This window comes from Vipera berus (assembly GCF_964194415.1).
Source record: "Vipera berus genome assembly, chromosome: 1".
Lineage (NCBI taxonomy): Eukaryota > Metazoa > Chordata > Lepidosauria > Squamata > Viperidae > Vipera > Vipera berus.
In genome coordinates this window covers 288,041,510-288,110,875 of record NC_138202.1, presented here as the reverse complement: position 1 = coordinate 288,110,875, position 69,366 = coordinate 288,041,510, and the positions used below count along the sequence as shown (strand labels likewise).

General features: G+C 37.9%; 3 protein-coding genes across 5 annotated transcripts in view; 1 reads left to right on the top strand and 2 right to left on the bottom strand.

Moving 5' to 3' along the window:
- Positions 1 to 2,235: 2,235 nt before the first annotated feature.
- EDARADD (EDAR associated via death domain) lies at positions 2,236 to 20,197 on the bottom strand. Of its 3 annotated transcripts, none has more exons than XM_081314843.1 (6): positions 19,249 to 20,197; positions 17,762 to 17,823; positions 16,016 to 16,055; positions 11,734 to 11,822; positions 7,979 to 8,027; positions 2,236 to 5,250 (listed from the first exon to the last, which is right to left on the bottom strand). In XM_081314843.1, the coding sequence occupies exons 1-6, from the start codon at positions 19,277 to 19,279 to the stop codon at positions 4,874 to 4,876; spliced, it is 648 nt and encodes a 215-aa protein (XP_081170969.1). In that variant the 5' UTR covers positions 19,280 to 20,197; the 3' UTR covers positions 2,236 to 4,873. The 3 variants fall into 3 exon arrangements, with proteins under 3 accessions (XP_081170969.1, XP_081170971.1, XP_081170970.1); XM_081314845.1 differs by having other exon boundaries at positions 7,994 to 8,027; XM_081314844.1 differs by having other exon boundaries at positions 17,762 to 17,820.
- A 12,379-nt stretch (positions 20,198 to 32,576) lies between these two features.
- Positions 32,577 to 63,207, top strand: ERO1B (endoplasmic reticulum oxidoreductase 1 beta). Its single transcript, XM_081330201.1, has 16 exons — positions 32,577 to 32,955; positions 38,354 to 38,473; positions 40,113 to 40,196; positions 46,424 to 46,465; positions 47,240 to 47,322; positions 48,030 to 48,103; positions 49,814 to 49,934; positions 50,026 to 50,072; positions 50,890 to 50,901; positions 51,567 to 51,593; positions 55,896 to 55,988; positions 56,110 to 56,356; positions 58,325 to 58,394; positions 59,211 to 59,297; positions 60,504 to 60,637; positions 61,919 to 63,207. Exons 1-16 carry the CDS (start codon positions 32,845 to 32,847, stop codon positions 61,977 to 61,979), a joined length of 1,413 nt encoding a protein of 470 aa, XP_081186327.1. The 5' UTR covers positions 32,577 to 32,844; the 3' UTR covers positions 61,980 to 63,207.
- A 5,032-nt stretch (positions 63,208 to 68,239) lies between these two features.
- The window catches only part of GPR137B (G protein-coupled receptor 137B), a gene marked incomplete at its 5' end in the record, with an annotated part of 18,798 nt that continues 17,671 nt past the window's right edge, over positions 68,240 to 69,366 (bottom strand). Inside the window, 2 exon segments of the mRNA XM_081313121.1 lie at positions 68,240 to 68,411; positions 69,211 to 69,335. Coding sequence (XP_081169247.1) covers positions 68,312 to 68,411; positions 69,211 to 69,335 — 225 coding nt within the window. The 3' untranslated portion in view covers positions 68,240 to 68,311.

Genomic DNA, 69,366 nt, shown 5'->3' with positions numbered 1-69,366 from the left:
AAGCAAGAGATCCTATAGCCTTTCAGATATAGGCTGTCCAATCTTTTCTTAAAAAAATCTCCAGTGATTAGGCACCCACAAGTCTGAAGGCAAGCTGTTCCACTGGTTAATTGTCCACACTATTAGGAAGTTTCTCCTTAGTTCTAGCTTGCTTCTCTCCTTGATTAGTTTCCATCCATTTTTTCTTGTCTTGCCTTCTGGTGCTTTGGAAAATAAGTTGACCCCCCTCTTCTTTGTGGCAGTCTCTCGAATACTGGAATACTGCTATTACATCCCTCCTTTTCTCTAGACTGGTCATACCCAAATCCTGCAACTGTTCTTCATATGTTTTTGTCTCCAGGCCCTTAATCATCTTAGTTGCTCTTCTTTGCACCAGGCTCTTTTTTTTCTTATTTCTTATTTTCAAATTTTCTTATTTGTGTTCACTTGATTTTCATTTTTATTCTATGAATTTTTCCCAAGGACCTTGAAACAATCTCCCAATCATTTTATTTGCAAAATAAGCCAGTGAAGATGTCTAAACTTTTTTCTAATACAGAAAGGTTTCTAATATAGAAAAGGATAGTAGAAAGAAGAAAAATAGTGAACTTTATTTGTCAGAATAAGATGAATGCATTCTTGCAGGAGTACTCAGGGTTGGCTATCATCGGGTGTCACCCTCATTTTGGAAGATACATCTATTGCCACAGCTAGTCCAAGGAACTTTCTTTCTATTGAAGGAGAGGAATCAACTTACCCTTCATCTCGGCAGCAAAATATATTGGGTTCTCCATCCATTCAAACCTGTGAAATAATGCTTATTTGACATGTCTAAATACTTAATGCATTACAGTACTACAATTCATCAGTAAGTGGGATGAGTCATCTTCTTTAGGCCATTTATGCTTAATTTTGAAGCAAATAAGTTTCATGGGTTTTCCTACCTAGTCAGCATGCTATAGTGGCACAGCTGTTCATAAACCTTTACACACTAATTATTTTAATAAATTATTTTAATTTCATAAGTACATTTCAGTAACAGATTGTAGTGAGAATACAAGCAAACTCTCAAAAATATTATTCACACATACTATAGTGTGTTCAAGGAGAAATAAAGTACCGGTATAACAAAACTAACTTTTACAGTCTCTGTCAAATGGCTATGGCAATAATCTATGCAACTACAGATTGGAACACCAATCCTGTTTTTGTTTTATAGCTCATAGATACATAAACAAAAACTTGAAGAGGTCTTTATATTACACAGTACTTTCCTTGTCTGCTCTTGTCTGACCTCTGAAGGTCAATGACAATAAACAGTGAAGTTAGAACTGCTTGTTGGGAGTCAGAGCAAAGTCACCAGCAGAAATTTTATGAATTAACTATAACCCAAACAAACTCCAATTAGGAAATTGGATGACACAGAAATAATTAGGAAGTTAACACCTGATGATTGTAATTTCCTTCTGCTGGGATGGGCAGATGTTTGAAAATACATGCAGGTGGGCCAGGAATCTGAGCAAGACATGTGATGCAATCCCTGCTAGGAACATTGTCAATTCCAAGGTTTAGTTTTTAATGTAAATCTAAATTCATCTAGACTAGAGTACCCAGTGTTGATATATTCTTGCAATTTAGATGCAGATTTAACATCTTATATAACCAGGGATAAATCTTGGAGATGTACATGCACACAGATTTCTTGCATAACTTTTGGAAATAAGGTAAACGCAACACTTTGGATATGTGTCATTGGATATATTAATATGTTACAGGGTATATTATTTCACAGCTTGATTTGAAATGTGTGTTGATTTGATATTTACCTAATATTGTGGATTCAATGGAGAAGAAAACTTTCTTTTAAAAAAAAGCAAACATTGCAAAAGGGGAAAGGAAGGGGAGGGGGAAGGAAGGGAAGGGAATCTATCATGCTGTCTCTCTGTATAGGATCTGCTTGGTTTTAAAATACTGGCATTCATTCTTTGTGAAAGTAAACCAATGGACAGTTCACTGAAAGAGCTTGTAATGGAATGACTTAAGCGCTTTAAAACAATATCTGACTGTCTTCTCTGAGATGAAATAAAACAACCAGAAGTGATTGGTCATAAGGTATGGCAGCATATATATTGTAGTAAGAAGAGACCGAAGTCTGTAGATGGCTACTGCAATTTAAAGAGCTCTTTTGCTTGTAATTGTTATACAAGGAGGGAAAGACTTCTATTCTCAGTGAGAAAGTAAAACTCTGAATTCACAGACATTCATTTTAATAAACCCCACAATATCCTAAATAAATTCTAGGGTTGCACATCTTCTGACATTAGTCTTTTAATGACTGAAATGCATGTCTTAAATAATTACAACAAAGTAGTTTAGAAAAGTAACAATAACGCTCTTAATAAAAATAAAAACGGGATGAAAAAATTTTTCTTCCAAAACTGAATATCAAAACATGTAACAAACATAACAGATTGATGATACATACGTACAAATGCTTTGAACTCAGATCCATTACAAAAAAGGAACATATTAACAAAATTAGAAGTTTTAAAATTCAGCGTACTATCAGAATCCCAGTAATAGAAATGGCTTAATTTTCAAGCATATCTCTAAAAAGCTAAAACTATAAAAAACATGTGTTACAATTACGTATGCTTGTGTTTAGTAGAACAGCCTAAAAGTTCAATTCCCCATAAGTATTCTTACTGATAGCAGCATTTTTAGTCCAGTTTTCAGTGACACTTTACAGAGCTTATCTTGTTTGAAAATGATATTTCAACTGAAAACCCAGGTCTCGTCATACTTGAGATAGAAGCTTGTTAGGAAGTACATTTAAGAGTTTAGATTTTAGGAGTGAATGCCTTACAACGAAGATCTTGAACTCACATTTTCTCATAAGCTATATTCTAAAGCATGTGTGCAACTCTTTTACATTTTGGCATACAGTGTTTTACTTGCATTTTATGGTTATTTGTAATGAGATCAAACAATGTCTGAGTTTAACTTTGAGCTGGCTTTCTGCCCACATTATTGTGTGTTATATAAACCAAAGTGTATTCACTATGCCAAGTGATATACATAGAATGAAGGCTACTGCTAAGCTTGTAAGCCGCCCTGAGTCTTCGGAGAAGGGCGGGATAAAAATGGAATTAAATAATAATAATAATAATAATATTGCCAGGGTATCTGTAAAATTAATATTATAATATTGTAGAGAAGATAAGTGCTTTGTAACACCCTGGAGTAGCACTAGTTCTCAAACTGTCTCTGAAAACATGTTTGAACATATCTTCTAAATGCTAGAGGGAATGAGCAATTCCAATTAACATAATCACTCTTAAAATATTTTAATATATTATCCACATTTGAGATCTAACCACTTCAATTCAAAGGCAGATAGAGATTCTGCATACTCTGAAAAAAAATCACCCATCAAGGATTGGCTCTTGATAATTCTGTGATTTACGTACACACTGCTCAGAATACTATTTGTCTTAAAATGTGATGCTTTATGTGGCACAAATACACTTAATTAGTATGCTGTGTATCATAGTTTCTCTAAAATTATTAAATGAATTGAAACACAGGTTGCTGCAAACATTAAAAGATCAGCTTTTTTATCAATCATCTCAGAAGAGGAAAAATTTGAGTGATCCCTAATGATATGGTTCATCCCTAATGAATGATAGATAATTTAAAAATCCATATACTTGTCTTATCTCTCTGGTTTCAATTTGGACTGGGAAGTGTGTGTTTGTCTGAATTCTTCACTTTCATCACTCAGAGATAGCAGGAAAATGGCAACAAGCCGGGGAGGTTTGGCAATTGCCTATTTTGGCTGTCACCTAGGATGCCAAATTTTAGGGCACACCAAAATTGAAAAAAAATTATATGCACAATAATAATATAGAGTATTGTAATAGAGTATTGTAACAGAGTATATTTTCTCATTGTATTACAATCATTTCTTTCTATACATTTCAACAACACTTATGCACAGTTGGTTGAGTGGTAGTGAACATCACAACAACCAGGTATTGCAAGTCTCCAAAAAGAAATAATTATTATAGCTACAGACCTTAGGAAACTAATAATATTACCAAAGCAAGAGAAAAGTCTGATAGGAAGGCATTGAGCAAGTGAATCATGTGACTATCAGCTTATCAAAATTATATACAGAAAAGCAGTAACAGTGCACTCTGTGCAATAGCATGGCTACTCAAGAGTTAAATATAATCATAGGAGGTGCCACAATATCTAGAATTGTTCCTCTTCAAAAGATGCCCAACAATGCCAACTGCTGATACTATATTCCTATAGTGTATAATTCAAAATGTATGGTTTATTTCTGAACTGTTCATATATATCTTTGAGTATAAAGATTCTCCCTTCCAGATGCAGTCATATGAGAATATCCCAGTTCTGATTTGCGGTATCTTCTGCTGGTTTGTTCATGAACAAAGGCAACCTGGAAAGGGGTGGAACAAGACTAAGTGCACAGGTACAGGCTTGGATTATTCCTCGAAGAGGACCTTCTTTTTCCCTCCTATTTTTAATTTCTATACAATTTCCAGTCAGAGAGAAATACAGGACAAAGACTGCTAAACAGAAGTAACAGATTATGCAGCTATCCTCTATAGCATGCTGATAATTTTCATTGTTCTCTTTTTGCTTCGAAAATCTGAGTACTGTAGATTTTGACATCTATGAAAGACATTGACTTGATTCATAATTAAAGGTCATCCTTATCACTACAAAGAGTAAGTAGTTTATGCTGTAAAAATAAGCATGTTGTCCTTTCCCTAGTAATTGTGTTTGTGTGTGTGTGTGTGTATACCAGAAGTCAATCAAACCCCATTATTCTTCGTTTTCCACCATTGTCATTTTTTCTCCTTTATAAGTTTTTCTGATAGGCCCCATGGCCTCTTTTTGGCCATTCCTTCTCCACCCACTTCTGCAGTATTTTCTCAATATCAACTCTTTGATATAATTTACAGAGATCAATCAGCTGCTTCACAGTTCTGTCACTGTTCCGTAACAAAAATTCCAAGGTGGGACTCTGTTGTTTCTGTTCCAGGAAACACAACTCATCATAAGTCATTCCCCATTTGCTTGCAAAGTTTCTCCAGTTTTTCACTGTCGGGTGGGATGGATCCAATTTGATCCTCATCATATACAGCAAGTCCTCATCATTTAGTAGGTCACTGATGATTGGCTGGTGAGATGTACACAAAGAGCAAGAGCAACCTTCTGTACATGATTTCTTCAAAGCTAGAATTACAGTTATATTAGGGAGTTATTCCACTGTTTTCTGGTAGACAAAGTTCTATGACATGGTTCAGATATAATGAGCCTTGTTCAATATATTATGATGATTTAGACTTAACTGTATTCTAATTCATTTCCTCATTTCCCCTCCCTACTTCCTCTTGTTGCATGTCCATTTAAAGAAATCTTTCTTGTTTCTTAAACTACAGTTTCCCATTTGAAATGCTATTCTGGTTATACAATTGACTCACTGTATCATTGGCTGCTATGTGCTCCCCCAGCTAAAGAGGGTACTGATGCACTACACAAAGAGCAAACAGGTATATGAAACTCCTGTATAACAACATTAAGCTGTCCTCTATATTTGGCTTTTGGAGGGTTGTGCCACTAAGCACAGTAGGTAAAAGTAAGGCTAGTAACCTGTTTTACTAGGCATTACATTAAAGCTTCAATCAACCAAAGCAGTGATGAGCAGATGAGCTTATCTCTTAATGACCATAGTACTGGTAGTCCTCAACTTACAACAGTTCATTTAATGACCAATTGAAGTTACAACAGCATTAAAAATGACTTATGACCATGTTTCACACTTACGACTGTTGCAGTATCCCCATGGTCATGTGATCAAAATTCAGACACTTGGCAACTGACTCAAATTTATGACTGTCGTAGTATCCCGGGGTCATGCATTCACCTTTTGAGACCTTCTGACAAGCAAAGTCAAAGGGGAAGCCAGATTCACTTAACAACTGTATTACTAACTTAACAAATGCAACGATTTGCTTAACAGCTGTGGCAAGAAAGATTGTAAAATGGGGCAAAACTCACTTAACAAATGCCCCTTTTGAAAACAGAAATCTTGGGCTTAATTGTAGTTGTAAGTCAAGGACTACCTGTATTGTAACCTGAAATATAAGAAGAGTGAACAGTCATGAGTATGGGTCTGTCTGAAACTAGGAAAGAAGGTATCTAGGAAAAGATATTACTGATTCCATAAAATGATATGAATGAATGGTGGAAATGAATTGAGAGCGTACTGTACAGGAAAAACTATGAGGTGATTTGGAGACCCAAGTATAAATTATAATAGAAGTATGAACAAGGAGGCTTGGTGGAACAAAGATGTGGAAAAAAAACTGTGAAGAAAAAAAAGTCATGCAACAAAATGACATGCAAAAAATGAGTGTGAAAGATGTTGTATAAACTGTATATAAAAAACAAGGAAATTGCAAAGAATGTAGTTAAAGAATGCAAGGAACAGTTACGATGTCAAAGAAAATGCAAGGTGATTTTGATTACCATAAGCAGCAGAATGAATGGAACTAAGAATAAAAATGATGAAATGACTTGGAATGAAAGTAAAGCGAGGGAATGCTTTAGAGATCTGCACTGGTATGTTGTAGAATGGGATTAAAAGGAATACTATAAATTTAAGTTGAATATAAATTGAAAAATAACGAGGAACCCTAAATGCAATGAAAATGTTTAAAAACTGTAAGACTATGGGTATAAATGGTAGAACTGGAGATACAGTATGTTGAAAGTACTGTGATTAGATTATGGAGCAGTATGCAAATTGATAAATGTATGTGTGAAAAGTGCACCTGGGCCAAATTGGCCAGATGCCACTACAATTTTCTCACACAGCAGGATATGCAACTTTTTATGGAATTGAGAACAAGGCAAAGACACAAAAATTTAATGCAGTGGGAATGGGATATTTAAGAAGTGTATAGGTTAAACAAGAATAGAATCATGAAAAAATGGCAAGTGAATGAATGTGTACTTACGGTATATAAAAATGATTGACCAGCATGAAAGAAACCACAGAGATGGTTTGATTATATAGAGAGAAAGAATAAGGGGTTGCGTTGAAAAAACATCCTCAAAAGAAGACAAGTGAGAAGTTTAAAGAAGGAAAGATTATGTACGATTCTATACAAAATAGTATATAATTGTGGTTGAAGACTGTCATTAAAGCAAAGTTTGTAAGCATGCAAAAATAGGAGGAGGTATAGTGAATAGTGGTGATGTAAATGCATATAGATTTTTTTTCTTTTTCATTATCTCTTTCAATTCTTTTCTTTAGTTGCTACTTTACATTATTTTGCTGTAGTTTGCATGATGTTGCTCAAGCAAAAGGGAATAGCATAGTATACATTAAATTAATGTAATGAGAATGTTTAATGTTTCATTAAATTTTAACTCACAGTTTCCTCTGAGATATTTTTAGTAAACTATAGTTGGCTTTTACATAGCATCATTCACCTGAGAATATCACAGCGCGCTCTGGAGTAGACAATAAACTGCATTCAAATACAGTTCAAATTTAGACTTTAAACAGTTTCTGGACAACTTCAGGAACTGTTTCAGAGACCATACCTAAGACTTCTGGGGGCCATATTTGGCCTTATACACATAAATGAAATACAATAATGCCAAACTTTGTTAACAAGTTCCTCCTCATATTGTCATCCTCTTATGTGGACAAATGAATCCAATCTCAATGTTGTGCATGTGGGCTTCACATGACAACTTCCTCATTATCATGCAATCATCAAGCATTTTCTTAAAAGCATTTCCCTATATCATCAGAGCATAAAGATGTTGAGGTAAAAGGATCCAATGAAAGACTATTTCTTTCTACAGTAATAATTCCAATTATCCTACTTAGAACAAAAAAAAATGGAATCAGGCAGTAAATACATTTTGGAAATGTACAGAATGTTACCTGTAGGTGAATCACCTGCACTACTTTGAGTGTCATCGTCTTCTTCTGGCTACAAATAAATACAGCCTTGCATTAATGTCACGATATGAATATAATTTAACAAATTATACAACTTGAATCCAGAAAAATGCGTCATTAATATCTCTCAAGGATTGGAAAGGTCAAACCATTAAAAAAAACTAAATACTTTGAATAAGCTGTATTTCTATAGAGGAAGATTATCATAAAAGAGAGGCACTTAATTCCTGAGTTCAGGAAGATTTTATCATGGTAAAATAGATTTGAAAAAGCAGCAGCAGATGCTTTTGCTGTTACAAAAAACCAACAAGCTTAGATGAAGAGATTCTTCCCCCCCCCCTCCTGCTCTTACTGCAGTTTTCAAGATGAAAGCAGATGGGGTTTTTCCCTTGAGATATTTTCAGTAAAGTACAGTTGGCTTTTGTATAGCGTCATTCACCTGAGAGTATCACAAAGCACTCTGGAACTGATCATAAACTGTGCATGCAAATACATGTAAACTATGTAGTTATATAATACGCTGTAACCAGACACCTTCACTTACCTACACTTAACCGCATTAAGTACATCCATTCCAAAGAAGCCACATAGATAATTTATGTGGCAAGACCATGACAACCATGCACACAATGCCTAATCTGCCTTTTGAGCTTGATCACAATTTGAGAGAGGAGACAGGGAGAAACCCAACACCTTCAACTTAAAACCATTTATATTTCATGTCTAATTGTACCAGGCTTATTGTTTCTTCAGTTCCAGTTATGCTAAATATTGCATATTTTATGCCCAGTTCTCTGAAATTTTATACATGGAACGGGATGGTTTTCCCTCTCTTTTCTTTCAGTGTTACATATTTTCTTTTTATTTTCATCAGTACTGCTTAACTCTAGGTGACATTTGGCTCCAACAAAGCAGGATGCCAGGTTAGTCAAAATGAAGGCCACATCATTTTTTAAATGACATGTTTTTTAAATTTTATTTACTTTTATCCCCAAAGATAAAATACAAAACAGAAAAATAAAAATAAAAAAGATCAACAAACATACAACACTGATAATGGAAAGAAAAATTTTTGTGTAAAAACAAAACTTGTGGTTCTAACATTAAACATAAAAAGATCCATCCCGGCTGAATGTTGAAAGATACATCAAAACATAATGTGTTCTCCTCCCTTTACATATCAGGTCTATAAATAATTATAAACTTCCCATCCACTTCAGTCTTTAAATGGCATGAAGAATAACAGAATAACTAATTTGGAAAGGACACTGGAGGTTTTCTAATCCAACCCCCTGCTCAGGCAGGAAACTTCATACCACTATACCACTTCAGACAAATAGTTGTCCAATCTCTTCTTAAAAACCTCCAGTGTTGGAGTACCCACAACTTCTGGAGGCAAGTAGTTCCACTGATTAGAGCTTTACCTCAAAAAAGAGTGAGACAAAGACCCAAAATGAGCATGGGCATTGACAAAGTCTAAAATATAATATGAAAAATAAAATTAAAGCAAAGTAAAGAACTTATTTACTTGAGACTTCAACAAATAAAGCATAGATTATCTAGATTTAAACATAAGATTGAATTAGAATTGTAGTGATGATTCAGCTGGGAAAGTTAGCGCAGGAAGGGTAATGATTTGATGAGAGAGAAATGAAAAGGGCATTGTGATCCCCCACCTGGGACATGGCAAGCATTCAGCTGGGGATCCATGAAATTAGAATTTGTCAATCTGAGAATCATTCTTCTGGCAACATGATAGTATGAAATATGGAAATGCAGGGCCAGAATTAAAGAGGGGGTATCAGGAAAATAGAGAAGAGGCAATAACACAAATTACAGAGCCAGGAATATGGAATCAGTTGCCGGTTGAGCTCCGGACGGCACCTGACCTTCGCTCCTTCCGACGCGATCTGAAAACCTATTTATTTGAACAAGCCGGCCTGGCCTGATGGGGGATGTGTTGGGGTTTTTATTGTGGGTTTTTTATACCATTATTTATTGTTTTAGCTCGGGCTCCTATTTAATTCCCTTTTAACTTTTGTATTTTGCATTTTATATGTGCCCTGTTCACCGCCCTGAGTCCTTCGGGAGAAGGGCGGTATACAAATATAATAATAAAAAAATAAAAAAATAAAATAGAGTTAACACTGTAATATATTCACTTTATTTTCAGTCTTAAGACTTAAACAGTATTATTTCATGCCCTCAAAAGAGAAAATATTAGATGATTTCAATAATCCTAATGTTTCCAGAAGAAAAAAAATCCTACACTGCATCTTTTTCACTTTGCATAGATTGCATTGCAAAGATAGCTAAACTAAGCAATAATTATAAAATAAAGTTTCTGTTTGTCTTAGAATTATAATTTTTATCAGATGCATCCAAAATTTTCTTAATTTTTATTCAGTTTGATAATAAAAACCATTTGACAAACAAAACCAAATTAATATCTGTTTTTGGACAGTATACACCATCTAAGGTACAATTGTATTGAAAAATTGTTAACTATAAAGAATTACATTTAACAATTTTGTTAAAGAAATGCCTCTTAATAAATTGCAAGACCAGACAAAACTACAAATTTGTCTCACATGTGAGGGAAGATGAGAAAATCCAGTATTGCCTAAAGGTAAAATATGGATTCTGCACATATATGTAGAGGAAAACATTTGTATGGAGAAATGAATTTCACTTCTTAAAGGAAAAGAAAGAAGAGGTTGCAGCCAGAATAAGAATTTGCAATGCTTGACTCAAAATAAAGCCAAAAAGCTGTTAAGTAAAGTAACTAGGAATCAAAGCAGTTTGCTTTCTTTCTAGTGCTAATCTATAATATGGTGATTGCTCTTGGCTTGGGGCAAAATGCCGAACCCATACAATTGTGGTTTTATCAACACGTTGTTTCAATTGGCTTATGGCATATGAAGATATATGAATGTGGTCAATAAGTTGCCAATGCTGTAAGAAATTTGTGAACTGCAATTCTTGTCCATGGACAGCTTTTGTGTGCAAAAAATTCATTCCTAAGTTTACATTTCCTCAAGGACTTCTTACTATCACATGAATCTCCTACCTGTTAAGTTCTTAATTAAGGACCTCTCTGGATATTTATCTACTAAAATGTCATCTACTCTTGTCATCTACTCTTCCTGTTCTAGACAGTTTACAACATATGGGATAAATCATTAATACAATAAGAAAATCCACCCATAAAACCAAGCAATAATAAACAAAGCAATTAAAAACTATTTTTAAAAATCCTGTAGCTGCCATCTTGTAAGTCTGAACTCTCTCCTAAAGACTGTTTTCTAGTCTTCTTTCATTTGTTAGGTGCATACCTAACTTTGGGGCAAGCTATTTGTGGAGGAGGATTTACTATGAGAAAATCTATCTCGATTCCCAGCCCTCCTCCCCCCCCCTGGATTTCTTTCAGGGTGGATACCCAGGATAATTGATAGTATAAGTCAGGCAGATTCTACATGAAGCAGATGGTTCTGAAGATAAAAAGGGGCCAAACTGTAGTGTGCCTTTCCTTCACTGAAGGCAAAGAATATCTAAAATGCAGGATTCTTTTCATGGCTATTTCTACCCTCTTTCCAGATTGCACCCGAGTTTAAAATAAAACTTTCAGCCCTGATTTACAGTAAACTGGCGAACGATAGTGAAAAGTCTTAATGTTGATAAATAACAATAAATAATATTGACAGATATTCTAATAGGATTAATAACATTTCAATTACCTGGTGTATCAGGCCAGAATCTGATGTTAGGCTTGTAATGTTAATGGATGAAATTTCCAAAGTCACTTTTTCTGTTTGGTATTCTTCATCTACAAGGCAAATATTCTGCAATGTTACGTCAAGTTTAGATCCCTTGATCAAAGTACAGTATTTCTAAAAAGATTCTGTAATTCCGAAAGATTATGGTACCAATTCAAGTAACGTATCAGGGCAGGCATACTGTTCCATTCATAAAATTTAGCATAACCACTGATGACTTGATTAAAATTTTCCATACCTAAGATTGCAGAAGGAACTAACCTGTGGTCACATTATCAACCATAGGCTTACAGAAAGAATGTAATGAATGAAAGCTCTGTGTATATACAGAGTAAGTGAGGAATTGCTAGTCTCTATTATGTTAATCTTCTTTCCCCTGAAATAAAATACCATATATCCCTCTTCCAAACCATTTGACATGCTAGTCACCAACCAATTACATTAAAACCATCATTTTACAAACTGGATCCCATATGAATTGCAATAATTATTAATGATAACATTTATCTGAAATGTCATGTAACATTTCACTGGCTCATTCCTGAATATTCAGTTATCATTAACAGGTACAAGAACAAAGCCAGATCTTTTAAATTGCCTGGGTGTGTCTGTATACAATAGTAACCTTCATCAAATCCAGAGCAGTTTCAGGTCTAAGTACAGCAGAAAGAGAAGAGAAAGAGGGGAAAGAAGAAGATGAAAACGAAATTGCTGCTGAGACAAATCTTATAAAGATTTCCTCAAACTTGCCTCAGTTAGAATTTACTCCAAGAATTCTAAAAATTGTCATGATGTCTGAGCAATTTTGGGAGCTTGCAGTTCAAACATATGGAAATGCCCAGATCAGGGAAAGTTAATGTAGTCCTCCAGCGTTTGACTGTAACTTCCTGAATTCTTAGTCTGCATATCTACATGATGCTACTAGAGAAGAGTTAGATTTTCTTTTTCATAGTAATGATCTTAAGTCTACCTTCTACTACATGTATTTCATTCAAGGTAATTCAATAAATATAAGTTACAATAACAATAATTACAACAACAAAATATTTAAAAACCTTAGAGAATAAACATTCATATTTTTATTTGCCATTTCATGACAATGGAAATTTCTTCAGAATAATTATCTCTCTTTAAGTGATTCCTCTCTTGCTGTTTAAAGTAAGATGGGTTGAATTAGCTAGGACCAGATCTAAAACATTGTGACTAGATTTTGTGCTGTATGCCTGGATAGAAAATAGTTCTACACTTGTATGAAGAGACTGATGATGTTCCTTCTGCCTTTATTGCTTCGCAGTGTGTTGATTTCTGCTTTGACAGGGTCTCCTGCCCTCCTGTAGACACTTTGGCTATCAGAATGAAATAAGAAAACAGATGATCCATATGCAATCCTTTGGCTCCCAACTAATTCTTGATTCCCAAATATTTATCTGTGCTGGATGTCAGGGAAAATACATGTTGTTGTTGCTTTCCCATTGCTTTCTTGTGTGTTTTAAGTGTTCATGTACACCTTTAAACATATAAATGGCAAATATGAACGGACTCAGAATAGCATCCTCCAGAAGTACAGATGACTAACTTTGGGCGGAAAGCATGCCATTAGTGTTCCTATCTATTCCCTCAATTTCAGTACCTAGCCATGTAAAATTAATAGAAACTTAGTACCTGAAGTAGATCCCTAAGGGTGAAAGAATTGCATGAATGTACATACATTCATAGCTTGCAAAAAAAAATCACCAAAAGTCCCAACCTCTGAAATAAAGCAAAAGTTTGGGATACGTGGCCCTGAAAGATGAACTGAGTTTAAATCACAGGGAGCAAGTTACTGATGTGGGATATTTGCAGATAACTACTGCCACATGCTTAGGATAAATTCATGAGGCAAAAAAATACTGTTCAGTGGAGAATTCCATGTACTGCAAAGCATAAGAATTCACCTGATGGAGATGTAAAAGAATATATTTTAATCCTGAAAGAAATAGAGGTAAAACTTTCACAAACTGACTTTATAAAATCTTAGCCCTGATAAACAACTTTAATTGTAGAGATCTGAGGCAGGTTAACCCCCTTTATCTTTCTTTTCAACCAAGAAATGTCAGGAACCTTATAATTGCTCCTTTGAGTATGAATTCCTGAAATTCCAAGCACCACACAGAGAAAATGAGGAATAAGTGAATTACGCCCACTTGTAGTTGAGTGTTGAATGCAGTGGTGTAGTATATACAGTATATCCTATGATCATACACAGAAATTCATAGGACTGTAATGTTTTCCTAAACTGACAAAGGTATACAGTAGTAAACATCACAGATGTTTAGGAGAAAGAACATTATTTGAAAAAAATGTTGGATTGTCATCTTGGCATGTTTTAGATTTTGGTCAGTATCATCTGTGTGGTCTGGTTGTCTCTTATATAAGGTGTACAATATGAGAGCCTTCAAGAAGAGCACGGCCTGGATTAAGGATGATCCTTTTGAGCACAGACTGAAATTACATTAATCTTGCTGCTGCTGCTGTTATCCATCTATCCCCTAATGAGGCCCTCCCATCAAAGAGAAGGTTTTCAGTACAATTTATAATGTCCGGAGAAATTCTTCATGAGAAAGACTAGCAGACTTCAGCAAGCCAAGTACAAGGAAGAGAGCCATTAATTATCTTGCTGCTGGGTTGGTATTTCATAGTATTGACCTGCCACTTGAAGAGAATATAATCTACAGAAGAAAATAGTTCTGATGCCCTTTGTTTATCCTGTGGGAGATGACAGAAAAGTAAGGCTATTGCCTTTTATAGGAAACACTGATGTTAGTTAGATAAGCCTAATGGATGTAGAGCCAAAAAGACAAGGCTGCTGTGAAATAGGTACTGTGTTCTCCATATCAGATTTCTTTCCCTTCTGATCCACAAGTGTTTTTTTTTACTTGGACTGAAATGGGTTTATAATTAACTACTTAAATAAAATCTGTAGTTCCCATTAGTTTTCTATATTGTACAACATCAATGTAACAGAAATTAAACTATGCCATCTACCCTTTGCAGATCAAAAATAGAACTGGCAAGATAGGTATGATAAGTCAGCATCCAGGGTAATCTGGAATCAGGCTTTTTTAAAATGTTTGAAATAAATAAACTAGGATTCTAAGCATCTGCAAGCATCAAATGGAATGTTAGATCATCCATACCCTTTGAGTGAATAATCCCCATATATAATTACTTGGATAACTGCAATAAAATGAAATTTGTTTTCTAACATCAATGCAATGTACTAATTGCCTACATTCAGGTGCACTGTGATTAAGGTTGCTTGTTCTGAGGGGGTGGAAGATGAGATGGAATGTTGATACCAAACTTCAAACAAACTTGTCTCACCAACTCCATGAGGTGGTATCAGAACTGGAAGATGGGCCCAGATAGAAAATTATCATGCCTCAGCTGGCATGTTGCAAAAAAGAAGTTTGATGGTCCAGGATGCATGGCTTAATTAAAAATCCTATTAAACAAAGGTAATGGTGTTGTCTGTAAATGAAACTGCTGAATCTCTTAAAGAAAAGGTGATCCAGATGACTTTAATAGCATGAGGAAAAGGAAACAATTATCCCAAATTATGTTGTACCATATGAAATAAGATATGCATTCTGACAATGGAGACAGAGAACATCTATCATCACCAGAGATTTAATGATTGGGAAAGTTTACAAATATATTAAATTAATAAAACATCGACTGTGGTACTGATTGACTCAATCTAGAAAATATGAGAACAGAAGCTCCTACAGGTAAGAGAAGCAGAAGAAATCTGATCTTAGTTCTGAGAAGTAGCAGCATGGGTCAGTGAAATTGGGTCCTTCGGGGTACATAGTCGAGTATCTCCCAAAGTCATCCAGTTATCTTTTATGTCTAAGGCAGGACTAGAATTCACAATCTCCTAGTTTCTAGCCTAGTGCCTTAACTTTTAGACTAAACTATCTCTCTGGTCATGGAATTGAGCAACTAAGGTGAAAATTAATGAGGGAGAGAAAACCATAAGATAATTTCTTAGTTGGTGGCTTCTTGACCTTAGAAGATTTTGAAGGTCTCAGAGTTAAGAAAAGCTGGGAATTTCAGCAATTCTGTCTGGAGTCAGTTCTAGAAAATTATGAAGCCTATGAAGGGACATAATAGTTTCATTCTTGTGGCATACCTAATCAAGTTGCATATTACAATATTTTTTTAAAAAATAAGAACAGTCATTGTAGTTGTCTATTTTTACCTTTGGGTAATGCTGTATCTTGAACAGGATACTTTTCTATCTGTTCAGACAAAAAAAAAAGAAACATATTTATACAATTATTTTAGATACATTTTGGCACACCAATTATTTTGACCTGTTAAATTCTTTATTCTGCTGAATTTGTAACCTTTCAAGCCAAATGCCGTCTCCCAGCTGTTCATTGAGTTTGCCAAGTATTCAACAATTCACAGTATTTCTCTAGTTCCAAGCAGGAATAAGGAATCAATGAGGATTTATCAAGCCCCTTATCTGAAAGTTTAGCAGAAATTATGAAACACTTGGGATGGTCTGCTGGTAAAGATGGCAATCTAGAACCAAATCCTCCTTCGATAATTTGATTCAGAAATCTTTCACGGAATGGTTTCCAACACTTTCATCCTTATAACATTTTGAAGCAAATGCTTTTAAAGGAAATAATCCTTAAGGACCAACTTCATTAAGGATTCATGACACTGGTGGAACTAAAACCACTACAGGGGTTCTCAAACAAATCTTGGATAATTTTTATTTTATTTATTTATTTATTTATTTTAATTCCATTTATATCCCACCCTTCTCCGAAGACTCAGGGCGGCTTACAAGCTTAGCAGTAGCCTTCATTCTATGTATATACCTGCTTATTAGGGCTTTCATACACCCTCCAAGCGGCATTATTACAAAGTCAGCTTATTGCCCCCAACAATCTGGGTCCTCATTTTACCTACCTCGGAAGGATGGAAGGCTGAGTCAACCTTGAGCCTGGTGGGATGCGAACCTGCACTAATTGCAGGCAGCTGGTGTTACTTAAGGAGGCATTAGCCCACTGCTCCACCAAGGCTCTATAATGATAATGACTACAACTGCATCTCTCACTACTGAATTTTCTGTTACAACTCTCTTTTTTATCCACACAAACCAATAGAAAAGCTATAGAGAAAGGGAATTCATTTGTCCACCTCTGAATCAACAGAACAATCTAAATATGAATCACTGATTCATTCTGGTCATTTTCCTTCTTGATTACAGAGATTAACTCATACTAACTGCTTTGTTTCTAGTTTTTACCATTTCAAGTAGTTTCATCAATAATAGCTGGCTGTTGCATAAAAGAAGAGTGCACTAGCATCACTCATTCTTTATAGAGACATATGTAGCCGGATGAAATAGGCATTAACTTCTCATAAAAACACTTTCTATTTTAAAAAAAACTGTCAGAATTCTAGTTTTTAGAAGCCTGAAACTCAGAAGTAACGTAACTAAATATTTTCTCCCACAGCAGATGCCATTTGTTTGGCAAGCTAACCAATTATTTAGGAAGATCACAAAGGAAATGATGTCATGTCCCTAGACTTATTTCAGAGCCTGTATCTTGTCACATCTTAACTGTTGAACTTTTCTGTGAGTATGAAATACTATGTACAATAATACCATAGCAACCAACAAGTAAAATAAGTAAATTAATGACTTAGTAAAAGTAATGTTTTCTTTGGATCATTCTCAGCTTCTGATAGCTTCATGGACATATCCATGTAGTTTTCTTTGCAACATAAAAATGTTGCCAATGCCTTCTAGTAAGATGTTTGTTCAACTTCCCATTGTAGTCCACAATTCTTGCATTTTCTGGTAACCCTCATCCAAACATTCACCAGCTCCCACTCTGCTTAGCTTTTCAAACTTAGTCAAGGTCTGTTACACTAGGTAGAACCACTTAGCCGGGCAACTAACCACTTCAACAAAACTACTTACATTTTCTGAGGATAAAGTGCTAGGGTCAGTGTCTTCTACTGGTTCTTTAGTTGCTTGATCTGCTGGGGAAAAAGCCAAAAAGAGGCTTAAGTTTACACTCATCAACATTTTAGAGATATTTATTTATCTGTACTTTAATTGCTTAATAATGACATACTCAGTTTGCTGCAAACCCCACAACAGGGGTTCACATCCTGGTTTATTCCAAATGGGTAAAAAATTCTAAAGGAAATGGCTTGCTCTTTTATGTTCTTGCATAGGTTCATGACAGATGGTCATGTGTCAGTTCAAATATAACAACCTTGCTCAATAAACAATAGTCTAGAAGCCATATTAAATAAAAAACAGGACATATTTTTATTAGTTTTTATTTCACAAATGATTTTAATTTACATTAACCTTTTAAACCATTTGAATATATAAAAATCAGCATAAAACATCTTGAAACCATTTAAGTTGTTCGTTCATTTTTCAGTTATACCACGTATTTCAGTTTTCAATAAGTTCTGTAAAAAGAGAGTCAGTTATCCTACATTAAATACTGGATTTTCCTTCTAAAAAAGTGCACATTATAATACCTTCTTTTCCCACTTTAATAAAAACTCTCCTGGAAATTGGTAGAATTTTTTTTCCCTGCTGAAGGATATAAAGTTGAATTACAGCATAAGGCAACCTTTTATAACCATTCTGCTACACTTCAGAGGGATGCTGCAGGGCTTAATTTATTTAGCACTTGAGTGAATAATGATTCATCAGACTTTGAGAAGGGCTCCAAAAGGACTTTTTTTTTTAAAAAAAAACAAAATAAAAACAAAAAACCTCAAAGTCATTCTCAATACAAAGCCCAAAATACGAAGAAGGGGAACGTTGAGACTCTTTCAAAATCGAATTCGGGTGCCTCTGTCACTGTAGGCTGTGGGTAATTTCGAGGAAAAGAGTTTCAGGTTGCACAAGGCAGGGGACAAAGACTTTCCTCTTGAGAAGAACGCTGCCTTTGCCAAAAAAATATTAGTAGCAAAGCAAATATTAATTCATGCTAATAACATCCCCAGCGAGAGACGGAGAGATGCCCGCCTTTGGCAGAATCCCGCCAAAGAAGAACAGCTCTGCAGAGCCTGTGGGAGGATCAGTGTCCACCCAGGGCAGGGGTAGGCAACCTCGGCTCTTTTATGACTCATGGACTTCAACTCCCAGAATTCCTGAGCCAGCTTGGCTGGCTCAGGAATTCTGGGAGTTGAAGTCCATGAGTCATAAAAGAGCCGAGGTTGCCTACCCCTGACCCAGGGAATCCGCCCGCCCGCCCCCCTCCCCCCGCACTGCAAAGGCCACTCCAGGGTCCCGCCTCCCTTGCTCTGCCCGGCCCTCCTTCCGGTGCCCGCGGTCCCCGTCCGCAGAGGCGCGCAAGCCCACCGCTCTCGTGCCTCTGCGCCGAGGCGCGCGCGCCCGTTGCCGAAGAGTTAGGCAAGGCGGGTTTGTTTTTTTTTTACCTTCGGGCAGAGCGTTGGCGGGAGAAGCCATTGGGGGCGAGGAGGTCGGCCAAGCCGCGGCGAGCTGGAGGGCTTTGGCACCTGCGATCGGCCCGCCGTTTCCCTGCCCGTTCTCCTACTTCCCGGGTAGTTATCGCTGGACGCTTCTGCGCTTCCCCCTCCTGTAGGGCGAGAGGAACCTTGGAAGGGAGCGGAAGCTGCAGGTAAAGCCCAAACTAGCAGGGGAAGAAGCCTGTGCGGGGCGGGGGAGATACGCTTTCCCCACCCCCCAAAGCCACGGGCGTTCAGCCTAAGCGTGTGCTCTTTGCAAGTTTTCCCGAGATCGATCGGCGACTTCTCAAAAAACAAAAAAACAAAAAAAGTGTGGCACCTGAAAAATGCATTATATGGCATCCGTTTTCCGAGGAAAAAAGGAGCGGTATGTTGACTTACACATTCTCCACTTGGATGAGTAAAATTCAGGGTTAGAAACAGCCATGGAAAACAAGCCATCGTTTGGATAAAGTACAGGAAGTTCTTGACTTACAACAAATCATTTATTGACCGTTCAAAGTTACAGGGGGGCACTGAGAAAAGTGATTTATGACCATTTTTCCCGCACTTATGACTGATGCAGCATCCCCACAGTCACACGATTTGCATTCAGATCTTGACAATTGACTCACATTTATGGTGGTTGCAGTGTGATCCCCTTTTGCGACCTTCGGAGAAGCAAAGCCAATGGGGGAAGCTTAACCGTGTTATAATTTAAGAACTGCAGTGATTCGTTTAACAAATGTGGCGATAAAAGTCGTAAAATGGGGCAAAACTCATTTAACAAATTTCTCACTTAGCAACATAAATTTTGGGCTCAGTTGTGGTCGTAAGTTGAGGATTACTTGTATATGAAGTGTCATCATTATTAAACTTTAACACTGGATAATGTTTTAAAGTGTTTTTGCTTAGCCTGCAGCCCAAAATAAATTTGTGACTTAAGATCTCATTGACCTGGCTGAGTTGAGTTCTCAGTAAGCATAGGACTGTATTATAAGAAATATAAGAACCTTTCAAAAATAGACTTTTTAAGAGCATACTTAGAGCTTGCGATTGAAATACCTGCCTACAGGGCTTGTAATTTTAAAAATATTTCTGATTACACAGGATTTTCCCAAAAATATTTCACAGCTTTCTCACACCAGTTTTCTCAAAACATTGACTTCCTATAGATCAAGAGTAGGCAACCTTGGTTCTTTTATGACTCGTGGACTTCAACTCCCAGAATTCCTGAGTCAGCATGGCTGGCTCAGAAATTCTGGGAGTTGAAGTCCACGAGTCATAAAAGAGCCAAGGTTGCCTACCCCTGCTATAGATAATTAATAATTCAAAAAATTATTTTATCAGAATCAAATATGTAATAAATTGTGCAATCAAATAGTCATTAACACGAGCCTAATAATTTGCAGCCATAAGGCCTTTCTGAACTGAAATGCTGTCCTCTCATCCTTGAGTTGGAAAAAGCTCTCTCAGCATGAATTTGCTATCTCCATTGCTAGACAATTTACAGATATTTCACTGCAAACCTCTGGTTTTCTTCAAGTTAAAGGCTGACACAGTCTGCTATACAATATATATATCCTGGGGCTAAACTTGATACAGCAAAAAATATTTCAGTTCTGCTTCAGCTAAGGATTTAAGGCTGTCTAGTTACGTGGGGCCAATATGAAAATGTCATGAGAACATAGCTGAAAAAAGATGTTTCCAGTGAATTGTTTATGCCATGATTATGTGCAAGTGGAGAAAGACCCTCCAATTCTTTCTGAAACTTGCTTCTCAAGGTTATCACATTGTGCTAGTAACATTTCCAAGGTCTTGTCTGGTAAAAAAAACTTCAGCCTTTGTTTTCCTACCAGGATTTAAAGTAGGTTGCAGGCTGAAACATACCTGGGATAGTGTGACCAAAAGTAAAATGTGATACATTATTTTGTGTATGTTTACATACATGAAAGATTTTTTAATAATAATAATGTTGGCAGGCTGATAGAATTTTGTCAAGAGAATACGATGGTGATAGCAAACACTCTTTTCCAACAACCCAAGAGATAGCTCTACACATGGACATCACCAGATGGTCAACACAGAAATCAGATTGACTATATGCTCTGCAGCCAAAGATGGAGAAGCTCTATACAGTCAGTAAAAACAAGACCAGGAGCTGACTGTGTCTCAGACCATGAGCTTCTCGTTGCAAAATTTAGGCTTAAACTGAAGAAAGTAGAGAAAAGCACTAGGCCACTCAGGTATGAATTAAATCATATCCCTGTTGAATATACAGTAGAGGTGACAAATAGATTTAAGGAATTAGATCTGATAGACAGAGTGCCTGAAGAACTATGGACAGAGGTTCACAACATTGTACAAGAGGTAGCAACTAAAACCATCACAAAGAAAAAGAAATGCAAGAAAGCAAAATGGCTGTCTGAGGAAGCTTTGCAAATAGCTGAGGAAAGGAGGGAAGCAAAAGGCAAGGGAGAAAAAGAAAGATACGGCCAATTGAATGCAGAATTCCAGAGAATAGCTAGAAGAGATAAGAATGCTTTCTTAAATGAACAGTGCAAAGAAATAGAAGAAAACAATAGAATAGGGAGGACCAGAGATCTTTTCAAGAAAATTGGAGAGATGAAGGGAACGTTTAATGCAAAAATAGGCATGATAAAGGACCAAAATGGCAGGGACCTAACAGAGGCAGAAGAGATTAAGAAGAGGTGGCAAAATTACACAGAAGAACTATACAAGAATGAGCTCAACATCCCTGATAATCACAATGAGGTGGTTACTGACCTTGAGCCAGACATCTTGGAATGTGAAGTGAAGTGGGCCTTAGAAAAGCTGAGCAACAACAAAGCTAGTGGAGGTGACAGTATTCCAGCTGAGCTATTCAAAATCTTAAAAGACGATGCAGTGAAAGTGCTACACTCAATTTGCCAGCAAATTTGGAAAACTCAACAGTGGCCACAGGATTGGAAAAGATCAGTTTACATTCCAATTCCAAAGAAAGGCAGTGCCAAAGAATGTTCAAACTATCGCACCATTGCACTCATTTCTCATGCTAGTAAAGTTATGCTTAAAATCCTACAAGCTAGACTCCAGCAGTATGTGGATCGAGAACTACCAGAAGTACAGGCAGGATTTCGAAGAGGCAGAGGAACTAGAGATCAAATTGCCAACATACGCTGGATCGTGGAGAAAGCTAGAGAGTTCCAGAAAAACATCTACTTCTGCTTCATTGACTATGCTAAAGCTTTTGATTGTGTGGATCACAACAAACTGTGGCAGGTTCTTAAAGAGATGGGAGTACCAGACCATCTTATTTTTCTCTTGAGAAACCTATATGTGGGCCAAGAAGCAACAGTGAGAACTGGACACGGAACCACTGATTGGTTCAAAATTGGGAAAGGAGTCCGGCAAGGCTGTATACTGTCACCCTGCCTATTTAACTTATATACAGAGCACATCATGAGAAAGGCAGGGCTAGATGAATCAAAAGTTGGAATTAAGATTGCCGGGAGAAATATCAACAACCTAAGATATGCAGATGAGACCACTCTAATGGCAGAAAGTGAAGAAGAACTAAAGAGCCTCTTGTTGCGGGTGAAGAAGGAGAGTGCAAAAGTTGGGTTGAAAATTAACATTAAGAAAACCAAGATCATGGCATCCGGCCCTCTCAATTCCTGGCAAATAGATGGGGAAGAAATGGAGGTAGTGACAGATTTTATTTTGCTGGGCTCCAAGATCACTGCAGATGGGGACTGTAGCCAAGAAATTAAAAGACACTTGCTCCTCGGGAGGAAAGCCATGGCAAACCTAGACAGCACACTAAAAAGCAGAGACATCACCCTGTCAACAAAAGTGCATATAGTCAAGGCTATGGTCTTTCCAGTTGCAATGTATGGCAGTGAAAGTTGGACCATAAGAAAGGCTGAGCGCCAAAGAATTGAGGCCTTTGAACTATGGTGCTGGAGAAGACTCCTGCAAATCCCTAGAACTCCAAGGCGATCAAACCGGTCAGTCCTACAGGAAATCAACCCTGACTGCTCTTTAGAAGGCCAGATCCTGAAGCTAAAACTCAAATACTTTGGCCACCTAATGAGAAGGAAGGACTCACTGGAGAAGAGCCTAATGTTGGGAAAGATTGAGGGCAATAGAAGAAGGGGACGACAGAGAATGAGGTGGTTGGAGTCACTGAAGCAGTAGGCGTGAGCTTAAATGGACTCCAGAAGATGGTAGAGGATAGGAAGGCCTGGAGGAACGTTGTCCATAGGGTCGCGATGGGTTGGACATGACTTCGCAGCTAACAACAACAACAAATGTTGGCAGGGACCTTGGAGGTCATCTAGTCCAACCCTCTGCTCATGCAGGAAACCTATACTATTTCAGACAAATGGCTGTCCAGTCTCTTCTTAAAAACTTCCATTGTTGGAGCATTCACCACTTCGTAAGGCAGGTTGTTCTACTGGTTAATTGTTCTAACTGTCAGGAAGTTTCTCCTTAGTTCTATGTTGCTTCTCTCCTTGATTAGTTTCCATCCATTGCTTCTTGTCCTGCATTCAGGCACTTTGGAGACTAGCTTGACTCCCTCGTTTGTGGCAGCCCCTGAGATATTGGAACACTGCTATCATGTCACCCCTCGCCCTTCATTAAAGTAGTCATACCCAATTCCAGCAACCGTTCCTTATATGTTTTAGCCTCCAGTCCCCTAATCATATTTGTTGCTCTTCTCTGTACTCTTTCTAGAGTCTCAACATCTTTTTTACATTGTGGTGATCAAAACTGGATGCAGTATTCCAAGTGTGGCCTTACCAAGGCATTGTAAAGTGGTATTAATACTTCACGTGATCTTGATTCTATCCCTCTGTTAATGTAGCCTAGCACTGTGTTGGCTCCTTTGGCAGCTGCAGCACACTGCTGGCTCATATTTAAGTGATTGTCCACTAGGACTCCAAGATCCCTCTCACAGTTACTACTGTTAAGCAAGGCACCACCTATACTATACCTGTAAATTTGGTTTTTCTTGCCTAAATGTAGAACCTTACTTTTTTCACCATTGAATTTCATTTTGTTAGATAGCACCCAGTGTTCAAGTCTGTCCAGATCCTCCTGTATCTTAAGCCTATCTTCTGGAGTATTGGCTATTCCTGCCAGCTTGGTGTTGTCTGCAAATTTGATGAGTTCCCCATCTATCCCCTCGTCCAAATCATTGATGAAGATGTTGAAGAGCACTGGCCTAGAACAGAGCCCTGGGGCACCCCACTATACACTTTCCTCCATGTAGATGCAATTCCATTGATGATCACGTGCTGAGTACAGCTGGTCAGCCAGCTACGAATCCATCTGGTGGTGATGCTGTCTAACCCACATTTTTCTATCTTAATATCTGGAAAACTTTTCTGTAATAAAGCAATTTTCAAAACATTTCCTATTTCCTATTGTGCTGTTACATTGTATGCAAAATAATTTTCAAATTGAACCAAATTACTAATGCCTAGTAAGCATTAGACACTTGGTCAATTGAAAGATAGAAATCGTTTTTTTCTCCTTCATCCACATCTCCAATTAGTTTTTTTCCTTCATCCTCATCTATTACATCAGGCAGGACATAAACACAACAGCAGCAGCAACAACTAGGAAAATGAATGAAAACCACAGAGACCTTGATTACCAGATACTATTTCTATGATTCTTGTTCTTGCCTATTTTATCTCACATATTCATAGCTGCTGTATATGGTTTGCAAAAATCCAAATGACCAGATGATGGCAACAAACAAGTACAGATTTATTTATCTCTTTGCTAGACCTGGTTCATGGATATACGTACAGTAACCCTGGGAGACATTGTCTGATGGTGCCACCTCCTGCTAAGAAGCTAGTCCCTGGAGCCCAAAAGGTTGGGGGCCACTGCTCTAGATTACTATGGAGCAGCAATCCTATATATATTTGCTGGAGAATACACAGCTCATTGAATACAGTTTTTCGATAAATAGTAAATGGCTGTATCTATAGTCTCTGGAATCTTAAAGGTGAATTATAAAATCAGGAAAAGTTATAGATCTGATTTAGAATTTTGAAATAAAGTGAGTGGGAAACATAACACTACCATTTTCAGTACAAATTATGCTTATATTTTCACTGTATAATGCCAAGCCCTCTGTATCAGAAAATAAGACAGTGCCCCCTAGTGATCCTCAATCCAATAAAACTGGTGCATGTAGAAAATTGTAGTTTTGGGCTTAAAAATAAAAATGCCTTTTAAGATTTATTCTTTCAGATTAATTTTTAAAAATAAAATTAAGCATTCTTTGTAATTAGACATGATTAGAAGAGTAAGATACAGTATTCTAAATAGTCTATCAGATTCGAAGAAGACACACTATTGTGCAATTCATCAGTAGACACAGAGGTAGCTCTGCAGTCCCAGTCTGGTAGTACAGAGTCTAATACAATGGGGGCACTGGAGATCCATTCTTGTAGTAATTGTGGGTGTTATTCTGTGATGCTGCTCACAGTTTTCTATCAGTTTTTGGTGGCGCCTGTTGGACACTTCACGTTGCAGGGCTCGCCAATATGTTCTGCCTGTAGCTGCAAGTTCTAGTTCACTTGGCTGGATGTTAAAGTGGCAAATGGGTTATTTTTAAACTGTCTATGTCAGAGGTCCCCAGCCTATGGGCCGCAGCCCACTACCAGGCTGCGTCCTCTTGGCAATTGATTGATGTGCCTTCGATACAGAGTCCAGCAATCATATTCCTATAGGAGAGGAGCGATAACCATAGCTCTGTACACTTTTAGCTTTGTGGAAATATAGATGTTTTGTTGATTGAGCACTCTAGTATACAGCCACTCATGCGCCTTGCTGGCCTTGCTAATCTGAGAGTCAATTTCTTTGTCCAAAGACCCATCATTCAAGATGATGCTTCCGAAGTATTTGAAGCTGTTTAGATTTTTCAGTTGTTATGTCAATAGTCATTAGTGCTAACCAATGACATCGTAGTTCTAACCAATGACATCATAAGAATTTTCTTAAATTAAAACAGACTAGTTCTGCTGGATCAAGCCAAAGTTAATCTACGATCCCCGGTTGTCTCCTCTTTTCCAGTTCTTATACTTACTGTAGTTTTCAAATGTGAAGGCAAAATTGTAGGTAGTATTGCAGATGTAGAAGTATCTATTTGTCTAAGAGCTTTACCCTGTTAGCAATTTTAAAGGTCTTTCCTAATGATCCATACTGTGGAATTTGCCCTTTCACAGCAACCATGCACTAAATCAAATAAACCATTATTATCCCTATTTGTTTCTTGTTTACTTATATACAGCTTAGACTCTCTTAATCTATACGTACAGTAGTTTTTGCTCGATATGCATTACTTTATATTTAAATTGTACCCTATTTATCTCTAGTTTGAAGAGAATTTTATGGATGTTTTTACAATCATACTACGTATTTCAGAATGTTTAGCATCATCCAAGCCTTGGCTAGCTCCCTGCTTACTTGTAACCCAGTATACTTTGTAAGTAAATTCAAAAGTATTGGTCCAAAATCAAATTTTCAAAGAATACACTTCTTCTAGCTATCTATTAAGAATATTATCTATTTATTCCAATTGGCTTCCATTTTTAAACAAGTTCCAATCCATAAAAGTATGTTCTCGTATTTAGTAAACTTTGACAAGGAATTTTGTCAAAGTTTTTTTGAAATTCAAAGGTTACACTATCAGCAAGATATTCTCCAGTCATAGTTCAGCTAACACTGTTAAAGAGCTTTAAAAGGTTGATAAGGAGGATTGATGTTTAATCACTCTTAAAATACAGATGTATTAGTCAATCCAATATATCATTCCTATATTAAAAATGATATCTTATAGAGGTATGTTCTTTTCCTACTACCTTTTTGTTTTTATTTTACTTTAATGAATTATTTTTATTCTGATTATTGATAGTTATTTTTACATTTAATATCTTCCCCATATTCTGAACAAAATTGTCCTCAGTGTGCTATCCATCAGAGATATTAAGACTGCATTCCTCATACCATCTCCAGCCAACATGGTTATGGAAGATGGAAGTTGTGGTTAACACAGTTGGAGGCACCAAACTGTATATAATGTTTCAGCATGTCTTCTTGTTCTATACTTTTGTATGTTCTCCTTCTGCAAAGTCCCTTTGTGTAGTAAGTTTTTTTGATGAAGCTTTTACATCATCATGTAATTTAAAATTATAATTGTGGGCAGCAAGATGTTATCACACAGAACATAGTGTTAATGTTTAAATGATCATTGCACTTCTACTAATGATTAGTCAGCACGAGAAGAGGAATTAGATCTATTGATTTTTGTTGTTTACAAAGTTAACTTTGAGTACTATATTTTAAGTACTGGTTTAAACTCCTTTTACAGTTTAGGTTTTCAAACTATGTGTATTATTAAGAGCTTCAAACACCTATTGCCTTGTTCCTTTTTATAAAATTTTATAAGAAACTGACATGCACTGGAATAATATTCCTGTTTTAAAGAAAATAATTTATTGCCATAATGAAAATGAAATGCTGCTTAACATATAGATCTATTCTAGAGGCATAAAATGTAACTTTATGTTCTGTTCTCTGGGATATCACTCAAAACTCAGGATATTTTTTCCAACCGGGGGTGGGGGAGGCATTATGCTGCAGAAAGCTACCCCATCTATTACATACCAGCTAACCAATATAATAAAGCTAAATCAAATGTTATTGCTCTCAAAGAGTTTCATATTTGGAAAGAATAAAAACACAAGTCATTATAGTTTATTCTAGCTGGATTGAGTAAATGGCTACTTTATGTGCACTCATGGTTATGTCTACATTTGTATTCCTAATTAAAAGTTAAATAATGTATAAATGTTTCATAAATATTTTTCTTCTAAATGGCCATATATACACTACACACAGTAGTGCTTCCTATGGCCTACAAAAAGTTAGAGAATAACTGAGTAACAATAAACAGGAAAGAAAATTCTAATATTATAATGCTATGTAATATTTATCTGGATTTCTGCTACCCAGATAAAATAACCTTATATACAAACACAAAAATACCAAAGCAAAAGAAATAAACAGTGAGTGTTCATTTCCAACCCTATTATTTTTTGATGTATCTGAATAAATATTACTGTCCTTGTTTTCAGCTCTATAGTACAGTCCTCAAAACACATAAAATGGGGAAAAAACATGTCACACATTAAGGAAACAATGTTTTTCAACATTCACAAAATAGTTTGTATTATGTTAATCAGAAGTAAGTGATCATGAGAAAGGCTATATTTTGGGTATTTTTATGACAGCATAAAAATGTCTTTGTTTTCATTTTAAATAATGGAAATTTCAACTTAACCAAAAGTGATGTTAACACCTGAGATTATTTTACTAGTATCAATGTTTCTGAACTGTAAAGATGATGCGTAATATAGTGAGGTAAAGAATTAGTTAATTTGAGAATTATTTAAATATTGTCCCAAATGTGCTTTGCTTCTGAACTAAAGAAGCTTCTTTCATGAGAAGTGAAATATCTTCAAGTAAAAACAAAGTCCAGGTGCCTTTTGAAAAAGCACCTTGGGATAACCATGACCTGGATGACTGAGAACCTCCATAGATATTTAAAATATTCCATCCATTTGTCATAAAAGTACTCTTTTAAATGAGTCTGCTCTTTGTAATTCAGTTTTCTCCTTTCCCATTTGATTTTCATTGAAGCCAAACAAATTAAGAAGTACCACATGGACAAGCACTTAATGGTGAAGGATTTAAATAATCTATTTAATATTCATAGAAGTCTATCACAAGTGAATGAGTTTTAACTAAGAGACATAGCCATTAAAGAGAGTTTCACTACTGAACTATATGTAATAAAAAGTAAGCAACTGCACTCTCCAGGAATTGCAGCAAGTAAGTTGCTTGCCTCCCTTTATATGGATTCTATACCACTTTGATTCACATGACATGATGAATGTTACCTTAAGTTATTCAAGCTGTTTAATAGGGATATATAGCCACCATTATTTTACTCTCTGTCTCATATACCTTTTAACCAGTCACTGGCTTTTTTAAGCACAGCCTTGGAAAAGGTATGACTAAGGCTGTTCTATTTTGCATGTACACGTTGTTTGAAAGCTTGCAAAGAAGAAGATTGGGCTCTGCATATTTTAGCAAATATGAGATGGATAATGAAGAGAGTTCAAATAAGCAGTTTACGTTTGCTCTATTTGTCACAGCAAAGCTTTTGTGGTTTGGGCCAGAATGCATGTAAAATTTGAATTTAAGTTTTCATTAGAAATGGACCCTTTAGAACTCAGTTCCAGGAACAGACTTCCATAGCTTGATAACATTTATGATAAGGAAATTCTTCCTTATTTGCAATTGGATTTCCCCCTGTACAGCTTTCATATTTTTGTTTTACCCTTGGGCACTATGCAGAACCTTCTGTGATATTTAATGTTTAATGAAGCAAGAGGAAGAGGAGGAAAAGAGAGCACAGTTAATTTTAAATTTAGGACCTCTTAACCTCTGAGAATTAACAGCCAGAGACACTTTTTTAAAAAATGCTATAGTTGTATACTCCCTCACTTGGCCAGTCAACATTTTGGTCTATTAAAGAAACAGTCATAAACACTCCACAGTAGTCTGTTGTAGAATTCAAGGAAATAAGAATTTGGTTCCACATGCAATAAAGAATAATGGATGTCTGAATTATGAGAGAATACACAGAATACACACGTACACACACAAACACACACAGAGGTTGCCATGGTTCAGTGTGCTAGAGTTTAAACAGCTACCCTAAACTAGACTTAAATAATATAAATAATACTGTCAATTCATGTGATCTTTATCAATTATTTTTTAAAGGGCTCAGTTGCAAAGAAGAATCAGTATGGTTTAGTACTTAAGATTGGATTTTGAAGAAACAGAACAAAAACACTCTTGATACTTTTGACACTTCTGAATATTGGTGTGGAAGAAGTTTACACTGATAATACCAGCCAGCAAAACAAATAAATGGATCATCAAAGAAATCAACTCAAGAGTTCTCATTGGATACACAGATTTATTTTTCACATTTCTGTACTGCTGATCTTCCTCAAAGATTATACTTTAAACACTTATATGAAGAGCTAGCTTTCTTGATAAGTTTGTAATGCCAGCAAAGGTAGAGGAAAAGAGGACAACCAGCAGCATGAATTCAGCTATACCACTATTGGAAAGCCTGAAGGACCAATATGGTGATAGATCCTCATGGAAAAAATCTACAGTATTTAGTTGCTAAGAGATGACATTTATTTGAGAGCACAATCAATTAATGTTTAATGGTAGACTAGCAGTAAGGAGACCCATATTCAAGACTTAAGAACACTGTACTAAGAATAGGCTAAGAAAGATGTGCTTGCAGGGTTAAATACATACAGAATAGCAGAGAAAAGGAACGCTATTCATATTGATAATCTGTCTGGAAATATTCATCTAATAGGGAAAGTAACAGGTGCACTCTCAAAAACCTGAGGTTATCTTTAAAACTATCAAAACCAAGCAAACAACAAAGCTATAAATTCACCATGGCATTTGTCTAACACAAACGCTCAGGTTCACTGAAAAAAAGGGATGGAAAAGAACATCTATGAAAATCCTTAAAAAAAATAATTGCTTTTTCTCTGCAAATGAATCAAGCACCAAATAGGGTTCCAAACCATGTTAAAGGCTGCTTGAGATATAAACTTAGTTTAGTATTATGTTGGGGTTTCTGGAGCAGCAGAACATCTACACAGATTATAAGTAATACTTAACTTATGACCAGTTAGTTGTTAGGTGAGTTTTGCCTCATTTTATGACCTTTCCTGCCAAAATTGCTAAGTGAATTATTGTAGTTGTTAAGTTAGTAACAGTTATTAAGTGATTCTAGCTTCATCATTGCCTTTGCTTGTCAAGATTGCAAAAGATGATCATGATCATGCCGGCATCAAGTTCCCTTCGTCCAGTGCGCTCCCACAGGGAGGGTCTGCTCAGGGTCCCACCGGTAAGAGATTGCCGGCGGGTAACACCCAGGGATAGGGCCTTCTCAGTGGGGGTGCCTGCCCTTTGGAACCAGCTGCCAGTGGAGTTGAGGACTGCCCCCGACCTCCGTTCATTCCGCCGGGGCCTGAAGACCTGGCTCTTCGAGCTCTCTGGCCCAGGCTGAGGATTAATTTATTTTAATTGGGGTTTTATTTGTACAGGGATAAATTTAATCTTTTTTAAACTTGATTTTTAACTTTTGTATTTTTGGCTTTTAATTACCCTGTAAACCGCCCTGAGTCCTCCGGGAAAGGGCGGTATATAAATGTAATAAAATAAATAAAATAAATAAATATGACTCCATCATAAATACATGACCATGGGGATAATGCAGTACTCATGTAAAAATGGTCACAAGTCACATTTTTCAGTACCTTTATCATTTCAAATGGTCACTAAACAAATGGTTGTAAGTTGAGGACAATGTATATTTTATTAAAATCATTTATTTTTCATCATCACAAGTGGGAAGTTCATAAAGAGATATTTCCACATATTTGACCCACCTTAAGCACACTAACTTGTGTATAGAAAAGTTTGGTTGTTGTGTACACATGAACATTGAAAGGGTACTTTAAAAACTGTAGAATTCCAGAATTACAACTTATTTCAAAGCTTCCATCTTCCTGTGATATAATTCAGTCTTTTGTAGCCACAAAATAATCACAAAAGCACTTCTGTTTTATGAGCATTCTAAAATTGAGTTGAACGTCTGTTAACAGAATCCCTAATACTTGGAAAGATAATTTAACCGTGTATGTAAAGTATTCCTAAAGAGCCATGAGGAGGAAACCATCTATAAGGAAATGACATAAGACCTCGCTGTTACACACTGATGCCCGAGAAAGCTGTACGGAAATAGGCAGGATCATATTGCACAAAAAATGTTTCCCAAAGCTAATCACTACCTCGCCTTTCCCTCAAGAACACCCCCGCCCCCCAAATCCCTCTAGAGTCCCTCTACCTTCTGTTGACGGTTATAAACTGCCTCCTCTTGTTTTGAAGGTGCGCGTGGTTCTTTCCTATTGGCCACTCTTTTGACCCCTCCCTTCTCGTCACTCGAGTACAGTATACTGCGGAGGCCGAAAGATAAGCTGACGAGAGATGGTTGGTATACTACGTTTCCCAAGGAGCTTTGCGCGGCCTAAGCTCTGTGATTGCTGCTACTTACTGCTCCTCCTCCTCCTCCTATGTAAAGGAAAGCGCTTGCTGGTGAAGCGCGCGCCTGCTCTCCTTTCGCAGTGTGTGTGTGCGCGTGTGTGTGTATGTGTGGGCTGGCACCGGGAAAGGAGTGAGGGCGGCGGCGGCTGGAGGAGGTGAGCGCATCCACCCGCTCTCCTGACAGGTCCCTTTCCCGGCAGAGTGGGGGTTCGGGGCAGGGAAGGCATCCCCCAGTGGTGCCAGCGGACATCCCGTCCTCCTGGCTGCCCAAAGGCGGCGGCGCGGGGCACGGGCCCCCCAGGGGCCCCGCCGAACGGCTTCTGCAGCATGAGCAGCAGTGGAATCGTCCGGAGAATTGCAGCCGAGAGGGATCGGGCGGCGCGGCTCTTGCTTGCAGCGGTGACTCTTGGCTGTCTTTCGGGTGCGATACAGGCCCAGGTGAGAGGAGTCGCCCGTTGGGGGAGTTCGGAAAAAGACGTCGGGATCTGGAGCGTTCTTGGGGTGTCAAACCTTTTAGGAGTTTCCCCGCTGGACTTGAGATCAGAGAGTTGCGAGAGAAAGTGGAACCATCTTCCACTCGCTCGCCGAGACCTCCTGAGATCTCCCTTTCGGAGGGGAGGGGGAGTTTTTCTTGGCTCTAGGTTAGCAGGTGTTTAAAGCTGATTTGTAATTAAGCCAAGAGAATGTCAACTAGGATTATATTGTATCCTGTAAGGAAAGAAGTAGTAGAGAGAGGGAGAATGAAGGACCTTTATATTAAAAGGGGGAAGCTCTGCTGTATTTCTGTGTCAATGAAGTGCAAAGTTTGCTCAATAGAGGAAGGAAACCTTTGGGCGCTTAATGTCTATTATCTTTTTAAAGTTCAGTGGGTGTTACAGAAATTTTGGATTATGTCATGAAAAAGTCTGTTTGAAAGTCAACGGATTGAGGAGCTATGGGGTAAGAGCAGCCCCATCTTTCTGGCTATTTGATTCAGTTCCCTGTTTGGGGAAACGGGTGCTTCTAAGAAAGCTGGGTCTCCAAGGTAGTCAGATATAAAGTGAAAGATGCTTGCTTAAAATGAAGGATGCTTGATTAAAAAGAAAGATTTTTACATAAATCTCCTGGCATTGCTCAAACTATTGAGAATGTTATTGAAAAAACTTATTTTCAACTATGCTTTCTTATCAGAAAGACTTTGGGGGGCCCGCTTAAAATCTAATATATGAATTCACAAAATGGGTAAAAGTATGAATAGTATTGCACAGAGTCTGTTCATTATCTAGAGATGATCTCCCACATGAATGTACCTGGGTGACATGCAGATTTATAAACACAGTTTTTATAATAGCTGCTTAAAATAACATACCATTGTGTGAAGGGCGCTTTAAGTTTGCCTTCAGTTTTGTTGTATAGAATACACCATTTTTCCCCACAAAACTGTCTTCAGAAACATATGCAGCTTACTTGAAAAGCTGATAAGCAAGTAAATATCTTTATGGTAAATCATGCTAATCACAGTGGGGTTTTTTCCTCCAGAACATAAGAGCTGTGGTGGACCACACAAAGACCTATCTAGTCTATCATTCCTTTTGTCACAATTCAATCTGTGTATCGGTAGGAAGACCACAAGCAAAACCTGAGCGCATTGTTCTCTGTTTTATTCAACAATAGTAGCCTTCATTAATACGTCTCTTTAAAAAAAACAGTTCAAATTCATTACTACAAGCATATCTTGCAGAGGAAAATATAATAGTTAGGTGCTGTGAAGAGATATTGTCTTTTTATCTATTTTGAGTCTAGTCAGTGCATAATTGGAAGTGAGTATCATTTTTTTCCTTGTAAAAAGGCTAAGTTTCCTTGCTTTGAAGGAATATGTGGTTATTTCTTATTGATTGTTCATTAAAGCACTTTAGGGTTTTAGTTCCCATATACTAGAGATGGGGACTTCTACCAAATTCATACTTGCTAATGTTACACAGAGCTAAAGAGAATTAAAGTTGTTAGGCCAGCATTTCTCAAACTTTTTGCTATCATGAAATGTTTGGAAAATATAATTAAAGGGACTGAACCCCTACACTTAGAAATAGGTGAGCACTGGGAATTCATTTGTTTTCTGGTGGCTCCGAAAATGACTGAGGCTGTGATCCTAGGATTAGCCTGATTGGACAAATGGAAGCTGTTTATCTGGTGAGAGAAGGGAATGAGGACTGTGAGGTTACCTATAGGACCCAAGCCCCCCACCCCTATGGACGTTACAGGAGACTTTAGCCCACCCAATGAGCTAGCACACATGGCTACCTTATCGCAACCAGGCGAGCCACTCATCCCCAATGAGTACCAGGACCTAGCAGAGGCATTTAGTGAGAAAGAATGTGACGCCCTGCCTTCCCACCAATCCAATGATTGCTCCAACAAACTGTTACCGGGAGCCAAACTCCCACGACTCAGAATGTATGCTATGTCCCCCCTTGAAATGGAGGAGATGCAGCGATATGTGGACAAAACCTTAGCGAGGGGATTCATTGAACAGGCCAAGTCTGCTGTGGGAGCCCCGGTGTTGTTTAAAGAAAAAAAAGACGGGTCGCTTTATCTCTGCATGGATTATAAAGGTCTGAATGCGGTGTGGAAAATAAATACCCCCTCCCCCTCCTGGTAAAGGGGAGTGTCTTCACTAAGTTAGACCTGAGAGAGGCATATTACCAGGTGAGGATAAAGGAGGGAGATGAGTGGAAGACTGCTTTTAACTGTCCCATGGGGAGCTATCAATTTAAAGTCATGCCGTTTGGACTACAGGGGGCCCCATGCATCTTCATGCAGCTGATTAATGAGGTCCTACATGACGATTTATACAAAGGGGTTCTGGTATATTTTGATGACATCCTGATATACAGCTGGAATATGACTGATCATGTAAAACTAGTGAGAGAAATGTTAAAGAAACTGTTGAATGCCAATCTTTATGTCAAGCTATCAAAGTGTGAGTTTCACCAGACCCGATTAGATTATCTTGGCTACAGAATTTCCAGGAAGGGCATTGAAATGGACCCGACAAAAGTGAAAGCCGTAATTGAATGGCAGCCTCCAGAGACTTGCAAACAGCTCCAGAGCTTCCTAGGATTCGCCAACTTCTACCATCAATCATCCCCTCCTTTGCCGAAATTGCCCCACCCCTTATGAAATTACTAAAAACAGGCAAAGAGGGAGGAAAGCCGCGACCGGGCCAACCACTAGCATGAACTATGAGCTGTCAGACTTCTTTTGAGAACTTAAAAAGACTATTTGCTGTTAAACCAGTCTTAAAGCATCCCTGCTCAGGAAAGCCCTTTGTAATTCAAGCTGATGCCAGCGACGTGGCCATCGGAGCTGTACTACTGCAAAAGAACCAGAGTGGGACCCTACATTCTGCGTCTACACCTTGAAAAAAATCACTGAGTGCGAGAGGAGGTGGGCTGTGTGGGAAAAGGAGGCTTTCGCAATCCACTGGGCTCTATTAAACTGGAGACACTATCTAGAAGGGAGCAAGGTGCCTTTCGAGGTATGGACTGATCACCAAAATCTAGAAGCACTGAAAACTCCCCGCAAATTGTCTCCAAAACAAGTGCGATGGGCACAGTACTTTAACCATTGTAACTTCACTCTAAAGTATATATCAGGAGGAAACAAATGTCTTAGCTGATGCTCTATCCAGACTGCCCCAGTACAAAGCCAGAGTGAAGAGGTTAATGAGGCAATTATCTCCAATCCACAAACAGCTTCTCAATTCATGCCACGCAGAGTCCCACCTTCAAGAACCTCTAACCCTGATGAAAATAAAATAAAGAGCTCCTCACCGACCAATGGTTCAAGGACAATCAAACCTCCCTGACATGCAGGGATGGTTTGGCTTACAAGGGGGGAAAGTTATACTTGCCAGAGACCCAAGGATATGCTCAACATTCTTGAAATCCCATTTTTAGTGATTCCTCGTTGTATTTACTGCTTACATTTGCAAAAACGTCATCTCATGTAGCACAGAGGATGAAAACTTACAATCAGTAACTGCGCTTAAGATCTGTTCAGTATTGCCAGTTGTATGAATGTTAACACTCACATTATGACTTGGATTATAACTTCTCAAAGAACCAATTTTCAGCCACTGATCCATTCCCATGAACCAGTTGGGTATTGGCACAGGCAAGAAGGCAAGTCTGAGACAACAAGTCTTTAGCTTACTGTCAACATATCAAAGAGGAAGAGATGAGAACTGGAGCAATGAGTGAGCTTTGACGTGGGCCATCAGATGGACTTTTGCAGACGGTTGCTGGTATAGTGACCACTGAAAATCATTTAAGTACTGCTGTAAAACTTACAGATTAGAGATGAAAGTAGGCTTGGAAGATCTACTTTTCTCTTCACTTATTTCTCTAATATTTACCCAACAGGATCTAAAGCAAAGCACACACCTTTATTTGAGATTTTGAAATAATAACTGTATAACCCTTTTCCATACAATATACTGTCCCTCAAAGCTATCTTTGTGTAACATGTCAGGGGTTATTTTGTTGCTAGGTAAAAGGAGTTATTTTCCTATTGCAAATTAATGAGACATCAAACAGTAGATCCACATTTGGCTTCTTGTCAGTGCTGTAGATATTCAGTCTTATCAGGCAAAATGGTGGCTATAGCTAGGCAACATATCCAAAATGGCTTCAGTCACATAGATGTGACCACTATTTTGATCTTTTTGACACCCATGGATGTCATGAAAACCTGAGTACATTTTCCACTTAAGCTTTAGCATTTAAATTTTCTATTTGAGTAGCATACTTTGTCAACAGAAATGTCTCCTTCCCAACTCAATAATCATGTGATAACTGGAGATTGTTGAAGTATTTCCATACATAGTAGAAATACTTTTTGTCTAATTAGCTCATACCTACTGATATCTAATAAGTGCTTTATTTTTTTAATGTTTGGGGTACAAGAACATGACAAATATTTCAAATATTTTAACCTGCTTATTTGAAATTTAGCTACATTTTGAATTCATTTCTTATAGTTAAACATTGTATAAAATATTACTCTACATACTACTAAAACTCTCATTGTCGTGATCTTTAACTGAGCGAAAGAGTATCATAGGGCAACAATTTTTGAACCAAACTACCTCAAATAGGCAAATTTACAAAATGTGTCCAAAATCCAGTACCCCTGATTCCCAGTGGAATTAAATTTGGAAATTATGGCTGTTTCAGTGCTATTGGATGTTGCTGGGGGGATGCAATGGTCACACATTCTTTATTTTCAGCGTTGTGTGAGAATTTCCTAGCCAATCCCTCACTCCCTTCCCCATCCAGCAGCAGCGACCCACTTACCTGCTGGAAAGGGAAGGGAAGGGGATTTTCAATGCTCCCTCCCAGATTCCCACTAGGCAACTCAATGGAAAAAGTGGCAGGAAGTTGGAAGTCACTCCCGCACCCACTGCTTTTTTGCCTGGTCATTCAGTTTCTCTAGGTAAGGAAATATCTTTGAAACGATGACCCAACATGGCATGGGTTGTCTAGTGCTAATTAGTTATTCTGGTTTAGTACTGTGAATGGTTTACACAGGTAAAGAGAAATTCCATTTGATGTGTTGTGAAACATGTGTTGTTATAATGAAGATAAGACTAATTGTGAAACATTTTCTTTTTATTTAAATAAAACGATGTATTTTTCCTTTTTTAATTCCAGATTTTATAACATAATTGGATCAGTTAAAATAATTAAATTCTTACCTAAATTCCTGATGCCTCTTAACTATATTTAATCATTTCTTCTTGCAACCTAAATCCCTAGTGTAAATATCTTTTTTTGCTGGTATTTGTTTTTCATAGGTAACAGGATTACTTGATGACTGCTTATGTGACATAGAAAGCATAGATAACTTCAACAATTTTAAGATCTTTCCCAAAATACAGAAACTTCAAGAACGAGACTACTTCAGGTATTACAAGGTACAGTAAAAATGGCATATTATTATAAAGCTGATTGAAACCTAGCTTTAATTCTCCAAAGAAAGGAATGAAAAAATAAAGAATAAGATGTGAAGAAATAAGACATTTTTAAAAATATTTGAAAAAGAGATCCAGGTAGTGGGGGAAAGAGAGGACTAGGGCTATGCAAAGCATTTGATAGTGCCTCTCCTTAGACAGCAGCTGCATCTCCCTTGGAGCTCTTTCTGTGTTCTCTGGGTGTGCATGAACAGATGACTATTTGGGGCAGCCAACAAAGTACTATAAAGTGGCTGTGTGTAAATGTGCCCAAAGGCATAGGCAGGGAAAGCCCTCAAAGCAACTGCATGAAGCTTGTGAACAAATGTAGCTGCCTAACAGTTCTGGAAGGTTACTTCATTTGTGGCAATGAAAATCCATTGAGGGTGGGATGGATAATATTTGGAAACATTACACTCAAGGCAAGATGTTTTGAAAAGTTGCTTAAATGTAACTGCACGGGGCTCAGCTAATTCATCCGGGCCTGCACGGCCCTCCCAAACTCCTCCGAACAGCCGAGGGTCCTCCAAAACTCCGGGCTTACAGAGCCAACGACAGTCAGCACAGCCGCTCCATCAGGCTTCGCTGAGCTCCCGCGGCCCCGACAGTCAGCTGGTTGGCACCGCAGAGCACAGCACGGGGCTCAGCCAATTCTTCCGGGCCTACACGGCCCTCCCAAACTCCTCCGAACAGCCGAGGGTCCTCAGAAAATCCGGGCTTACAGAGCCAACGGCAGGCAGCACAGCCGCTCCAAAAGTAACTGCCAGGAGCTTTTCCTCGACCCTAATTTCTCACCTTTATTATTGTTTATTTATTTGGGAAATTTATATGGATGCCTTCACGCTCACATAGTTATACTTAACTAAAGGTGACAAACCTATCTAAGTTGCTTAAATGTAACTGCTAACTAGTTTGAAACCTTTTAACTAGTAAAAAGAAATAATACTGTTTTAGTGAATTAATGAAATACACAAAGTATAACTGAAGGACTGAAGGGAAATAATAAGTAGCAGTTTTGTTTTTTTTTGCTGGAGATTATAATGGTCAAATTTTAAATGGATGTGATAATGCATTCATACCTATGTTACTAGATTTTGGCATGAGCTATATTTCCTCTAAGGGACGCGGTGGCTCAGTGGGTTAGGACGCTGAGCTTGTCGATCAGATGGTCGGCAGTTTGGCGGGTCAAATCCCGAGTGCCGCGTAACAGAGTGAGCGCCTGTTACTCGTCCCAGCTTCTGCCAACCTAGCAGTTCGAAAGCACGTAAAAATAGGAACCACTACGGTGGGAAGGTAACAGCGTTCCGTGCGCCTTTGGTGTCTAGTCATGCTGGCCACATGACCACGGAGATGTCCTCGGACAAGCGCTGGCTCTTCGGCTTTGAAATGGAGATGAGCACCGGCCCCTAGAGTCGGAAACGACTAGCACGCATGTGCGGGGGAACCTTTACCTATATTTCCTCTGTTGCAAATGAACTCTCAGAAAATTTTCTATTATTTCCAATGAGCTTTCCCCTTTTTGTTCAATTTGTTTAGTCTCATAATTTTAAAGGCAAACAGTTCTCAAATGAATATGAATGACATTTACAAATTGTTATTCAAGGTTAATCTGAAAAGACCATGTCCATTCTGGGCTGATGATGGCCATTGTTCTATCAGAGATTGCCATGTAGAGCCTTGTCCTGAGGTAAGTTTCAAAACAAAGAAGAAAACTGAAACAATACTGCATTGACTCATTGTCCTTGGTGTTCTCTGAGTTTTGTTTGCTTGTAGATGTTGGATTGCAATTAGGTAACATCGTTGGTGACAGTGACTATGATATTTTCTCACAGTTCCTATAAAGTAGTTTGCCCTGACGGTACTGGTTTTCTCTTTGATTTAGTGGTGGATTGGAATATTGCTTTCTGCTTGATTGTTTGTCTGAGTGTTGGCTGCTGGAAGAATGTGTTCTGGTCTTTTTTATTAATTGATTTTATTATTATTATTATTATTATTATTATTATTATTATTATTATTATTATTATTATTATTATTATTATTATTATTATTATTATTATTAATTTAATTTGTATACCGCCCTTCTCCCAAAGGACTCAGGGCGGTGAACAGGGCAATACATAAAAACAAGATACAAAAATTAAAAATTATTAAAAAGTAATTAAACAACAGTGCCTGTAAAATTAATACAGATTAAAAGTTAAAATCCATTTATAAAATCCAACCCCATCCCATCAGGCCAGGCCAGCTTGTTCAAAGAGATGGGTTTTAAGATCGCGCCAGAAGGAGCGGAGATCGGGCGCCATCCGGAGCTCGACCGGAAGATGGTTCCAAAGATCCGGTGCACCCACAGAGAACGCCCTCCTCCTGGGGGCCACCAGTCGGCATTCTTTGACCAGTGGCACCCTGAGGAGGCCCTCTCTGTGGGAGCGTACTGGGCGGAGGGAAGTTGACGCCGGCCGCAGGTGCTCCCCAAGGTATTCCAGACCCATGCCATGTAGGGCTTTGTAGGTCATTACTAACACCTTGAACCTCACCCGGAAGACAACTGGAAGCCAATGCAGCTCGCGGAGCAAAGGTGTGACATGGGAGTGTCGGGAAACTCCCAACACAACTCTCGCGGCTGCATTCTGTACCAGTTGGAGCCACCGAGTGGTCTTCAAGGGCAGCCCCATGTAGAGAGCGTTGCAGTAGTCAAGACGAGAGGTCACGAGCGCATGAGTGACCGTACGTAAGGCATCCCGGTCTAGATAGGGCCGCAACTGGCGCACCAGGCGAACCTGGGCGAAGGCCCCCCTAGTCACAGCTACTATATGGTCTTCTAGGGAAAGCTGTGAATCTAGGAGGACTCCCAAGTTGCGAGCCCTATCTACAGGAGGTAATAACTCACCCCCCATAGTGAGGGGTGGGATATCCTGAATATCCCGAGATGCCGGTACGCACAGCCACTCAGTTTTGTCAGGGTTGAGTCGAAGCCTGTTCCTCCCCATCCAGACCCGGACCGCCTCCAGGCATCGGGACATCACATCGAGGGCATCACTGGGGTGGTTTGGGGTAGAAATGAAAAGCTGGGTATCATCAGCATACTGATGATACCCAACTCCAAAACCACGAATGATCTCACCCAGCGGTTTCATGTAGATGTTGAACAGGAGAGGCGAGAGGACTGACCCCTGAGGAACTCCACAAACGAGAGGCCTCGCGGTCGACCTCTGCCCCCCTGCCAACACCGACTGCGAGCGTCCCAGGAGATAGGAGGAGAACCACTGAAGAACCGTGCCTCCCACTCCCAATCCCCTGAGGCGCCGCAGCAGGATACCATGGTCGATGGTATCGAAAGCCGCTGAGAGGTCTAATAGGACTAGGACCGAGGAATATCCCCTGTCCCGAGCCCTCCAGAGATCATTCACCAGCGCGACCAATGCCGTCTCCGTGCTGTACCCGGGCCTGAAGCCCGATTGGTACGGGTCTAGATAATCCGCTTCATCCAGGACCAGAGAGAGCTGATGCGCCACCACATTCTCAACAAACTTCGCAAGAAAGCGAAGGTTGGAGACCGGACGAAAGTTATTTAAAACAGCCGGGTCCAAGGCAGGCTTCTTGAGGAGAGAGGTCTTACCACCGCCTCTTTCAAGGCGGCGGGGAAACTACCCTCACTCAAAGAGGCAGATATAACCGCCTGGAACCAGCCTCGTGTCCCCTCCCGGGCTGCATAAACCAGCCAAGAAGGGCACGGGTCCAATAAACATGTGGTGGAGCTCAGCCTCCCCATAATCCTGTCCACTTCCTCCGGAGTTACAGGATCGAACTCCTCCCAGGTAACATTGACAAGACCGCTCGTGTCCTGATCGTCCGACGCTGCCCAGTCGGAGTCCAGACTGGTCCGAATCCGAGCGATTTTGTCCGACAGATGTTGACTAAACTCCTTGGCACGCCCCTGCAAGGGTTCCTCACTTACCTCCTGATTAAGGAGGGAGCGGGTCACCCTAAACAGGGCGGCCAGGCGATTATCTGCGGACGCGATGAGGGCAGCGAAGTAGTTAGGCCTCGCCACCCTCGTTGCTGCGAGATAAGACCTAATATGGGTTCTTAGTCACAATCGGTCGGATTCAGATTGGCTGGACCTCCAACCGCTCTCTAGGCCTCGTCTCCGACGCTTCATCTCCCGGAGCTCCGCAGAGAACCATGGAGCCCATTGGGATCTGCGCCGGGTCAGGGGCCGCAAGGGTACAACTCGGTCAAGTGCCTCCGTGGCCGTCCTTTCCCAGGCTTCCACTAAGGCATCTGCCGAGCTGTGAGTAGAGGAGGCAGGTGGGGACCCCAGTGCTGCCTGGAACCTCTCCGGGTCCATTAAGTGCCTGGGGCGGAACCATCTAGTTGGCTCAACACCCCCACGGTGGGGAGTGGCAAAACGGAAGACCAGCCGCAGGAGATGATGATCGGTCCATGACAGGGGCATAACAATTGGGGAGCCCCCACCAAGATCATCTAACCACCGTCCAGATAAGAAAACCAAGTCAAGGGTGTGGCCTCCCTCATGAGTCGGTCCATGAATTACTTGCGTCAGGTCCATGGCCGTCATGGAAGCCATGAACTCCCGAGCTAACTCAGATGCTCCTCCCAGGGATGGTAGATTGAAGTCTCCCAAAACCATAAGTTTGGGGAACTCAATCACCAGCCCTGAGAGGATATCGAGAAGCTCAGGCAGGGCTGCTGCTGCGCGACTAGGCGAAAGGTACACCAGCAGCAAGCCCAACTGCGCCCTAGGACCAAACCTCAATAAGAGAGATTCACATCCGACTATCTGAAGAACGGTGGCCTCCTGCGGACATAAGGTCTCCCTCATAACCACAGCCACTCCCCCACCCCTACCCTGAGTCCGAGGCCGGTGTAGCACCTGGAAGCCTGGTGGGCAAAGATCAACCAGGGGAATACCGCCCTCTGGGCCCAACCAGGTCTCCGTGATGCAGGCCAGGTCCGCATGCTCACCCTCGACCAGATCCCGGACGAGAGGAGCCTTATTAGCGACGGACCTGGCATTCAAGTACACCAGCCGGAGCTCAGGTGGCTGCACGTCCCCGCTCCCGGGACCTCGGGTCGAAGACAGAGGGTCGGAGCGCCTCACCGCTTGTAAATAGCGGAGATGCCCTCCTGGAGGTCGGTACGGCCCTCTGATCTTACACCTGCTGCCATTCCCTATCGTCGTGGGAATAGGCAATCCCACGACCCGCTCCGGAGGTGGCCGGCCCCGGCTCCCTCTCTACGCGATCTATCCTGGACCTGGCCTGAACAACAGTTGGTGGATTACCCCCCATCTCCAACCAACCACAACTCTCCCCCCTCCCTAACCCTACAAAAAATTTGGCTAAAAAAGGAACCAGGGGCCTCTTATTAAATTTATATCTGAGGCCCCTGTTCCTGCCTAGCCATCTCTCAGGGTCCCGACAATCAGGCCCGTCATCAAGAGGCAGAGTAGAAGATAAGGCGGGTCTTACCCAGGATGGGGGGCACCCCTGAGGGCGAACAAAACCGTGCTGGGGTAACTCAGGCCCATGATAATAATTAGATAATCCAGCAAAAAAGCAGACCCAGATCAAATAAATAAAATGGGAGGATCTTAAAGTGGAAGGAGAATATCCAGACTGCAAACCCAGCTCCGCTGCCACAAGAGCTGGGTAACCCCGGAACAATCCCCGTCCTCTCACAACGGTCAGGACCGGGGAGCAGCCTGGAATATACAGCCGGGGAAAGAGATACTGCCTAGAGCTCTCACCTCTAGGACGGTAAGAGGTGGAAACTCTTAACTCTTAACCACTCTCCCACAGTGGTTATACACCCGGAACCTTCCAGAACCCAGGGGGAAAGGAAAAAGGGGAGACAATAGGGCAAACAAGTCAGCGAGATGAATTAGGGCTAAAAAAACCCCATAAAGTCACAGAGTGGTAAGAGAAGCGCCGGTTTCAAGTTCCTTTTCGCGTCATGGAAGGGACCAGATGATAGTCGACCGATAGGGAGGAAACCAGGGCCCCATAGTACTTTAGTGGGGCCCAAAAGACATGGTCCAGTCAGTTACAGTAGTTTATGCCTCCAAATGTCCAGGCATAGACGTCCACACTCCACCACCCGGCCATGGTCACCATACCAAAACGGCCGCGGCGCTCCAACTCCCCTCACCGCCAACCGTCCCAGACGCCAACCAGGATCATCTCCACCACTCCAGCACTTCAAACGCTGACGCTGCTCCAAGCCGTAGTTCATAATAATAATAGTCGTAAATCGGCTGGCATCCGGCTCCTCAAGCAGCTGGAAAGTTCTCCCCAGAGCCGCCAAGCTCCGTCAAGTTATCCCGGGCTCCGCAAGACTCCACCAGACTCCCACAACAGCATAGCAGCAACCATGGTCAGCCGGTTGGCGGGGCGCGGGTCTCCCAAGATCTTCCAGGACCTCCACCAAACTCCTCCAGACTTCACTGGGTTCCCGCAGCTCAGACAACCAGCCGGTCGGTTCTGCACAAAGCAGGGCTCTGCCGGGTTCTTCCGGGTTCTTCCAGAGCCTCCGGAGGACTCCATCAAGCTTCGCTGAGCTCCCGCAGCCCGACAATCAGCTGGTCGGCGTCACAGAGCATAGCACGGGGCTCAGCTAATTCATCCGGGCCTGCACGGCCCTCCCAAACTCCTCCGAACAGCCGAGGGTCCTCCAAAACTCCGGGCTTACAGAGCCAACGACAGTCAGCACAGCCGCTCCATCAGGCTTCGCTGAGCTCCCGCGGCCCCGACAGTCAGCTGGTTGGCACCGCAGAGCACAGCACGGGGCTCAGCCAATTCTTCCGGGCCTACACGGCCCTCCCAAACTCCTCCGAACAGCCGAGGGTCCTCAGAAAATCCGGGCTTACAGAGCCAACGGCAGGCAGCACAGCCGCTCCAAAAGTAACTGCCAGGAGCTTTTCCTCGACCCTAATTTCTCACCTTTATTATTGTTTATTTATTTGGGAAATTTATATGGATGCCTTCACGCTCACATAGTTATACTTAACTAAAGGTGACAAACCTATCTAATATTCCTTCCTCCTCCTGTTTTCCTCACGACAATCCTGCCAGATGAATTGGGCTGAGGAGAGGCTTGCATGCCTAAGGTGGAACTAGAACTGACAGTCTTCTGGTTTCTAGGCCAGGACCTTAACCACTAGACTAAACCCTCTCTCTATGTGATTAACCTCTTTTTGTTTTCTTCTTAGTTTTTTATTGTCTCTTTTGAATGGTGTATAACAATGGTTTATTTTTAATTCTATTTAATCAAGGAATTGTCAAGTGAAAATTACACCCCTACCAATATTGGCAGGGCAAGCTACTATAGATATATATCCACATTCACTACCACTGGTGATGATAGCTAGATGAGTAATGAAACATCTACAAGCAAACAACCAGGCTCAGAGAGTAGCAAGAACTCCACAGTTCAACCCTGAGCTACATATATTCTCTTCTATTGGATTGACTATCCTACTGACAGCATATTTATTGTTACTGTGAGGATTTTATGTATGTGGAGGTCAGTGACAGAATGATGATTTAAATCCGCATTCTCTTGCATAAATGCTGTGTAGACTTTGGCTATGGTATAGGTATTCCTGATTTAAATGTTAATTGGATTTATATTTTTTTCTTAAGCATTTTATAGGGAAATCCCTTTGCCTTTGGTTGAATTTGACTCCCTTGAAATAGGCATGCAGACATCAAAACCTGTCAGATCGTAAATGAAAGTTTCTTAAAAGTCAATTTATTTGTCTGTGGAATTAATGCACAACTAGTCTTCCTGACTGGCTCCAATTCTGAATTTTCTTTAGTTCATTTATTTGGGGATTGAAAATTGCTTGAAAAAAGTAAAGATAAATGCTTACATTACTTGTATTTATTTTAGAGTAAAGTTCCAGATGGAATTAAAGCTGAAAGTGCTAACAAAGTAAGTGATTTCTTTCAAAATAATCTAACACCCTCTCTTACATATGGCAAATAGTAAATGTATAAAACTGAAAATTTGCTATCCACTCATGCCACTCCTAAATTCTGATGTAACATTGTGCTATGTTATTCAGTGGTAAAACCCTTGCCAGCATTCTTCTTGCTGTTTGTATATTGCTTTTCTCTTCTAGTAGTTGTAGCTGGCAGTAGTATATTTCGTTATACTTCCTTGTCATAGAAACAGATTTGATATTTCTCCTCCCTCTACCTGCACTTGCCTCTCTTTTTCTCTGTTTTCAAAAGTAACAAGAGACTAAATAGAACTATTCTAAATAGAACAGGATAGGATAGGAAACTGGTTAAAATTGATATAAAGTTTAGCCTAAAAATAAGGAATTGTCTAGGGAAATATATAAGCACTGGAATAATTATATTATTCTATTGTTACGTTAGTCTCTTGAAATAAACATTGCAAACAGTTTTGCAGTGCTTTAAAAGCTCAGAGAACTCCTTCTATAATCTTCATATTTTTTTAAAAAAATACATTCAGGTCTGGGACTTATGGGACTAAGGATTTATGATAATTCTTCAGTACAGTGAGGGATTTGGGGGAACACATGCAACAGAAAGTTCAGGATTTGTAAGAGATGATAGTAATGTATTGAAAAGTTAAGTACTATTTTGAAGCCAGTAATACTTTAGATAAATAGCAGGCAAGTATTTATCTAAAAATATTTGCATTGGAGATATAAAGATTACATATTCTGTCTTTCAGTATTCAAAGATAGCAAACCAAACCAAAGAACGTGAAGACTGTGAACAGGCTAACAAACTGGGTGCAATTAATAGTACCTTAAGGTAATTATGCTTTCAGTATTAGTGGAAGACATAATTCTTATTTAATGGTTCTCTGTATTTTCTATTCCTTATGTTCTGAGGAAACAAAATAGTTTCATATTTGATGGACCTTTTGCTTGAAACATTTGTATCAGTTCAATTGAAATTATACATGAGATGGATACATGCATCAGAGAACTGATAGATTCTACAAAATAACTGCCTCTTAATTTCTTAAAACTATTCTAGTGCAATATATATATATGAATTTCAATCTCACTTTGACTCATCACCTCATTACTTTTGGTCAGATGGTTCTAGTATTAGATGTAAACTTTCTTAATTTTAATGAGTTCAGAAAAAAACTATAGAACAACAATAAGGAGGAATCAGTTATTTATTGCAACAGATGTAGCATAAATATATAATCTTAATTCTGCTGCATCTGTACAGTAACTGCAACTCTAATGGTTATTGTAAATAAAGTGGTTGCTGGCTCTGTTACTACATGGAAAATAATATAGTTGTTTATGCTATTCTTATTCTCTTGATCTATTTAATTTTAATCATTTGTGTTTTTATGAGCTTCTGTGAAAGCTTGTTTGGACTATAACAAATATTTTTTCAGGTTCATCCTAATAATCTGATTTCTATGGGGGTTGACAGTTATATAAAAATAAATACATTCAGTTCATAGCTAATATTTTTTCTGTCTCTCTTTCACATAGTAACCAAAGTAAAGAAGCTTTCATTGACTGGGCCAGATATGATGATTCCCAGGACCATTTTTGTGAATTGGATGGTAAAATTTGAGTCATATATTCTTCACTGTATACTAAATAAACAAAATTAGAATTAATATCCATGTACTTTAAAAATTGAATGTGTTAAATGCTCTTAAAATAGTTTTATTTGTAATAATCCTCCAAATATAAATAATATAAATATAAATAAGAGCTTACCGTCTATTATTACTTTCTTGGCTAATGTTAAGTATAACAATTGCAAACTACTAATCCAATATGTTAATTTAATGGGAACCTGGTTGGCAGAATAATTAAGAGAATGGAAAGCTAGACTGGAAATTATATTCAAAGTGGTCATCAATGATTCTTGATAAAATTAATGGGCTGCTATAAGATACAATCAGAGATGCATATTCTTCACCATTTTAATTAAGGTTTGGAATTCTTACAAAATTTGCACATGTGGCTACAAAAAGCAAGTGCAATTTCAAATTGAATCAGCAGAAATTTTTCTGTTATTTCCAAATTAAGGAATCAGTAGTTTCATTTTTTCCCCTGTGCTTTGATGATATGCTACTTTCATATCCAGTTTTGGAAATTATACTTTAAGAAATATTCTGACAAATAATGACACTTTGTCCTCCAAGAGAGATGAAAAGAAGTGGCAATATTCTGACTTGCAGAAAAGATTGACAAGACATATGATAGGATTCTTCCAAGTACCATGAAAAGGTGTCACTTAGATGTATACTATGTTGCTATGTGGTTAAATTGCTTTTATATGTGTTTATTTTCAACATACAGTTATGTTGAATGAACATAAAAATCAAATTGGGCTCTTTAAGACTCAGAGAAAAACAAACAATAATTATTATTGGTATTTCTAATAATAGTAGAAGTACCTCATTACTTTTTTAACATTTTATAATAAATGTTACAACAGACTTTCTGTTGTATGTATGTATTTATTTATTTAAATTCCATTGCTGTCTAACTCTAAACCAGCTTTGGGCAGCTTACAATGCAATAATAACACATGCAATATAGAACAAAAGCAGATGAGAACTAGTCACTCAGTACAAAAACATAGGGATGTACAGGTAATTCTCAACTTACAACAGTTCATTTAGTGACCATTCAGAGCTACAACAGCATTGAAAAAAGTGACTTATGACCATTTTTCACCCTTAACAACCGTTGCAGCATCCCCATGGTCATGTGATCAACATTCAGACGCTTGGCAACTGACTCATATTTATGACGGGTGCAGTGTCTTGAAGGTCACATGATCATCTTTTGTGACCTTCTGTCAAAGTTAATGGGGCAGCCAGATTCACTTAACAACCATATTCCTAACTTAACAACTGAATCAATTCAGTTAGCAACTATGGCAAGAAAGTTCATAAAATGGAGCAAAACCTATTTAACAAATGTCTCATTTGGCAACAGAAATTTAGGGATCAATTGTAGTCGTAAGTCAAGGACTACCTGTATTTCGTTCAATTGTATATAAAAATATAAAATAAAATATAAATACGCCATATTTAGAAATAGTTACGTATTTACATTTAATGTGCACTTTATTTACAATACATTTAAAATGTAAAAATATAAATGCACAATGTTGTTAATTCCTTCATAAATGCTTTTATATGGTATTGCTGTAATTTGATCTTTTACATCAAGATAGCTTCTTATACTGAAGGTTTCGGTAAATTGCATGTTCCAATTCATAATTAAGCAGTACGGTTCTTCTCTGTTATTAGATGAGAGATCACCTGATGCTCAATATGTGGATTTGCTGTTGAATCCAGAACGATACACTGGATACAAAGGGCCCTCTGCATGGAGGGTATGGAACAGTATCTATGAAGAAAATTGCTTTAAGTAAGTGAAAATAGAGGGCAAAATTATTTTATACTGAAATTTAAAATTCCTTAAATTACCAAAACATAAATTACCATATTTTTCTCATTAGGCCACGATCTGTATATCGTCCATTAAATCCACTGGCACCAACCAAGGGTGAGTCATTAAATCCTTTTCAATTGTAAAATAACAATTCTGAATATTAGTTGTTAAGTAAAACATTATTGTGGTTTGTTGCACAATCTGCCAGGTGGTTAGACTGGATTTTGCATTTTTATCCAGCTACCAAATCTTTCCCAAGGATTTGAAGGCAGATGTTGTTTGATGGCTATTAGAGATATTGTCACTAACATTTTTATTATATTCCAGGCTTTTTTAATGTATATTTGTTCAACTCAACTTGGCAAATATACATTCATCAGTTAATGAAAGACATTGAGACCTAGCTATATACGATAGCTGTGCATAATCAGCAATTACATCTGAAAGCACAATTCTGCAAACAATAATTGCTATTTGAATGGGAAGGCACTTCCTCATAAGAAATCACTTCCACTTTTCAGTTAAATAATAAGTATCATAAATAATGCAATGTGTCTGATTTAGTAAAAAAAACTGCATCCAATCACCTGTTCTCAGTTTTTGTTGTTTAATTAGAGATTTTTATTCTGGGAGGTGTAAAACACATTCTTTTAAAGTAACCTGTAATTTGTAACGAAAAGCAAGAAGAAGTAATGCATTTTTAAAAATAGAGATCCTTTGCAATCTTGTACCAGTATTCTCCCATTTTGTTATGGATGGCAAATATATCACTATTTGAATCTTTTAACTCCTGAGAAAAACAGTGATGGAGTTAATTACAGTCAGAAAGTTCTGACTTTTTAAACTGACACATACAGTATATTTTTGATACTCAGTACAGAAGTAAAGATGGAATAAATTATAATACTTGTCTTTTATAACTTTTTTTCAGGAGAGGATGATGGTAAGTTTTTGTGACATATTCTTTCACTGTATTATTTAAGATTCTGGGGGGGAAAATGTAATGAATGGGAAATCCCCCAGGATTACAACTTTAGAATATCACCATACTATACCTACTGAATAAATTTCAGTGAGAGATTTAAAGTAGGGAAGAAAAAGAAAAAAGTTGCATAACAAAGTTTATTGGTTATATTGCAACACAGATGTTATCTAGGATTATTAATCCCTTTCTCATGATTAATAGACGCTGCTAATAATTGATGATATACATAAACAATTGCCATTTATACTGTAATTCTCTAGGGATCTTTATTGAATTTGTGAAGTCCAGCAAAGTAGATTAGAATAAAGTTTACGTTTCCTGATGTTCAGTTACATTCTAGGGATCTTTATAGAAATTCAACTACTATGACTTCCTTTAAATAAGCATGAATCAGATTTAAAACATCTGAACCCTTTTTCTCAACTTGAGAATAAATATTTAAGAATTTAAATGAGCAGCAGTGAAGTGATACATCAAGATTCAGTTTTATCACAAATTTTAGATGAAAGGGTAGATAATTTTGATATGTATTTTGGAGTATGCTGTGAATTTAGATTTTCAAAGTATTTATTGATTAGATATGTTTAGGCCTTGTTTGAAATTAATTATTTTTGTGTTCACAGGAGAATCTTTTTATACATGGCTAGAAGGTAAATTTGATATCATGTCAAAATTCTAATGAAAAACTGCAAATTCTCTGTGTAATAAATTTAAAGATTAAGGAATCCATTCCTATTCCAGGAAAAAAAATATAGCAATCTGTGGGAACGGCCAGAATTTGGTCTCCCAAGAATTTGGCTTTTGACCTTTCAGCCTTTCCGTGCTTTCCTAGTTGGGCCTCTCTGTAGCTTCAGTGCAGAGAACACTCTCCTGGCTAGGAGGGGGGCCTGGCATGTGGGAGGTTTGGGAAATGCTATGATAAAGACTTCACATGCATCTTATGCTATCTTGTTTTTGTGTGATCTCATAAGCACCTGAGTATCCAATTATTTCTGTGTATCCTGGTTGTGAGAGACTGATGTAATCTTTATTGGAGGTGAATAAAAGTTCAGCGGGCAGTGTACTCTCCAGAATTCTTTTGGGGACGAGGCTGCCCTGCTGGTTCAGGACAACTCTATCGACCCGGGTCTTAATTCTTTTCCCTTCAGCAATCAACCTGTTAGCTAAAAAAAACTTGTTGATTTTGCAAGACTAGGTCATTTTTTTAAAAACAAGTTTTATTGATTTTTTAATATTTACATATACATGTATTTGTGAAGCAATATGGTGGTTGAGTAGTCAAAATAACAAATAACAAGTTGTAAATAGTTCAGGTTACATCAACAGGGATTCTCTCTCTGATTCCCTTAGTTATCACTTAGTCAAAATAGTAGAGTTAATACACTTCTAGTTGTACCTGGTCAATTAACAAAATTTTCAATATATTTTCACTAATACATATCAATATCCTGTTTTTAAATTTTATCTAATTGCTATAGAATATTCTAGAATAGCCTATAGTATACAAAAGAAAGCTTAATTTTTGGGTACCCCACAATTCCCTATTTCAATAAAGAATAATTACATTGTTCGTTACAAAACATTCTTATGTTTTACCATTAAAGTCTAGTTTTCATCTTAACAAATCACCCATTATTAGAAGTATATTTTTTTATCTTAACTGTTCAACAGTTATTAAAATACTATCTTTTAAATATAAAATTCTAGATTCTATAATATAGTTCAAAAGTAACAACTAATATATTATATAAGTCATCTTAACCGTACATCAATTGATAAAATACTATCTTTTGATATATCATTCCAAATTCTATAATATAGTTCAGAATTATATTCTAAGAGTTTACTTTTGTTTTCCCTTACAGATCTAAAAGCTAAATGTAGAATCAGTTATATTTTTTAAAGATTCCCCTTAATCCATTGAAAGGTATTTTTATACTCTATCTTTAGGAATCCCAAAAAAGAAACAAGTTCAATTTTTTAAATCTAACTCTTGCCTTCCTTTTGGCATGTTTAAATTCTCAAATGTATCTTCCTTTCTTCCTGTAGCCCTTATTTGAATCCAGGGAACGTATCCAAATGTCAATTTTGCAAGGAAAATGTCCCCTTTGTAGCCATTGTAGTTTTGCTTTGATAGTTTTTGATGATTGATGTAATATAGTTGTCATTAGATAAGTCAAGTCTTTTTGTTCTTCCAATTCTATCTGGGTTAGGTAGAAAGTAGTAGCTGGTGTTATGGTTGTCATTTGATTAGTTGAATTCTCAATATAGTGTATTTGAAGGCCTTTAGTGTCTTCACTCTTAATATTGCTTTCTTCAGGTGCAGTTGCTTTTTGACTTGTAAGTTTTGTAGTTGCCATTAAAGTTTGGGCTTTAAGGTTTTCTGTAGGTTGCTTTTGTTGTTCTTTGAAATCTCCTATTTTAGTGTTAGTTTCCACTTCTTCCATTTGGTTTTGGGTTATTTTTCCTCATTTAAAGTCAGAATTTGATTTGGTGGCTTTGAGTTGTCAGATTTTTCTTGCAGTTTGGCTTTAATTTGCTCTGTCATTGCCAAAATTTTGTCCAGTATCAGTTTTATAGTCAAGTGGTGGGATATATTCATCCATTTCGTTATTGTTTGCAGCTAAATCTTCCATGGAGGCTATTTTAATAAGAATCAAGGATTATCCACCTCCAAAAGAGTTGTTTTCAGTGCCAGGTGTTCTTTTAAATTTCTTTTAAAGCTTTAAGGCTTTAAGATTTGTTCCCAGAGTAGATATTCGCCGTTTTTTCAAAAGATGGGGAAAGAAATTTTCAGGAAAGTCCCACAGGAAGATGGTTAAGGGAATAGGAAAGGTAAAGGCTCGCCCAGGTCCTCCAGATTGCTTCTTAGTGCTGGGTAGTGCTTTTGGCTTTTGGCAGGGAGTAGCTTAGTGATCAGCCATCTTTTTGGCGGGTCTCTTCTTCTTCTGGCCAAAGGAGATTGTCCCGGATTCAAGTGGAGGGCTGCTGCCCTTCCGCAATCACAGGGAAGTCCTCCTCTCGGTAATTGCCCCTCCAGGGCGATTTTTGACCCTTTTCAGGGTCCTCCAAAAAAGAAAGAAATGAATGGCAGTAAGCAGACTGTTCCTGCGCGTCCAGAAGCGCCACGCGCGTGAACCGGAAGCCAAGACTAGGTCATTTTTACTAAATGCTTTCAGTAGTGAAATTAATGTGTACCACTGACTAGGGCTGTGCAAAATATTTAAAAGATATGCCTTGCAATTCATGTTAATTGAAGAAAAAATGTCTCTCTTTAAAGTCTTGAAGCAAACATGGCAGCCATGGCAGCGAGTGCAATTATTTTGAACATCCCAGTTCTCTGCATGTATCTGCCAGAATAGCATTTGAAATAATGCTTTGAAGTCTCAGCCTTTAAAAGGATATGGCTGGCCTGATGTTTCCAGAAGTGTTTCACTCACTCTAATAAGCTTTGCAAAGTACCTTCTTCTTTACAAAGCACATCTTTTGAATGCTCTGCTCAGCTCTTCTTTTAATCTCCAAGCTCTAGGTCAATTTTGCATAGGAGCCAGGAATCACTCTCACATATAAATGGAAAAAAATAGCAACATGATTGCTACAGTTTGAATGAAATATAATAGTACTGATTTTATTATTCAAATCAAGTGTTGTAAATATTATCTAAAATATTACAATATCTCCTATACTCAAGGTATGTCTTATCAGTGGATTGCTTTGATCAATTTCTCTACTCTGGTGATATTCACCCACTTTGGATACATCTTGTTTTATGGTTTAAATATAAAACAAAACCACTGTTTTCCATTATGTGACAGAACTGTAATAAACCTTGGATCTGGCATTTCTGCTCTTTGCATGCTAAAGGAAAAGATCCACTAGCATTTTTAACACGATGTGCTTTTCCTAAGATGTTTTCTCACTAGGAAAGTGATTAGTGAAAATGAGGCAGAAATTGAAATAATGTGTTTTTCTCTAGCTTTTTTTGAGCTTATCTTTGAATGAATGAAAAATATTTTGCCAGCCATAGAAAGCTTTCGATCTGCTAGGGTGGTGGTTACTAACCTTTTCTTCACCTTGGACCCCGTTTAAATACCTTTTGTGGCCATAGACCACCAAAGATTTAACTAAAAATTTAAATCATAATATTTCTTCAAGCCTTTGCGGACCACCTGTGATGACATTACAGACCCCCGGGGGTCCACAGACCACAGGTTGAGAACCACTGTACTAAGTGATCCTGTTAGTAGAAATGGACAGAGAAAATCTTTACTGATACTTCCTGCAATTGTCTGTGCTGTTCTAGATAGTCCCATCAGTTCTCCAGAACTCATCTCCATAAGTTGCAAAGTTGAAGGGAGCAAAATTTTCCTTTTGTATCTATCCTGGTGGGATACTGCCAATCTCAAAAAGCAAAATTTCCAGTTTCTTCAAGGTGGAACTATTAGAGGTAGTCCTCAACCTATGACCACAATTGAGCCTAAAAGTTATGATGTTAAGTGAGACATTTGTTAAGTGAGTTTTGCCCCATTTTATGACCTTTCTTGCCACAGTTGTTAAGTGAATCACTGTACCTGATAAGTTAGTAACTTGGTTGTTAAGTGAATCTGGCTTCCCCATTGACTTTACTTGTCAGAAGTTCACAAAAGGTGATCACGTGACCTTGGGACACACCAACGGTCATAAATATGAGTGAGTTGCCAAGCATCTGAAATTTGATCACAATGTAATGGGGGTGTTGCAAAGGTCATAACTGTGAAAAACGGTCATAAGTCATATTTTTCAGTGCCGTTGCAATTTTGACTGGTCACTAAATGAACTGTTATAAGTCAAGGACTACCTGTATAGCAAAACACTTTCTAGCAGGATTATTTTCTTAATTGTTAATTATTTATTATTTAATTTTAATTATTTTCTAATTAATTGGGTTTTAACAATATTTTTATCTCATCTAGGGCTTTGTCTTGAAAAGCGTGTATTCTATAAACTTATTTCAGGACTTCATGCAAGTATCAACTTACATCTTTGTGCAAACCATTTACTTGAAGGTATTTGTGATTTTTAATACTGCCCCTTCTCTTTTTATTTTTTGTGGGAAATTAATTTTTCCACTATTCCCATAAAAACAGTTTTAACACTTATTTTAAAGCATTGTTTTTCTTTATTCAGAAACATGGGGAAGACCTCGTTGGGGACCTAATGTTAAAGAATTCACCCAGCGTTTTGACCCTACTGAGACAAAAAGTGAAGGACCAAGACGACTAAAAAATTTATATTTCCTATATTTGGTGGAACTACGTGCATTGTCAAAGGTTGCATCATACTTTGAGCGTTCAGTTGTGGACCTTTATACTGGAAATTCACAGGAGGATACAGAAACTAAGTCTCTCTTGTTAGAAATCTTCCAAGATACAAAGTAAGTGTGCTTTTCTTCTCCACCTTTAATATGTATTCAGATACAGACAACTGAATAAAGTTGATTTCAGTGGATCTTTAGGGAATTGCAGGAAAAGGAAAGTATTAAAACAGATCTAAAAATATGGTTGAATTCACATATCACATTAAACTACTGTTTAATCATATTTTATTGAATCAGCCCCAGATGGCTGGGTTTCTTTAATAAATTAATCCCAAATCCTAAACAACAAAACAAACAAGTTTGTTTAGCAAGAAGTGGGAAGCAACTTGATAGTCCAAAGGATATTTGCAATGGAAAGGAAGCTCTCCAGAAAGGAAAACAATGACTGGCAGACGAAAGACTCATTTGTATCCAGCTGCAGTTTGAATTGTGCAAATAATTAATACCTGGGTTTTTTTTAATCTAAAAGGAAAGGGAGAACATAACTATTGCTCTTCGTGTCTTAGTCACATAGTCAGATGTCTTGAAGCAGATAGCCAAGTCATCAGGATTATGACAGATAACTTGGGAGAAACGCAGTTGGCCAAATAGGGCCAACTGAAACATTATGCTGAAATCACACATGTGGTTAACACATACAGAAAATTGGCTTTAGGCTGCTGACAAACTGGCTGGTGATAAACTCAGCCAATATATGTAAGGATATTGACTATTTTATCCTTTGGCATTTTTGGTTCTTCCTTTGAATTAGTTAAGATGGAGTGTTTTGATTAGAAATATCAAATTATTGGGAAAGGTGCCATATCAAGTGAAATTCAGTGAGCTAGTAATCTGCTATACTGTATGCTTTTGTGGACAACTGCTGCATCTTAGAATGCTGAGCTCTCTGTGTTACAGGATGTTGGGGCCAGAAAGAGCAATAGCTCAGTGGAAAAAGCTAGAAGGTCTGGGTGAACTTCAGTAAGAGCCATTGTGGTGCAGTGGTTAGAATGCAGTATTGCAGGCTAACTCTGCTTACAGCCACCAGTTCGATCCTGACTAGCTCAAGGTTGACTCAGCCTTCCATCTTTCAAAGTTGATAAAATGAGGATCCAGATTCCTGGGGCTAATATGCTGACATTTGTAAACCGCTCAGAGAGTGCTATAAAGCACTATGGAGTGGTATATAAGTCCACGTGCTATTGCTATTTGATAGAAGGCATAGGGAATGGCCTTGAAGTTCAGAAAGAAGTACAGAAGGAAGAGCCAAAATCAAGGAAATGGTTAAAGTAAGAGGGATTTGAATTTAGGCCAAGAAAATAACTTGAGGAACCCTCTCAAACAAGCATATCCCTAGTTTAGATAAAGATAAAGTGAGGAAGGACAAAATACAATCAGACTTGCAAGATTCTGTTACTGTAGCTGTTACAATGAAAGCAATCCTAGCCTCTATGGCAGGCATGTCAAACTCGTGATGTCACGTGACATCGCGCAACGTATTGGGACTTTTTCCCCATTGCTGGCAATGGGGTGGGCACAGTTTTGGCGTGATGCATCAGTTAGACATGCATGCTCTATGTCATTGGTTTCTTAGTCAAGTCTACTGTGTTAGCTGACAAATGCACTCTGGGGACATTAGTTATAAGTAGCAGATTTGTTAAAAGATTTGTCAGGTATCATGATATGCATAGAGTATGTAGTTTTGGATGGAGTTCTCTAAGTCTTTTGAATAATAATATTCTCTATTGTCAGAAAGTTAGTTTATAAGTGTTCATGTGTTTCTATTTAGCAAGGAGGAATATAGTAACATACAACAAAACTCAACAAGACATTACATCCAGAAAAGAAAAGGAAGAGTTTCATAAAAGAGTTGGAGAGAAAGATAAAATTGAGAACTGCTATGTAATGAAGAATTTCATATTATTTCCTTTGGGATATTTGTTAAGAACCCTTTGGGAAAAAACATAAAAGTAACTGAAATATATAATATATAATATATATTATATTATTGTTAAATAAGTCTAATTCATTATCTAATTTTTGTAGGTCCTTTCCTATGCATTTTGATGAAAAGTCCATGTTTTCTGGAAACAAAAAGGAGGCCATATCTTTAAAGGTAAACATAGTTTTTACATTGACAATTTACATAAATTGCAGTAATGAAAGAAATTTTAAATTAGATTAAATCCTGTTTCTTTGCTTTTGTGTGTGCATTTGATTATATTGTTTTATATTTGAGGCAACATCACGAAACATCAAGGTGCTTTTAAGTTCTTACAAGTAATATTTCAGAAAAATAGCAAGCAAGTCATTAGAATGTAAGATTCCAGATCAGTATTGCCAGTAGATTATGCCATTAATCAGAATCTCTGTTATGCTATCTACTTGCATAATTTTGAGTCATCTTTGTATCTCTACTGTTGATTTACAGCTATACTTTACAGTTTTATAGTAAATGCCAATTCATAAGCTTCTTTACTACATGAAAAATGAAACTATTTCTCTTTATGAGTATGAAAAAAGCATCCAGGGCGGGGATCAAATGATGGAACAAGTGTTATGTCATTCTAATGCAAACTCCACCTTTTTTTAGATACTTTATGTTGTTGCACACATTTACAAAAGGGGCAGTACAAAAGCATGTTCATTCCATCCTTTTTTCAATGTATCTTTTTCAAAGCAAATAGTACAATGAAACTGATATAGAATTAACTATAGATACTCCCAGCCAGCTTGCCATCAGATTAAAAGTGGTTGCAAACTATGGTTTGAACTAATTAGTTTGAAGGCTTCAATGGTTACCTCTGAAAGGAAAATGGTACACAAAATTAGGAAGTAAAGAAAACATTGAGAGAAGAGAATGTTGGACCACCATCTTTAGAATCACTAATGCATTAGAAAAAGCTTTAAACATGTTTTTCTGTATTGGTAGGAAGAATTCAGATTGCATTTCAAAAACATATCTCACATAATGGATTGTGTTGGATGTGATAAATGTCGGTTATGGGGAAAATTGCAGGTATGTGAGGTTTTTTCATGTTTTAAGGTTAACATTCTTACATAGCAAAACAGTTTCTCACACTAGGTAAACTTATTTCCTATACCAGTGATGGCGAACATTTTAGAGACCAAGTGCCCAAACTGCAACCGAAAATCCACTTATGTGTCATCAGGTGGCGGGTGGGGTTGGCCCATTGGGTGGATGTGGCCAATTGGGCAGGCATGGCCCATTGGTTGGGCATGGCTGCAGTGGTAACGGCAGACTGATCAATCAATTCCAACTTGGCAAGATCATTTTTTTCCCATGAAAAGTTGAAATTGATTGATTGATTGAATCTTTTTTTTTTGCACATGGTGGCAGAAGCCTAAAGCGAAAAGGTTTTATAAAACCCAGCTGAAGGCCTAGGATTGGGGCGACAGCACGCATGCCCACAGAGAGGGCTCTGCATGCCACCTGTGGCATGCGTGCCATAGGTTCGCCACCACGGTCCTATACTCTACATCTCTAAGGCCAGTTAATGTCAGTGTGGTAAATTTTAGCTTTACCGCAAAAACAAATATTTCATATTTGCTTTATTATAACATTCAAGCTATGCAAGTTGTACATGTCATTTCACCAATTATAGAATACAATTTCTGTATAGTAGGATTACATACTATATTATGCAATATTATTTGATGTTTATGTTAAAATACTGCATAGAATAGCACTTAGACTTATATACTGCTTCATAGTGCCTTATAGAACTCTCTAAGCAGTTTATAGAATCAGCATATTTCCCCCAACAATTTACCGACCTTGGAAGGATGAAAGGCTGAGTCATCTTTGAGCCAGCCAGGATCAAACTTCTGGTGGTGGGCAGAGTCAGCTGCAATACTGCATTTTAACCACTATGCCAAGTTTTAATTCTTCATTCAATAGTTAATTTAATAAACTGAACTGAAAACAAAACAATGTGCCTTCAGCAAATGGAGACTGATCTGGTTTTTTAATTTTCTATCTGTTTTGAGGTGAAGTGAGAATGGGAGGATTTTGTTGATATAAGACCTGCCCCTACCTGGGGCTAGTTTTCTTGGTGTGAGTCGCTGAAATAGAGATGATAATTAATTTTCAAATCACTTTTTGAGAGATTGGAGATAGAAATGATGGCAGTGTAGAAGTGCCCAAAGTTGTTAATTAATGTATATTGTACTCTTACTATGTAATATATTGGCTCTCTTTCAGACTCAGGGTTTAGGAACTGCTTTGAAAATCTTATTCTCTGAAAAAGAAATAAAGAATCTTTCTGAGAACAGTCCATCAAAAGGTTTTCAATTGACACGGCAAGAAATAGTTGCTCTTCTGAATGCATTTGGAAGGTAAGTTACAAATGAAATTTGTTATAGCTATGTAGTGCTAGGCTGGGCTCTTTCTTCATGTGATATGGACTTTAAAAAGTAGTCTTCTATTTATGACCACAATTAAGTCCAGAATTCTTGTCATAAATCATTGCAATAATTAATTTGACTCAATTTTATGATCATTTTTATGACAGTTGTTAAGCAAATCGTGTGGTCATTTAGCAAATCCAGCATATCCAGTGGTGTCTTTTATTGTTTTCTGATGAAAACCATAAAAATTGTTGCAAATCACAGTCACATGACTGCAGTAAATGCAAGCCAATAACCAAATATATGAAATGCAGTCATGTGACAATGGGGGATAGTACCGCAGTCGTAACTTGGAAAACAAGTTTGTAACTAACACCTGGCAGGTGGTACGTGACCATCCTAGAAAAGTGATAGCAGGGGAGGGGAATGAGCTGAACCGGTGGCAGCACCGCACAAGCCTGAGCAAGAGATGGCTGGAGCTGCAGGACTGTCAGGGCTTAGTGGAAGCACCAGGATCAGTGCCAGGCTCCAGCTGGAGCTTGGCGCTGATCCTGGCGCTTCTACTGAGCCCAGAAGAAGCACCGATCAGCTGGAATGTTGCAGCATCTCCAGGGTCTTGTGATTTACATTGAGATGCTTGGCAACTGATTCGTATTTATGACGGTCACAGTGTCCCAGGGTCATGTGAAGTGACCAAAACCTGCTGAAAACATCCAGCAGATGGGGGGGGAATAAAAACCAAACAACTCCCACCCCACCCCTGCTGCCAATCCTCAACAGAAATGCTCACAACAATGAAAACCTCGAACAGGAAGAAGAGCGCCGCCGGACCACCGGGCAGGTTTCTTGCTCGGCTGTGACTTGGGGGGCACTTTTTCAGTGCCACTGTAACTTCAAACAGTCACTAAGCAAACTATTGTAAGTTGAGGACTACCTGTACTTCATTACTTTTTTCCTCTTTTTTTTTTGATCATCAAGTTTTTGACACCTTGCTAGGTGACTGGCGGTACTCGGATGTTGCCATATCCTAAAAGTGGTACAATGGGTGAAAAGGTTGAAAAGCCCTGCTCTAGACTTTAAGTGCATCAGACACACACATAGTATTGAAGGTGGATAAGATAATTATTTTAACAAACTGCAGTACTAAGTTTTAGATCAAATTGCTGATTTGATCTAAAAGTCAAGTTGGTGTTTCATGCAGGAAGTGCTTCCTTCTTTTAATTCTGAACTTCTCTAGACTCAGTCCTTCTTCCCTTCTCTTCCTCACAGACTTTCTACAAGTATACGAGAGCTACAAAATTTCAAAGTCTTACTGCAACAGAAAAGTTAACGAAGGTTTTGTACCTATTGGTAGAAGAAGCTGCTAATTTAACACCAGGCAAAACGAAGCCAATCTGCATACAAAACTGTTCTAGAAAGGCAAGAGAATATATATATATATATATATATATCCACTTTGAATATTTAAAATAAAAAAGGTTAAGACATTGGACAAAATATTTATGGATAAAATACCTGGCTTTAATTATGTAAATTATGTTTGTTTTTAACTGTTTCACTGTTCTTACTCTCTACTATTTTTGTTTCATCATCATTCAAAAGAAATGTTGCCTCTCTTGCTTTACATCAACACGCAGGAACTTCATCCAGGCTGCATTGCTCACATGGAAAAGATTCTTGCAGCATTTCCCAAAAATACCTGGTAGAAATGCGTTTTTTATGTTTATTGATGATATGTAAGAAAAATGTTTTCTTGCATTTGTATTTCATTTGTTTGTTACAGTCTCTGTCATGGCCAGTAAATATTTTACTAAAGTAAGCCCCTTGGCATCCAGGGGAATTAGTTATTGGAAAATCTCAAGTTATTTTTGTGTTTGCCTCCTTGCCCTCTTCTCTTTTCCTTTTCCTTTTTTTCATTTTTCTACAGCACAGCTGCTGTCTCTGTGAAGAGACAAAACTGGATTAAATTACTTTATCAGTTTTTATTCTGAGTGGATGATGAAAGGCTTTTCCCATTAACTGCTACTAGCTTAAAAAAATGGCTCAAGCTTTAGAGTCATGGACCTTAAATCTTCCATTTCAAAAACCTTAGAAATTCCTCTTATTCTGGTGCTCTTCTGTTCAAATACAATAACAAATAAAATAAAATATTTTCACAGTCCAAAAGTCATTTCCAGAATTCAACAGAGCACATCCTATCTATGCAATCTCTAATTACACCTTTAAAAATATAGTCTCTAATAAAATATGATAAAATGGATATTCTGTACATTTGTTCTTAAACCTTTAACTACAAAGGGGAATCTAGTTATCAGAGAACAGTTGCAGGTAACAAACATTTAAATTCTTAATCTGTAGTAGGAGGAAGTCTGTAAATTGTGAATGAGCACCTTATTTAAAAACTGTTTGTAATGTAATATTTGTATTCTGTGAGGGATGTTTGGATGAATGTCAGTTTAAGTACAATATACAGATTTGTACATATTTTGCTTTGCTTTGATAAGTAAAACAGTCTTTACAAAATGAATTAAAAGTGCTCTTAACATCTTCTAATTTAAGACATGTCTGCTGTTATTGTTCTTGTGTGTGTGTGTGTGTTTGTATGTCTATTTATACTGCATGCTTTAACTAATATAGTTCCATAACTTTGTGATTTAAGTATTTAAAAATGAAGTATTATTTATTCTCAACTATATATTTTTCTACACATGTGAAATTTTCCAGTGATAACTAAATGAAGAAAACTGTAATGTATTGCCCTTATAATTTAAGACTTCATTTATCGAAATCAATAGATATTGAGCCATATTCTAAAGATTGCATTCACTTCAGGGCTTAATAAATATGAACGTCAGATCTTTATGGTAGACAAGAATAGTCTTATGGTAACAGATTGTGAAACAAGGAAACTGGTATGTGCCTTAGAATTTAATGTTACTGGTAAGATCTGTTACTGGTAAGATCGATTTCTTATCAATAAGCTTTATGACATCCAATTTGTGATGAATCAGACATAAGATTTTGTCCAATGGAATGGAGATTATTTTTGTGAATTCATCTATTTCTTATACTTTTCCCCAGTATCTAATCTAAAAGATAATGGGAAAGTTCAAAATTGTCTAGTGTGTTGCCAGCTGCAGGGGTAGATAAATGCCCCCCTGCTCAAAAGAGCTGTAGGCTTCAGAATTTGTGGGCAAATTTTAAAGCATGAGATCTGTAATTTTGCTATTTTTTATGTTGTCTTCTAAATGGAAATTGATACTTCAAAGTGTTTAATTTCCACATATTAATGGTAAATACTGCTGAGTTAGCATGGAATCCATATGCAAGGTTTTTATAGCTTCAGTTCTTCCTTGGTGTGTTCTTCCTGAAATTCAAGTCACATGGACATGAATTCTTGAAGCTTTATTTCAATCACTTCCTTATTTAAAAAAGGCAAGGTAAGCAAAATATTGTTTTTCTCTCTTTATGCTCTTTATGTTTAATGATATATCTATTTTAGAAGTATTACTTTTTCTTATTCACTTGCTTATGCTGATATTTTTCTGGATGAAGCCAGCAGATCATTTTTCTCTCTTTATGCTCTTTATGTTTAATGATACATCTATTTTAGAAGTATTACTTTGTCTTATTCACTTGCTTATGCTAATATTTTTATGGATGAAGCCAGCAGATCTCACTTCATGTGTATCTTGTGCTAAGGTAGATGTTGATTCTAAGTCAAGGTCCTATGAATAAGGAGTAGATTACTCAGGAATTTTGTTTACATCCAAGACTGTGAAGGCTACTATTTATTTAATTGGTTAAAAATACAGAAATGAAGTACCAAAAAACAGAAGTAAAATTATAAGTAGATAACATTGTTGTTGTAGTCATTAGTTTTCAGGCTTCTTGACTATTGAATAAGGAATTTAGTATTCTGAGTCTCATCTGAGAGTTCAAAACATCGCTTTAATTATTTCGTTGCTCAGCTGTTCTATTTGTTTAAAGAAATAATGCAGTTTTTCAAAAATAGCTAGTTGTGTGTAATAGATAGCATATGAGTTTTTATTTAGTAGTATACAGATTTGAAAGAAGTCCTTGAACCTGACATATAGAAACAAGAATTTCCAAGTGGCTGAATTCGGCCACAATTAAAAGAGTTGTCTACTGCTACTCTTATTATTCTGATTAACAATAGAAGGAAATGGACAAAAGAAGTTGCTTTCCATTCCATTTAACATAACTGAGTGGTCAAAACTTTAGATGCTACATTTTCTAAGCTTGATTGCCCCCATTACTGCTAATGTAAAGACCACCATTGCTTCATTATATTTGCCACTCTTAGAATTTTCCTTTTCAAAATGAGAACCTCCATTGCTGCTTTTTGCTTTATTCCCTTTCCTTTTTATGATACAGTAATCTAATAAAGATGCAAATCTTATACACACTATAGTAAAAATAAACCCCATTGTTTGGAGTTCAAATAAACATAGTGTCAAGCTTCATTCTTCCTTTAAATGAAGGAGCTTCATTTAAGCTTCATTCTTCCTGTATTTTATGCTAAGATTAATTGAATATTGTGGTTCCCTTCTGAGTAAATATATACAAGATTGAGTATATGTTTGCAAGAATGTTGGTTACCATATGAAGGATAAAACAATCTGCAGACTAAAGGAAAGATTGTCTTTCCTTTACGGATTTGGATACATTGCCTAACTTTTATTGCTATGAAAGAAATGTTCTAATATTGACAACATTCCAAATAATTTGGAACTCAGTTTTGAATACAACCAAATACAATATACAATCCTGTATATTTTGTTACAGACAATGTGATGATTACAACAGTGTGGGAATCTGTGCCTGGTGATTTATGTTTCCTGCTTCCCCACAAAGCCGTTCAAATGTCTCTCTGCTATAGGAATTGCCAGAAAAGGAATGGGTTGGAAAATGAGGAGGAAGGGATCTCCCAAATAAGGCAGATTTTATTTTGTGAACAGAGTATCTTCATTTAGCCACATGTTTTCTTCTCTTGAACATCATGACAAATTCAAGGGAATGAGTAGTTGGCAGTTTCTGGGGAAAAAAGATTAATGTATAACTATTTACTACAGGTAGTCTTTAACTTACGACAGAAATGGAGCCTGCCCATTCATGTCAGAAGTCAAAGACTACTTTAAATGAAGTGTAAATGAAGCAACGGCCTCCCTGTCCCTGCTTTCCCCAATGTACTCATTAAACAAATGTGTGGGTCATTAGGTAGAGCATGGGGTGACTTAGGGATGGGAGAAACCAAGGGAGGCCTAGTGCAGGCACAGGCACTCCTAGGTGGCCTCCCCCACCCTCTAAGATATCCCATGCTCTGCCTCTTGCCCCTTGGTTTCCCCAAAGCCCTATGGGCCTTGTCCACCCAGTCTCCATTCGCTTACTTACACTTTGACGAGCTCAGGAAGTCAGGGTAGAGAAGGCTGCTCCCTCGCTGGGCCATATGGCACAGTTAAGAAGAAATCCTGTCACTTTTGCTTACATTGCAATCCTTTCCTCTCCAGCCAGCATGAACCACGATTTGTTCTTAGCACTGCCAGTGCCAGCTTTATGCTAGTCTTTCACTGGTGGCACTAAGAAGAAATTGCACCTAATTTGGTTCCTTGCAAGCCTTTCCTCCCCAGCCAGCATAAACCGGTAGTGATTTACCCTGACTGGGGAGGAAAGGATTGCCATGGAAGCAAAAAAGATGGGATTTCTTCTTTGCTATACCAGCATAAGATTAAGATAAAGCTAGCGCTGTAGTGTTTCTGATGTATACCTCCATTTTTATTTGTCTGATTTTGTTTTGGGTTTCATGTCGTCTGCCTTGGGAACTATTCTTTTACAACTTTCAGCAACCTGTTACAATAAATTTGCAGAGCATTTTGAGATGCAGTTTGCCACCCAGGCATTTGTGATGGTTTGTCCTGTCATTTGTTGTCTTGCCTCTTTCTCATCATGGCTACTTTAAATTAGCTTAAAGGGATTAACTGATGGGTTCAAGGTTGGGGGAAAGCTTCTTTGCATTAGGACATGCTCCTGGTTGCCCTTAAACAGGTCACAATTTAACCCCACCTGGAAAAGGCTTTCTTGGATCTGGGGAGAGTGCAATTGTAAGTGCTTTGAGAAGTTTAAAATAAATAATATACAGGAAGTCCTCAACTTATAAGCACAACTCAGCCCAAAATTTCAACTGCTAAGCAAGACAGTTGTTAAGTGAGTTTTGCATTTTTTGACCTTTTTTGCTACAGTTGTTAAATGAATTGCTGCGGTTGTTCACTTAGTAAAACCATTATTAAGTGAATCTGGCTTCCTCACCATCTTTGCAATAGGTCAGGGGTCAGCAACCTGTAACAGTGAAAGAGCCACTCGGAACCGGTTCCCTCACAAAAGGAAAAACTGGGAGTCGTGAAAAATGTGTGCGCATGCACGTACATGCACGCATGCGCAGAACAGAGTTTGACTGAAGAGTGGAGCCAAGGCGAGATATGCACCTACCCTGCATATTTGAATTGATTGGTTGAACATTTTTAGTCTCACTTTTTTTTTGGAGTACACATAGCAGAGGACTGGGAGCTGCAGGAGACGGCTGAAAGAGCCACATGCGGCTCTGGAGCCGCGGGTTGCAGACCTTTGATCATGGGGATGCTGCAATGGTCACAAGGCGTGAAAAACAGTCATAATCACTTTTTTAAGTTCCACTGAAACTTTAAATGGTTACTAAATGAATGGTTGAAAGCCAAGGACTACCCGTATAAATATTTTTCATAAAATATTTAGATTTGCATACACATTACACGTGGCATGTGCAGAAAGATGTGTTTTGTTGAATGAGTCACAAGCTTGCAGACTGACTATGGGATGAGAGAAAGTAAGAAGTACACACTTAGCTCTATTTTGAAAAACAATAGTTAGATTGGATTGTTTTTCCTTACAAATGAATGTCCAAAGTGAAGAAAATTCAGAAATGTACTCCTGAATCAAAGTACACATGCAAACAGAATTTTTATGTACACACTTTTAGAGATCTGGCCATGAAGTCAGTACTGTAAACTCCAATTTATTATATGGACTGCTGAAGCTAACACAACTGTAAACTGTACCTCAGGACAAATTCTTCTGTTTTTTTAAATTTAGTAGCTTTCTATATAATCAAAGTGGACAGGAAGATGAAATAAAAAAAGTCTTAGTGAGAGAAAACAGTTCTTGCAATCTGTCTGTCACCCTCACTCATGCATCAGTAAAGGTATACAAAATTATTTTAATGACCAATTTACTAAAACTAATAGTACATTTTAAATAGTTAAATTTGCATGTTAAACAGGTCAAAAACTCCTATTAGTATAGGTTTCACTGGGCATTGTACAATTAAATTAACATTTTAAACACCACCATGTCTATACATATTCACATTTTAAATATTTGACTTTTTTTTCAAAATTTAGTTTTTCAAACTATTTTTCTAAATTGCAAATATAGAAAACAGATTTTTTTTCAGCAGCTCAAATCTTTAAAACTCAAATATTTTTAACATTATAAAGGTGACTCAGTTCTTTTTACATAATTTAAGTATATACGTCCTTGCAAAATAACCCTTTTATTAAAATTGAATAATGTGGAGGGAGTATCATTGGTCTGTTGTTATATTGGGCTTCATCGTTGAGACTCTGATGTGAAATCATGCTGCAGGGATCCAACTTGAACCATTAAGCTGTTATTTAGATATCCCCAGTCATAGGTTTCTGGAGAAAAGCTAGAAGATAAAAACAATGGACTTTGTAAAAAAAGTGAAAGTTTAACAGTGTTTCAAGTTATGCAATTTTATAAAGCTCTTCAGATGCATTTTACTACTCATATTCTGACTATGCAGACCTATTTGCTTCAATCCTGTTTCTGGCCTGGTTTCTGACCAGTTGTCAAATGTATAGCCTCTGACTATACATTTGCTTGGCCTACATTTTATACATAGCTGTTAATCCAGGACACCAAGAATTCCACATTAACAATTTTCAATTATATACAGTTTTTATTTGTACAAAAGGCATTATGATTAAACAAAGAAGGAACAGTATCAAAGGTATTTTGATTATTGATGATGTGTTTGCAACATTCATAACCTGTTAGGTTGATTGTCTTTTTAAGTTCTTTGTGTAGATTGGTTCATTGGTGAAGTAATTCATTTTCTTCTTCTAAACTGTATAAGAGTTAACCCTCCCCCCAAGATTTTTCTGTGGCATACATATATAAGGCTAAAGTTATATAAACCTAAGGAAAGTATACTATGCTGCATATAATATGCAATGGGAATTGACTGCAAGGTATGCCTGATTATTGTGAACAAAATATTAGTTTGTGTCACAAGTCTGTTTACTTGTTTAACTGATTAGTCCACTCTTAATGGGATTTTTTTAAGAATGTGGTTATCCGTTTCACCAGTTGTTCTAGACAAAACACTATCTGCATACTATTTTTTTTGCATTTTTCTAGGACCCTGAAGTTCTTTGTGAAGTTATGCTGTTCTTTTGTATGATCTATTTACATGTTTGTCCTACCTGCCATATATGCTATGTGATGATATGCTCCATGCCAAATCATCATCACTGTCATATCTGCGAGGATTGTCAAAGAAATAGGTTCTTGGGTTAAAAGCATGGGTTGGTACTATTCCTGGATTTATCTGGAGAAAAAAGAAAAGTTATTTATAATTG

Excerpts from the sequence above, each read along its gene's own strand:
- ERO1B (XM_081330201.1), top strand. The coding sequence starts at position 32,845 with ATGAGCAGCAGTGGAATCGTCCGGAGAATTGCAGCCGAGAGGGATCGG. Across the intron at positions 49,935-50,025 it reads TATGAAGAAAATTGCTTTAA|GCCACGATCTGTATATCGTC; the intron begins GTAAGTGAAAAT and ends TTTTCTCATTAG. Across the intron at positions 56,357-58,324 it reads GAAATCTTCCAAGATACAAA|GTCCTTTCCTATGCATTTTG; the intron begins GTAAGTGTGCTT and ends TAATTTTTGTAG.
- EDARADD (XM_081314843.1), bottom strand. The coding sequence starts at position 19,279 with ATGGCTTCTCCCGCCAACGCTCTGCCCGAAG. Across the intron at positions 16,056-17,761 it reads GCACTTTATCCTCAGAAAAT|ATAGAAAAGTATCCTGTTCA; the intron begins GTAAGTAGTTTT and ends TTGTCTGAACAG. Across the intron at positions 11,823-16,015 it reads AGATACAGCATTACCCAAAG|ATGAAGAATACCAAACAGAA; the intron begins GTAAAAATAGAC and ends TTTGCCTTGTAG.